The following is a 72,089-nucleotide window of genomic DNA, read 5'->3' as shown; positions in this document are numbered from 1 at the left end:
TCCCCTAGCCAGACATCTTCCCAAAAACGTACGGAGCAACCATCCCCAACTTTAAAAAACCCTCTACTAAAAAATCAGATTTCACTTTCATAAGACCTTTCCAAAAAGGTGAATCGGTAGGTTTAGCCTCAACTTGCGCTAAAGTTTTAGAATGTAGATACTTGTTATGTAGAATTTCTTGCCACATACCTTGTTCAGTAAGGATTTTGAATAACCATTTACTAAGTAAGCACTTGTTTTTTAATTCCAAAACTTCAATACCCAGGCCCCCCTGATCTTTCGGCCTACAAAGCATGTTCCATTTGGAGAGTCTATATCTTTTCTTTTGTTCATCAGATTGCCAGAAAAAATTGGACCTATAGAAGTCTAATCTTTTCCTAACCCCCATTGGGATTTCCATGAAAGATAACATGAACATTGGCAAACTTGTTAAGACCGAATTAATGAGAACCAATCTATCCCCATAAGAAAGCATTTTACTCCGCCAGCACCCTAGTTTTGAAGCAAAATGACTCTCAACCGGATTCCATTCAGCATTTCTCAAAATTCGGTGATGAATAGGAATACCCAGATATTTAAATGGTAGAACTCCTGCCTCACAACCAAAAATTTGCATATATTGTTGTTCAGTATCCTTGGCTTTACCGAAACAAAAGATCTCGCTCTTGTGAAAATTAATTTTTAACCCGGATAGTTGCTCAAACATACATAATATCAACTTCATATTAATTGCTTTGGCAATGTCATGTTCCATAAATAAAATTGTGTCATCAGCATATTGTAATATTGAAATGCCGCCATCAACAAGATGAGATAAAAAAACCCCTATTTGTCCGCTTCCTTAGCCCTAGCAATAAGAATGGCTAGCATATCCGCGACAATGTTAAAAAGGATTGGAGATAAAGATCTCCCTGTCTCAAACCTTTCCTAGTCTGGAAATTGTGGTCAATATCATCATTCACCCTAATTCCCACACACCCTCCTTGAACATACTGTTTAATCCGATTACACCATATTTCATCAAACCCCTTCATACGCAAAACTTGTTGTAAAAAGGGCCATTTTACCTTATCATATGCCTTCTCAAAATCAATTTTAAAAAGAACACCATCTAGCTTTTTTCTATGTAATTCGTGTATAGACTCATGAAGCACAACAACTCCCTCCAGAATATGTCTACCCGGCATAAACGCAGTCTGAGTAGGTTTAATCACATTATGAGCTACCTCAGAAATACGAATGGTGGCAACTTTAGTAAAAATCTTAAAAATCACATTAAGTAGACAAATAGGGCGGTACTGTTGAATTTACGTCGCATTATCTTTTTTTGGAAGCAGAGTAATGTAGGATAACGTTGCATAGAAAACAAAAATTTTCCTACCGCGAACACGAAATCCAAGCCAAGATGCAATCTAGTAGATGGTAGCAACGAGGGGATTATCGAGTCTCACCCTTGAAGAGATTCCAAAGCCTACAAGAGGAGGCTCTTGTTGCTGCGGTAGACGTTCACTTGCCGCTTGCAAAAGCGCGTAGCAGATCTTGATCACGATCGGTTCCGGCGCCACGAACGGGCAGCACCTCCGTACTCGGTCACACGTTCGGTTGTTGATGAAGACGACGTCCACCTCCCCGTTCCAGCGGGCAGCGGAAGTAGTAGCTCCTCTTGAATCCGACAGCACGACGGCGTGGTGTCGGTGGCGGTGGAGAAGTCCGGCGGAGCTTCGCTAAGCTACGCGGGAGATATGGAGGAGAGGGGGGCGGCTAGGGTTTGGGAGGGGGTGGCCGGCCACTTCAAGGGGGGCGGCCAGCTTGTGGTCTTGGGGTGGCCGGCCCCCTCCCTTGGCCCCTCATTATATAGGTGGATTCCCAAGAGTTGGTCTCCAAGTCTTCGAATAAGACCCGAACCAAAAACTTCCCATAAAAGGGGGAAACCTAGCCAAGCTAGGACTCCCACCAAAGGTGGGATTTCCACCTCCCATATGGGGGGGGGTGGCCGGCCCCCTAAGGGGGAGTCCACTTGGGACTCCTCCCCCACTAGGGTTGGCCGGCCATGGAGGTGGAGTCCCATGTGGACTCCACCTTCCTTGGTGGTTTCTTTCGGACTTTTCTAGAACCTTCTAGAACCTTCCATAGAACCTTCCGCGACATTTTAATTCACATAAAATGACATCCTATATATGAATCTTATTCTCCGGACCATTCCGGAACTCCTCGTGATGTCCGGGATCTCATCCGGGACTCCGAAAAAATATTCGAACTCCATTCCATATTCAATTTCTACCATTTCAACATCCAACTTTAAGTGTGTCACCCTACGGTTCGTGAACTATGCGGACATGGTTGAGTACTCACTCCGACCAATAACCAATAGCGGGATCTGGAGATCCATAATGGCTCCCACATATTCAACGATGACTTTAGTGATCGAATGAACCATTCACATATAATACCAATTCCCTTTGTCACGCGATATTTTACTTGTCCGAGGTTTGATCTTCGGTATCACTTTATACCTTGTTCAACCTCGTCTCCTGACAAGTACTCTTTACTCGTACCGTGGTATGTGGTCTCTTATGAACTTATTCATATGCTTGCAAGACATTAGACGACATTCCACCGAGAGGGCCCAGAGTATATCTATCCGTCATCGGGATGGACAAATCCCACTGTTGATCCATATGCTTCAACTCATACTTTCCGGATACTTAATCCCACCTTTATAGCCACCCATTTACGCAGTGGTGTTTGGTGTAATCAAAGTACCTTTCCGATATAAGTTATTTATATGATCTCATGGTCATAAGGACTAGGTAACCATGTATCGAAAGCTTATAGCAAATAACTTAATGACGAGATCTTATGCTACGCTTAATTGGGTGTGTCCATTACATCATTCATATAATGATATAACCTTGTTATTAATAACATCCAATGTTCATGATTATGAAACTAATCATCCATTAATCAACAAGCTAGTTTAAGAGGCATACTAGGGACTTCTTGTTTGTCTACATATCACACATGTACTAATGTTTCGGTTAATACAATTATAGCATGATATATAAACATTTATCATAAACATAAAGATATAAATAATAACCACTTTATTATTGCCTCTAGGGCATATCTCCTTCAGTCTCCCACTTGCACTAGAGTCAATAATCTAGATTACATTGTAATATACCTAACACCCATGGCATTCTGGTGTTGGTCATGCTTTGCCCTAGGGAGAGCTTTAGTCAACGGATCTGCTACATTCAGATCAGTGTGTACTTTGCAAATCTTTACTTCTCCATCTTCGATGTACTCGCGAATCGAGTGGTAACGCAGCTTGATATGCTTCAGCCTCTTGTGTGACCTTGGTTCTTGTGCATTGGCGATGGCACCCATGTTGTCACAATATATGACTAGTGGGTCCAATGCACTAGGAACCACACCGAGCTCTATAATGAACCTCTTCATCCATACCGCTTCTGATGAAGCCTCTGAAGTCGCTATGTACTCCGATTCTGTTGAGGATTTCGCCACCGTGCACTGCTTCGAGCTTGCCCACCATCGCAGCACCATTCAATATAAACACGTACCCAGATTGTGACTTAGAGTCATCAGGATCAGTGTTCCAACTTGCATCGGTGTAACTTGTTACAACGAGCTCTTGGTCACCTCCATAACAAAGAAACATATCCTTAGTTCTTTTCAAATACTTCAGGATATTCTTGACCGCTGTCCAGTGTTCCATTCCTGGATCACTTTGATATCTGCTAGTCAAACTAACAGCATGTGCTATATCCGGTCTTGTACATAGCATGGCATACATGATAGAGCCTACTGCCGAGGCATAGGGGATCTGATTCATCCTTTCTCTTTCTTCTGCCGTAGCCGGACCTTGAGTCTTACTCAAGACCTTGCCTGGTAACATAGGTAAGAATCCTTTCTTACTTTCGTCCATTCTAAACTTCTTTAGAATCTTGTCCAGGTATGTACACTGTGATAGCCCTATTAGACGTCTTGATCTATCTCTATAAATCTTGATGCCTAATATATATGATGCTTCACCAAGGTCTTTCATTGAAAAACTATTATTCAACTAACCCTGTACACTGCTTAATAGTTCTATATCATTCCCAATCAATAATATGTCATCTACATATAATATCAGGAATGCTACAGAGCTCCCACTCACTTTCTTGTAAATACAGGCCTCTCCATGACACTGTATAAACCCGAAGTCTTTGATCACCTTATCAAAGCGTCGGTTCCAACTTCTCGATGCTTGCTTCAGTCCATAAATTGAACGCTGAAGTTTGCATACTTTGTTAGCATTTTTAGGATCGACAAAACCTTTGGGTTGTACCATATACAACTCTTCCTCAATGTCTCCATTAAGGAACACCGTTTTGACATCCATCTGCCAAATCTCATAATCGAAAAATGCAGCTATTGCTAACAAAATCCTCACAGATTTTAGCTTCGCTACAGGTGAGAAAGTCTCATCGTAGTCAACTCCTTGAATTTGTCGAAAACCCTTTGCGACAAGTCGAGCTTTATAGACAGTAATATTACCATCAGCATCTGTTTTTCTCTTGAAGATCCATTTATTCTCAACAGCCTTTCGGCTATCAGGTAAGTCTACCAAAGTCCATACTTTGTTATCATACATGGATCCCATTTCGGATTTCATGGCTTCTTGCCATTTGTTGGAATCTGGGCTCATCATCGCTTCTTCATACGTCACAGGGTCCTCATCATTGTTATCCACAATCATGACATTTAGACAAGGATCATACCAATCAGGAGTGGCACGTTCCCTTGTCGATCTGCGAGGTTCAGTAGTTTCCTCGTTCGAAGTTTCATGATCATTATCATTAGCTTCCTCTGTTGTCGGTGTAGGCGGTACTGGTACAACTTCTGCATCGCGCTACTGCGATCAACGAGTATAGATTCATCAATCTCATCGAGTTCTACTTTTCTTCCAGTCACTTCTTTAGTGAGAAATTCTTTCTCAAGAAAGGTTCCGTTCTTAGCAACAAAGATTTTGCCTTCGGATCTGTGATAGAAAGTGTACCCTATAGTTTCCTTAGGGTATCCTATGAAGACGCATTTCTCCGCTTTGGGTTCTAGCTTGTCCGGTTGTAACTTCTTTACATAGGCTTCGCAACCCCAAACTTTACGGAACGATGACTTAGGTTTCTTATTAAACCATAATTCATACGGTGTCGTTTCTACGGATTTTGATGGTGCTCTATTTAAAGTGAATGCGGCTGTCTCTAATGCATAACTCCAAAATGATAACGGCAAATCAGTAAGAGACATCATAGAATGAACCATATCTAAGAGAGTTCGATTACGACGTTCGGACACACCGTTACGTTGTGGTGTTCCCGGCGGTGTCAATTGTGAAAGTATTCCGCATTTCTTTAAATGCATGCCAAACTCATAACTCAGATATTCACCTCCGCGATCAGATCGTAGAAATTTAATCTTCTTGTTACGTTGATTTTCTACTTCACTTTGGAATTCCTTAAACTTCTCAAAAGTCTCGGATTTATGTTTCATGAAATAGATATACCCATATCTACTCAGATCATCTGTGAAGGTTAGAACATAACGATAACCACCGCGCGATGCTACACTCATAGGTCCGCACACATCGGTATGTATGATTTCCAATAAGTCAGTAGCTCGCTCCATAATACCAAAGAATGGAGTCTTAGTCATTTTTCCCATTAGACATGCTTCGCATCTATCAAGTGACTCAAAGTCAAGTGATTCAAGTAATCCATCGATATGGAGTTTCTTCATGCGTTTCACTCCAATATGACCAAGACGACAGTGCCATATATAAGTAGAATTATCATTCAATTTAATTCGCTTAGCATCAATGTTATGTATATGTGTATCACTACTATCGAGATCTAACAGAAATAAGCCATTCTTTTCAGGTGCTCGACCATAAAAGATATTATTCATAAAAATAGAACAACCATTATTCTCAGACTTGAATGAATAACCGTCTTGCATTAAACAAGATCCAGATATAATGTTCATGCTCAACGCGGGTACAAAATAACAATTATTGAGGCTTAAAACTAATCCCGAAGGTAGATGTAGAGGAAGTGTGCCGACATCGATCACATCGACTTTGGATCCATTTCCAACGCGCATGGTCACTTCATCCTTTAGTAGTCTTCGTTTATTCTTTAGTTCCTGTTTCGAGTTACAAATATGAGCAACCGAACCAGTATCAAATACCCAGGTACTAGTACGAGAACCAGTAAGATAAACATCTATAACATGTATATCAGATATACCTTCTTTCTTCTTCTTGACAAGGCCGCTCTTCAGATCCGCCAAATACTTGGAGCAATTACGCTTCCAGTGTCCCTTCTCCTTGCAGTAATAGCACTCAGCATCAGGCTTAGGGCCAGTCTTAGGTTTCACAGGAGGCGTGGCAGCTTTCTTGCCACTCTTCCTGTTCTTGCCTTTAGACTTGCCCTGTTTCTTGAAGCTGGTGGTCTTGTTGACCATCAACACTTGGTGCTCTTTCTTGATCTCAATCTCAGCAGATTTTAGCATGGAGAAGAGTTCAGGTAACTCTTTGTTCATGTTCTGCATATTGTAGTTCATCACAAAGTTCTTGTAACTAGGTGGCAGTGATTGAAGGACACGATTAATCCCCAGTCTATTAGGAATCACTATTCCCAAGTCACTGAGTTTCTTCGCATGCCCGGTCATGGCGAGCATGTGCTCACTAATGGAGCTGCCTTCTTCCATCATGCAGCTGAAGAAGTGTTTCGATGCTTCATAGCATTCCACGGCCGCATGAGTCTCAAATATAGTCTTCAACTCATTGATCAACTCATGTGGATCGTGGTGCTCAAAACGTTTTTGAAGATCGGCTTCCAGACTGCATAAGATGGCACACTGAACTTGAGAGTACCGAGTTTTCCGAGTTGCGTAAACAGCTTTTACTTCATCGGTTTCAGTTTCTGCAGGAGGGTCACCTAGCGGTGCATCAAGCACATATTGCAGATTTCCGCCATTGAGGAAAATCCTCACATGACGGAACCAGTCGGTGAAGTTGCTACCGTTGCTCTTAAGCTTTTCTTTCTCTAGGAACTGGTTAAAATTGATTGAGGATGCCATATCTACAACATATATTTGCAGTAGTTTAGACTAAGTTTATGACAAATTGAGTTCAAATTTTAATTCAACTTAATTAAAAACTAGGTGAACTCCCACTCAAAACAATATCCCTCGCATTGTCTTAGTGATCACACGAACCAAATCCACCGCACCTAAGTCCGATCATCACGAGACAAGGTGTGATTTCAATGGCGAACATTCAAAGTGTTCATCATATCAATCATATGATTCATGCTCTACCTTTCGGTATCACGTGTTCCGAGACCATGTCTGTACATGCTAGGCTCGTCAAGGCCACCTTAGTATCCGCATGTGCAAAACTGGCTTGCACCCGTTGTATGCACTTGTTGATTCTATCACACCCGATCATCACGAGATGCTTCGAAACGACAAGTCTTGGCAACGGTGCTACTAAGGATGAACACTTTATTATCTTGAGATTTTAGTGAGGGATCATCTTATAATGCTACCGTCGCGATCTAAGCAAAATAAGATGCATAAAAGGATTAACATCACATGCAGTTCATATGTGATATGATATGGCCCTTTTGTCTTTGCGCCTTTGATCTTCATCTCCAAAGCACGGACATGATCTCCATCATCAACGGGCATGATCTCCATCATCGTCGGCGAAGCACCAAGGTCAATGGCACCGTCTTCATGATTGTCCTCCATGTAGCAACTATTACAACTACTTTGAAATACTACTCAACATGAAATTTAAAGACAACCATAAGGCTCCTGCCGGTTGCCACAATACAATAATGATCATCTCATACATAGTCATCATCACATTATGGCCATATCACATCACCAAACCCTGCAAAAACAAGTTAGACGTTCTCTAATTTGGTTTGCATATTTTACGTGGTTTAGGGTTTTCGAGTAAGATCCAATCTACCTACGAACATGAACCACAACGGTGATACTAGTGTTGTCAATAGAAGAATAAATTGAATCTTCACTATAGTAGGAGAGACAGACACCCGCAAAGCCACTTATGCAATACAAGTTGCATGTCGAGCGTGGAGCAAATCTCATGAACGCGGTCATGTAAAGTTAGCCCGAGCCGCTTCATCCCACTATGCCACAAAGATGCAAAGTACTCAACTAAAGATAACAAAAGCATCAACGCCCACAAACCATTGTGTTCTACTCGTGCAACCATCTATGCATAGACACGGCTCTGATACCACTGTAGGAGAACGTTGCATAGAAAACAAAAAATTTCCTACCGCGAACACGAAATCCAAGCCAAGATGCAATCTAGTAGACGGTAGCAACGAGGGGATTATCGAGTCTCACCCTTGAAGAGATTCCAAAGCCTACAAGAGGAGGCTCTTGTTGCTGCGGTAGACGTTCACTTGCCGCTTGCAAAAGCGCGTAGAAGATCTTGATCACGATCGGTTCCGGCGCCACGAACGGGCAGCACCTCCGTACTCGGTCACACGTTCGGTTGTTGATGAAGACGACGTCCACCTCCCCGTTCCAGCGGGCAGCGGAAGTAGTAGCTCCTCTTGAATCCGACAGCACGACGGCGTGGTGTCGGTGGCGGTGGAGAAGTCCGGCGGAGCTTCGCTAAGCTACGCGGGAGATATGGAGGAGAGGGGGGCGGCTAGGGTTTGGGAGGGGGTGGCCGGCCACTTCAAGGGGGGCGGCCAGCTTGTGGTCTTGGGGTGGCCGGCCCCCTCCCTTGGGCCCTCATTATATAGGTGGATTCCCAAGAGTTGGTCTCCAAGTCTTCGAATAAGACCCGAACCAAAAACTTCCCATAAAAGGGGGAAACCTAGCCAAGCTAGGACTCCCACCAAAGGTGGGATTTCCACCTCCCATATGGGGGGGTGGCCGGCCCCCTAAGGGGGAGTCCACTTGGGACTCCTCCCCCACTAGGGTTGGCCGGCCATGGAGGTGGAGTCCCATGTGGACTCCACCTTCCTTGGTGGTTTCTTCCGGACTTTTCTAGAACCTTCTAGAACCTTCCATAGAACCTTCCGCGACATTTTAATTCACATAAAATGACATCCTATATATGAATCTTATTCTCCGGACCATTCCGGAACTCCTCGTGATGTCCGGGATCTCATCCGGGACTCCGAACAAATATTCGAACTCCATTCCATATTCAATTTCTACCATTTCAACATCCAACTTTAAGTGTGTCACCCTACGGTTCGTGAACTATGCGGACATGGTTGAGTACTCACTCCGACCAATAACCAATAGCGGGATCTGGAGATCCATAATGGCTCCCACATATTCAACGATGACTTTAGTGATCGAATGAACCATTCACATATAATACCAATTCCCTTTGTCACGCGATATTTTACTTGTCCGAGGTTTGATCTTCGGTATCACTTTATACCTTGTTCAACCTCGTCTCCTGACAAGTACTCTTTACTCGTACCGTGGTATGTGGTCTCTTATGAACTTATTCATATGCTTGCAAGACATTAGACGACATTCCACCGAGAGGGCCCAGAGTATATCTATCCGTCATCGGGATGGACAAATCCCACTGTTGATCCATATGCTTCAACTCATACTTTCCGGATACTTAATCCCACCTTTATAGCCACCCATTTACGCAGTGGTGTTTGGTGTAATCAAAGTACCTTTCCGATATAAGTTATTTATATGATCTCATGGTCATAAGGACTAGGTAACCATGTATCGAAAGCTTATAGCAAATAACTTAATGACGAGATCTTATGCTACGCTTAATTGGGTGTGTCCATTACATCATTCATATAATGATATAACCTTGTTATTAATAACATCCAATGTTCATGATTATGAAACTAATCATCCATTAATCAACAAGCTAGTTTAAGAGGCATACTAGGGACTTCTTGTTTGTCTACATATCACACATGTACTAATGTTTCGGTTAATACAATTATAGCATGATATATAAACATTTATCATAAACATAAAGATATAAATAATAACCACTTTATTATTGCCTCTAGGGCATATCTCCTTCAAGTAACAACCCCAAAATTTAGCCGATGCAAAGGTAGTTCTCCTCTTTGGAATGAAATAAAAAGCGCCATCAAATCCAATTTTATTACTTCCCAAAAAGTTTGATAAAATTCTGCCGGAAAACCATCTGGACTGAGTCCGAGACGCTCGTTAGAGAGAGGCAGAAGATGAGACAGAGAATTGTACTAGCGTGATCTGGCTAAGAGCATGTCTAACAGACCCCTTAAAAGGGCCAAACCCGTATAATAACCGTCAAAATAAGGGGTTGGGCGTTACCCGGGCGTCTAGCAGACCCCGTAAAACAGGCTCCCGCGTCGATTTTTTACAGTTTGGCTACGGGGCGGCTCTTCGCCCCTTACTTGTACGGGGCGGGAGGCTGAATACAGGGCCAACCCCTCATCTCATTTCACTAGGGCGCGCGGACATTTCAGAATTCCCAACCATTTTCCTCGTGCCGCCGCCATAGCCACCCGCGCGCCGCCGCTAAAAACAGAATATTCCGTAGGATTCTGTTTTACGGGGTGGGGAAACGGGGTCTGCTAGCTCGGACGAGTTTTCGGCCAGCGAAAAGTGAATACAGGACCCTCTACTCGTGTTTTAAGGGGTAGAAAAATAAGGGGTCTGTTAGACATGCTCTAAGGACGCTTAATTATCTGTTTGCCACAACCTTTCGTTTTTGCAATTATTTGATATACCTGCTTCGTCTTTCGGAGAGCGAGACGATCGTACGGAGCGGCAAGGATGACGGGCGTCTCTGTTACCAATTAGGCCTCGTTCGGTTAGCCCCAACCCGGCAGGGAATGCGGCCGAACCCCTATCAACCCGCGTGGATTAGTTGGACCCAGATATAATCCTGACCCATCCATAACCGCATGTTCGGTCACACCCCATGCTCCCTCAAAAAAAAAAGGTTACACCCCACGCTGACCACACTCCGCAAACCCTCCCGATCCCGTCCATTTCACCGTGGATTGAAACATCTTCTTCCAAGTCGTGGAAAGAATCCCGAAGGCGGCGCGACCAGGATTCCGGGAGGCGAACTCAGCGGAAGTGGTGGCAGCAGCGACAACACATTCGCATCACTAGGGTCCCTCCGCCAGAACGGAAGCCTCTCGCGGATTCTTGGATTTTGACCTGGCGCCAAGCTAGGCCGCCCTCCGCCGCTAGCTGCTACATCTCCGACTGCGGCGCTGCTGTTGCCCCTTTGTTGCAGCATGATAGGAGCATCCTGGGAAGATGTGCGGTTGTGAGAGAGCTTCTCAGGGATTCTGGGTAGCGTGAGATAGGGGCTTGAGATTTGACGATGAGAGACAGAGATTATGAAATCCCCGTGGGAAAAGAGTGAGATGGAGGGATCAACTCTAATCCCATATAGGTGTAAACCTCCGGGGGAAGCAAACTCATCGAACCGATCAAGGCCTACATGGGGGAGGGACCATACCAACTCCAAGGGAGGTCTCCGCCCATGTTCATTTTGAGCTATGCTTCGGTGTCCCCCCCTTACATAAAAGTTGAAGGGATAAGTGTGTGTTTGGTTGATGTACAAATACGTAGGGGGATGGGATGGACCAGATTTTGTGGATGGGACGGTCCACATTTAGGTGATCCCATTTTTCGTTTGGCTCATTGGATTTTATGGACGTTAGAGGTAATTACCTGTGATTATTAACTTAACAAAAATACAAAATGTTGCCCTCAAAAAAAACTCAACAAAATGTTAGGAAGCGTTGGCTCATAGGCTGTCCCCAGGAGCACGCGGAGGCGGGGCTCGCCGGCAGTTCCCTAGAGCACGTGCAGGCGGGGCTCACCGGCCATCCCCTGGAGAAGTGGAGAGCATCCGGAGGCGGGGCTCTCCGGCCGTCCCCTAGAGGGCACGAAGGAAGGGGCACTGACCTTCCCCTAGAGCGCACGAAGGCGGGGGCATCGGCCACAAGCCTTATCCGCTTCCTACGTATCGGATTAGCATAGCCCTGCTACCGGACTTGGGAACGGAGCTCACCTAGAGTGGCGCAATGTGATTTATGCGCGGGTCTTGGCAACGGGGAAGGTGCGACGGCGCCGATGTTCTAGCGACGGGTGAACAATCTAGCAAAAAATGATAGAGGATTAGAGCATCCGCGTCCCCAAAAGCATCCCTCCAACGATGTCGGATCGAGCGTTTGGGGGACGCGTTTTCTTCGTGCCGCATTTGGGGGATGTCGCTCCCCAACTGTTTCCTTCAAACGCGGTCTCCAAACAGAAATTCAAATAGTCGACATTCAAAAGAGATCGTTCCCACCGAAGTCGTCACGATCGAATTAGCCGCGATAAAAGTACTAGACGCGCGGTCATATTACAGACCAATGGTGCAACCTAAACATAAATTCGAAGAAGGGGTTCGGCAAGGCTGACCGCGCATCCTAAGTCGACGTAGGCCCGTCAATCATGATGACCTCGTTCTGCTCTGCCCGATGTGCCTGCTCCGTCGCCGACGCCGAGGCCAACGCCGAGGCTGACGCCGATGCCGATGCCTATGCCGCTAACGCAGCTGTACTAGAAGACGCTATTGCATACACGCCTGCTGGTGCCGGCTCTTGCTCCGGGGGTGGGGTTGCTGCCGCTGCCTCGGTCGCCACCAATTTGTCTTCGATGTCATCGAGGATCATGCCTTTGTAGCACTTGTGCGCCGCCCGCGTCCGGGGAGACATTCCAGCTGTCGACGCGGTCAGCGGGGACATGTCCTCCTTGCGTTTCTTGATCTCCATCTTCTCATCTTGCCTCTTGAGCAGTGCCGCCCACCTTTCGTCGGCTTTTTGGTCGCGGAAGAGCAGGGTCGGGGAGACCTCGACAAGGCACCGTGTGATCGACGCATGCGTCTTCTCGGTCGCTGCTGCGTCGGCCAAGACGGCCTTGGCAGCCTTGTTGCCGATAGGGCGCCCTGCTAATTTAGCGAGCGACACATCCAGATCAATGCCATTTTCCCCCTTTGATAAAGAAAGATGCGTCAACCGCTATTTCTCGTTCATTTTGAGCTTGCTATAGCAATGCATCAGCGCGAAAGACTTACTCCCTTCTGAGTGCTTCCACTACATCACCATGGCGCGGTCGAACTAATCAAAGGATGCGCAATCAGGTCGAGATTAAACTAGGCGCTAAATTGTTTCATAGAAAGAGGCATACCACATCGCGGAGTGACATAGGCACCCCGAATGGGCCTGCCGAAGAAGCTACCCGGGGTTTCTTGAAGGCCCATGACCCAAAGAATATAAAGTCTGGAAGCCCGCTGAAGTGTCGATATGGAAACTAGAGATAGATTAGGAATAAAAAAGATGTAATTATATGGGATGAAATCTCGGAAATTGTAACTTGTACGGCACGAAACCCTCGGCTCCTCCTCCTATATAAGGGGGAGTTGAGGGACAAAGAAAGGATCGATTTTGTTGTCAACACAACCCTAGTTTTTAAGAGTCGAGCACCTTTTCGGCTGAAACCTTCGAGATCTAATCGTCCTCTACTTTCCGCGAAAGCCTAGTCTAAAATCCGTAGGCATTGACAAGTTAATCCCTTGTTACCGAGGTTCGTGTCGTTGTCGCCTCTGGTCTCGACCTTGTTATGGAACCCATGAAACATGTTCACCGAAGCCTGGATGAAGGCCCAGCGCGTCAACATTGCCTTTTGGCTCCTCTTCATTGTCATCTTGTGGTAATCCTTGTTGACAAGCTTGCGCTCGTCGAACTCCGCCTTGATCCTCGCCTAATACTTCCCGTACTTTTGGTTGGCGGCGATGATGGAGTCATGGCTCACCGTTGACCGCGACTCGCAGAGACATTCATCCTCCAGAACCTACCACTTGGGGCCTCGTGTGCCCGAGGACGCCTTCTTCTTCTTCTTTTTCTTCTTCCTCATGCCGACCGCGTCAACCTCCACGAGATCCTCTGCATCCTCCACGGCATCTGCGGCATCCTCGTCCTCATTGTCCTCTTCGTTGCCGCCCTCTTCGTCATCCTCGTCGTCGTCCTCCACCCCCTCGTCCTCCCCCTCCCCCGCCTCCTCCTCACCACCGGCGCCCTCGAATTCGAGCGGACCCCTGCGCCCAGTGAACGGGCCGCCGTACGCACCGGGGCCTGACCGGCGCTAGGGCGCTTGGTTGTATGCCGGGGTTGAAGCCGCCATGCGGCGGCGCATCCTCATACCGCGGTGACAAGTTCGGTGTCACGCACCCGGGAGTGGCATAAGGGCCGTCATTGAAGAAGCCGAATGTCGATGGGGACACCACCCCGGAATGTACGCTGGGCCCAACGTACTCCATGGACTCGCGTTGGTAGCAGCCATAAACGCGGCCATCGCCATCTGGTGCGCACACGCCGTCTCCGACTTCTTCTCACGCTGCACCACCCGCCACCCCCCCGGCTATGTCATCGACAGCTTCCGCAGCAGGCAGTCTTGCTCCCACCTATCATTGGTCCAGCCTTCCGGCTTCTTCCTCGCAACTGGCGCCTTCCGCGGCTTCGCGAAGGGCGCGTTCGGCCCTTTCGTCTCATTGCCCGACGGCTTGGTGGCCGCTTCCTTGGCAATTTTTTGGGGCCTATCAGCGGCGCCATGCATGGGAGAGAGTAGAGACGGCGAGAGGGAGAAATGAATCGGTGGGAGAGGCGGTGAAATCTTTTGGGGGGGGGGCAAAATTGCGCGGCGGGAATGGCCCAATGTGGCGGGAGAGGGGGTCGAATTTTTATGTGTCGCTGACGCGTCAGTCCCGTGTCTCGTCGCCTCGCTTTTCGTTGTGTCCGGCGCGCCCGGAGCGTCCCCTGTTGACCGGGGATGGGCTCAGGACGTCGGTCACCGTATTGAACCGCGCCGGACGAAAGGAGCTTTTAGGGGGCACGGCTGGAAATGGAAATTTATCCAACGCGTGCCAAATACCTTTAGAGGACGCATTGAAGACGCGGCTGGACATGCTCTTAGAAGTGGTACATAACTACTGGAGATTTTGGGATCAATAGCACGGCAAATTTTGCCAGATCACTTTTTTTTTTTGGAACATCCACCCCATCTACAACCAAACGCAATTAAAAATGGTACCATCCTACTCATCCAGCTTTTGGTCCTCAACCAAACAACCTCCTAACGAAAGGGTATCCATATATCCTAGCCATCGATTTGTTAAAAGTTGGAGGAGGGGGGGACACCGGAGCAAAAGCCGTTCATTTTTGGGAGGACTCCATCCACACTCCCTTTCAGCCAGGCACTGATCACATTCCCTGATGCATCCCATGACCGTGAACACTAATCTAAGCGTGACTACTCGAAGTGAAAAAAAGGGTTTAGCAATCTCCAATGGTTCTTCACAACTAGATACCATCGAATGTCAGTGGTGTATAAATCTACGATGCTCATTTATATCTACAGTTGTGCTCTCGCATGGGCTAAGAGTGAGACTGTATTGTGCTGACCGCTGACAACCTTGTATACATGGTCACAAGGCTATGAATTCACAACAACCATCAAGGTCTATTAGTTCTCCCTTCACTATCCAACGTACATCATGCCCCGATGACATCTCTCTTTTGCCATATAGGTGGGGCTCACGCGTCACTCCGCTTTTATCTAATTTTCAGGAGGAATTATCGAAAAATGTAGTTACCAATGATTCTTTGTGGTACAATATCTTACTCGGTAAAGGGAATATATTTGGAAATTTCATTCTGATCCCGGGCTTAGATGCTCCGGTAGTTTTAACCAATGGCTGTTAGCCAAATCCACACCAGCAGCTGTATTTCTCAGCGTATTTTGTTTTGTTCTGACATTTATGTACAGTGTTGGAGTCCACGTCCATGGAGAGTACAGATGTGGCGCAGTTAATCCAACCGTGCCTTACACACCACACTTCTCATTAATGCCCAACTACCTTATGCCCCAAACTCGATTAGCACTTTAGCAGCGAGTCATCGAGTTCATCTTGCTCGCGCAGCGCCAGGAAAATCTCCGCTAAGATAAAACAGGAGGTAGTCAAGCTCGCATCACGACCATGTTCCTGTCCTCGGCCTGCTGGAGCTGCACATGCGCACCGGCCGGCCGCCGAGCAGCGACATGCTCTGCGCGAACCAGCAGCTCGAGGATGTTCCACGGCGTCATGACCTCGTCCATTTTCTCACTTTCCTCACCACCTTTCTCAGTCCGGAGGTCTTGGTGCAGAAATAGAGATGCAAGGTGCGGCGGCATTTGATCCCACATCAAGTCGGCATTCCATTGGTCCAGCGAGATGTGTGGGGTCCATTGCTGAAGTTGTCTTCACGTATAATACAATCTAAAAAATAGAACAGAATACAACATGTGAGGGGCCCTTAGTGGAGGAAATTAATTACTTCTTGCTGTCGATCGGGCCAGGATCAGGGAATTCATTGCTTCTTGCAGGTGGATCACCGGTTCCCTGCCCAGTGCCCACACTCCATAGGAACCGCGCTGCCTGAAGCTCTCCAGGCCACGAGCGGTCTCTTTCAGTTGTGACGGTGAGAACGCGCTCGATCTCTTTCAGTTGCGATGCTGAGAACGCGCTCTTGCTGCCGAAACCGAAGAGAGGAACACGACGCTTTTCTCCGGCTGCGCGTCCAGCCATGCCAAGCATTCATGCCGCTTCCCGTCAACAACCTGGGCGTCGGGCAAATGGTTACGCAGACTCCGCCGGCGAGTGCCTTCTGGGCCGTGGGCTCCAGCCAGTCTCGCCCATGTCCTTGAACGACGGCAGGTTCGGGTAGCTGTCCGGTAGGTTGAGGAAGACGACAAGGTCGCTAGCCGCGGATGCGAAGAAGAAGTATGCGGAGAGGGCGAGCTCGATCGGTGGCGACGTGAGCGCTTCAACGCCTGTCATGCCGCCCGCCGCCGTCCGCGAAACGCAGCACGACGACGCCCAAGCCAGCACGGGCACTCCGCCTCCGCCTGTCATGCCGCCCGCCGCCGTCTGCGCATACCAGCGCGATGACGCCCACGCCCGCACGCACATTCCGCCTCCGCCTGTCTTGCCGCCCACCACCGTACCACACGCGCATAGCAGCACGGCGACGCCCACGTCCACACGCGCATTCCGCCTCCGCCTGTCATGCCGTCCCCGACTTGGAGAGCAGCCGGGTCTCATGCACCACGGCCGCGTCTGGGGAGAAGGTCATCGACACTTCTTCAGTAGAAACGACGCCGTCATACGCGTGTCCCGCTGCCCGTCCTACTCGGCGTCGCCTAGCAACGCATGCCACCCGCGCCCACACGCGCATGCCGCCGCCCGCGCCTGTCGTCCCCGAAGTGCTCCAGCTCCAGGGACGCCACAACGGCGTGCTCCACCGTGGATCTCGATCCACAGCGGCAGGGACGATCCCTGCTGCATCGAGAAAAATAGCTTTCGTGAGAGAGACTAGATTCTTTAATTGCTGGTCCCGCGGTGCTGTATTTCTACTCGTATTTTTCATCGGTTAGAAAACGACAGTTGCTGCTGTGGTCCCATTCTCAAAAGCTAAGTCCAATAGAAGTTTGCCATCTGCCCGGTTCATATGCCGCCGAGTTCAACTGAGAGTTTTCCTGCAAGGTGGCTCCAATAATCTCCGTCAATAGAACAACATGACATTTAATTCCATGGGCCCAATGTCGTGCGAAATGAACTATAGCGGCAGACTGATGCAGTTGATTATCCCTCTTAGTGGCCCACAGATGTACTGCGCACCTTGGTACATCTAACCTTTGCACCAATGAAATGTTTGAAAGACATTGAGAATGCACATAACCAAAACTAGAGAGAAGTCCAATTAACCCCCCCCCCCTCCCATAAAATTTTCTCAAAGTTTAGCTTACAACCCTGAGGTTTACTTTGGTTCAACTTTCAACCCTGAATTTTAAAAACGGTTCAGACCAGTTTTTCTTGTCACGTAATGTATTGTATTGGTAAAATAGTGCGTACATGTATTTTATGTCTTTAACTCTTCATCTTGAACTCTTCACTCGCTAGAATAAAAATGCCTCCCCCGCGATTCACTATGCTGTGTGGTGGTTGCCCCGTGCTGGCGGAAGGCCGCGCACGACAGGTGATGTAGACGGCAGATGCCATGTGTTATTGTCTAATGGAGGCATCCCTCTCTGGTCGCTATGGCCTCGTTCCAAGGAGGAAGACGATCATGATAAGGCATGAGGTGATCATGCGATATGAAGATAGAGGAAGTACATGTACCGCGTATGTTGTACGTTGATGAGTTGGCACAATATATAGGGAGAGAAACCGCTAACTGGCAAGAAAAACCGGTTCAAAACTTGTCAAAAAGGGTAGAAGGTTCAATTCCGAACGGTTGAAAGTGCATGGATCCCCCATGTGTGGTTTTGGTAATTAATGACGATCCCTATGGACTAATGTTTGCATTGAGTTATATTTTTAGGAGTCGTCCATAGGCAATGCTTGACCATATGTTGGCTTCAAGGTTGCAATAAGAAGAAATTGATGAAGGATATCAAGTGTCAAGTATGTCTTGAAGATGAAGATGAAGTGAGCCCTCAAACTACTTCAAGACATCAACATGATGAAGAATGAAGAAATGAAGTGCAAGCTCAAGTCAAGCATGCATGAAGAGAAGTTGTTTTGGTTTCAAACATGGAAATTTCAAAAACCCTCCCAAGAGTTTTGGAGTGACTAAGAAGGATAGATGCTTAATTTTTCATATTCATGATTTAAACTTGTTCAAATCTTGGTCAAACCTAGAATTTAACCAAGATTCGAATGGGCATAAAAATTCAAAAAATCAAAAAAAATATGAAAAACCAAGGTTTGCTCTTGATAGGATTTATTTCTCACCGATCTCATAGTGTAGTTGGAGACCGGTTTATAGTTTAGTTGCCGTACTATCAAGAGGGCTCTCGAGTGAGTAACTTGATCGTATCGTTCGGAGAGAGCTCAAACCTTTGCATCTTTGCTTCATCTTTCTTGGTTGTTATTTGGATCTTATCCATGTGATGTTTTAGAGCTTGTGCTTATTCGCATGACAAGCTCTAGTTCATCGAAAACGTATTTCACATAGATCACTTGTTGCGTTTTCAAGTTTGGTGATTTTCTCGGTTTCTCATGTTGAGGTGTTGCACCTTTTTGTAGGGATAGATCTTGTCGACCTCTTTCCAACAAAATTGGTTTCATCTCGTTTGGATTCTCCAATCTCAAGATATTTGCATTTCCATATTTGGGTTTAAAAGTAAAAGGAAGGAAAAGGAGAGGAGGGGCAGCCGCCGGAGGCACGGGCGGTACCACCGGCCTCACCATGGCCGGAGCCTCCGGGCTCGGTACCGCCCGCAGTACCGCTAAGGCGTCAAGTCTCGCAGAAGGTTTCCAGGGTGCTCAGGGGGCTCGGCGGTACCTGATACGTCTCAAACGTATCTATAATTTCTTATGTTCCATGCTACTTTTATGATGATACTCACATGTTTTATACACACTTTATGTAATCATTATGCATTTTCCGGCACTAACCTATTGACAAGATGCCGAAGAGCCAGTTGTTGTTTTCTGCTGTTTTTGGTTTCAGAAATCCTACAAAGGAAATATTCTCGGAATTGGACGAAATCAACGCACAGGGTCTTATTTTTCCCACGAAGCTTCCAGAAGACCGAAAGGATTACGAAGTGGGGCGACGAGGCGCTGCCACACCAGGGCCGCGCGGCCAGGGTGGGGCCCGCGCCGCCCTGTTGTGTGGGGCCCTCGCGCCGCCTCCAACCCTACCCTTCCGCCTACTTAAAGCCTTCGTCGCGAAAACCCCAGTACCGAGAGCCACGATACGGAAAACCTTTTAGAGATGCCGCCCCCGCCAATCCCATCTCGGGGGATTCAGGAGATCGCCTCCGGCACCCTACCGGAGAGGGGAATCATCTCCCGGAGGACTCTTCATCACCATGATCGCCTCCGGATTGATGTGTGAGTAGTTCACCCCTGGACTATGGGTCCATAGCAGTAGCTAGATGGTTGTCTTCTCCCCATGTGCTATCATTGTTCAATCTTGTGAGCTGCCTAACATGATCAAGATCATCTATTTGTAATGCTACATGTTGTGTTTGTTGGGATCCGATGAATATGGAATACTATGTTATGTTGATTATCAATCTATCATATATGTGTTGTTTATGATCTTGCATGCTCTCCGTTGCTAGTAGAGGCTCTGGCCAAGTTGATACTTGTAACTCCAAGAGGGAGTATTTATGCTCGATAGTGGGTTCATGCCTCCATTTAATCTGGGACAATGACAGAAAGTTCTAAGGTTGTGGATGTGTTGTTGCCACTAGGGATAAAACATCAATGCATGGTCTAAGGATATTTGTGTTGATTACATTACACACCATACTTAATGCAATTGTCTGTTGTTTGCAACTTAATACTGGAAGGGGTGCGGATGCCAACCTGAAGGTGGACTTTTTAGGCATAGATGCATGCTGGATAGCGGTCTATGTACTTTGTCGTAATGCCCAATTGAATTTCACACTACTCATCATGATATGTATGTGCATTGTTATGCCCTCTTTATTTGTCAATTGCCCAACTGTAATTTGTTCACCCAACATGCTTTATCTTATTGGAGAGACACCACTAGTGAACTGTGGACCCCGGTCCATTCTTTTACATCGAATATAATCTACTGCAAACATTGTTCTTTACTGTTCTTCGCATACAAACATCATTTTCCACACCATACATTTAATCCTTTGTTACAGCAAGCCGGTGAGATTGACAACCTCACTGTTAAGTTGAGGCAAAGTATTTGGATTGTGTTGTGCAGGTTCCACGTTGGCACCGGAATCCCTGGTGTTGCGTCGCACTACACTCCGCCACCAACAACCTTCACGTGCTCCTTGACTCCTACTGGTTCGATAACCTTGGTTTCTTACTGAGGGAAAACTTGCTGCTGTACACATCACACCTTCCTCTTGGGGTTCCCAACGGGCGTGTGCTTTACGCGTCATCAGTACCTCGGCCGGTACCCCGGCCGGAGGCTCCGGCCTCCCTCTCCCAGCCCGCAGCTCACCCTTCGCCGCCTCCTGCCAACACTGGCCGGTAGTACCGGCCACCAAGGGCCAGTACTACCGGTCCCTTCTCCCACGCGCGCGCCAGCCCCAACGGGCAGGAATTGGGGTCTCTTTATTTAAGCCTTCTTTCCTCTCTCTCTCTCTTTGTACTTCTTCTTCAACCTTTGGCTCTCCACCATTGTTGCATCTTGAGAGCTCCTCCTCTCCCCCAATCCCTCCGTGATTCTTTCTCAATTTTGAGGAAAAGAGAGAGGTGGTCTAGATCTATATTTGCACTAATCAAATTCCCCTCTTTGTGAGGGAATCTCTAGATCTTGGAGAGAAATTTTGTGTTCCTCTTCTTATATTGTTCTTCCTCTCTTATTCCCTCAATAGCTTTAGTAGCTTTGTTGGAATTTGAGAGTGGAGGATTTGGGCATCTTTGTGGTGTTCTTACCATTGCATTTGGTGCATAGGTTTGAGTTCTCCACGGTGATTCGTGGTGGTGAAAGCAAGAAGGTTGTTACTCTTGGGTTCTTGGAACCCTAGACGGATTCTAGGCCTTTGTGGCGATTTGTTGGGAGCCTCCAATTAAGTTGTGGATGTGTGCCCCAATCTTTGTGTAAGGCCCGATTTCCGCCTCGAAGGAAATCCCTTAGTGGAACCATGACCTAGGCCTTTGTGGCGAGTGTCACCGGAGAATAAGGTGAGGCGCCTTCGTGGCGTTCGGTGTGTGGTGTGAGTACCGCATCTTGGGGTGAGGCATTTGTGGCGTTGGTGTGCATCGAGCAACCACACCTCAAGGTGAGCCTCTTGTGGCGTTCAGGAGCACTAAGCCACCGCACCTCTCCAACGGAGATTAGCACTCGCAAGAGTGTGAACTTCGGGATAAATATTCGTCTCCCGCGTGCCTCGGTTATCTCTATACCCAAGCTCTTTACTTATGCACTTTACTTTGTGATAGCCATCGTGCTTGAAGTTATATATCTTGCTATCACATAGTTGCTTGTATTGCTTAGCATAAGTTGTTGGTGCACATAGGTGAATCATAGTATATAGGCTTTGGGTTTGACAAAGTAAACGCTAGTTTTATTCCGCATTTGTTAAGCCCATCTCGTAAAAGTTTATATCGCCTATTCACCCCCCCCCCCCCTCTAGGCGACATCCGTGTCCTTTCAACGGTTCATAGAATTCAGGGTTGAAGATTGAACCAAAAGTAAAGTTGAGAGTTGTAATCTTAACTTTGAGACGAGTTTAGGGGTGTAAATTGGACTTCTCTCCCAAAACTAATAAGAAGATGAAGAAAACAAAAGGAAAATAAAAAAGGTCTCACCACGATGATCAACCACTCACAACAGCAGCAGACAAATCATCACCAAACACATTATCCGGACTACAAACTAGGTTCTTCAAAAGTCATGCCTCTGAGAAAGGAACAATACACAAGCATCGTCATCATTCGATCAACATGTCCTAGATTTTCACACGCACTGTAATTTTATTCTAGTTTGGTTTCTTTTTAATCTATTAGTCATCTTCAATCAAACATAATTGACAATCTAGCTGATTTACAATTCAACATATTTGAAAAAGACTCACCTTAAGAAAATGAATTGGACTGGGAGTCTACCAATGTATACGTACGTAAATTCCATTGTTTTATCATCCAGCGTCATACAATGTGGATCATAATCATCGTTTGCAGCAATGTTGTGAAACCACAATTATTTGATTCTAAGTTTCTGCTATTATAGCTTGTTCCTTTGCTCATGAGTCATGACAGTTAGGAGTTCAAACTAACTAGAGAGATCAAATTTCCTTATGCATCCCAAGCCTACCCAACCCAACACAAGACAAATAAAATATCTCTTTGACTTCTGATTTTATCGGAGGATTCATCAACAAACTAGAACATACACAAAACTACGAGATACTTAAGTAATTAAGTTTGCGGCTACCCCTTTTTACATTAAATCTACAGCTACCTCTACTCACGAGGCACAACAAGCATAATTCTATTGGATTTCCGGTTGGGGATGCTACACTGTGTTTTTTCGCACATGCACGAGCTAGGTCATGTGGTTGGATGGTGTGATGTCGTTTTAAGCCATTTCGCACTTAACATGTATAGTTCTCATCCCATATATATAGTTTTATTTAGAGTTAGAATCCTAGTTAATTTGAAAGCTTTTCCTTAGCTTGGCATGATATGGTTGGCGTTGGATGTCTTCTTTACTACTAAAGGGATTATTGTACATAGATCTTTTATGTCGACTCGAGCTCTCACCACACATCACCTTTATGTACGATCTAAGTGGGCGGACAACAGGCCCACTGTCTCCGATAATACAACTCACAATATCATGTACTGCCTCCGTCTAAAAATATGTGTCTTTGTTTTGTCTAGATAGAGACATATCTAGAGACACTTTAGTTGTAGATACATCCGTGGCTACAAAAAATTGAGACACCTAGGGCCACAAGCTGGAGGATGATGCATGGGAGCAACTAGGGCTTGCATCTTTCCCATATCATGATTCTATGTCGCAGCTCTCTTTTTGGCCTCAAAATTTTACCAGATGCTGGTAATGAAGCGAGAGCAGCACGAACTGGTACTTGGAAGCCGGCAGATCCCTTGATATTATGTTTGATTTTCAAAGGGCGCAATAGTGACACATGGATTTTACTTGCGATATAGACGAGCATGAGAGAATAAGACTTGTGTGTTGTTGAGCAACAGTGTGGGCTAGTGCAGTGTTCCTTTAGAGTTTAGACACGGCCTGACATCGGTAGGTTATCTATGGACTCCCGGTTGCCCTCGATTCCTCGATTGATAATGGGGAATTTCCTTGTCAAGAAAAATGGGATTTTCCCTGTAAAAGGGGGAATTTCCAAGGAATACAAATATGAATTGCTCTGGTCGTAGCATCTAGGGAATACTCTAGGTGGCACACGATCGCGCCATTCTGAGCTATCAATGATACTGTCCGAGAATTGTGGAGTTTAATTCCGAGCGGATGCACCCAAATGAAAGGACTGAAGCTGAGGTTGTGGCAATCGAGGGATTACTGCCAAACTCATATCTGGCTGCAGCGAAATGTTAGGACATTTGGTCCGTGCAACTCGATGTTACTCAAAATAGTTAAATTAATTGTCTACGCTATTTCTCGGTGGAGCTTGGCTAGGAATTCGGCAGGGAGAGGCGATGAGTAGGTGTTAGTTTGTGGCAGACGTTGTTCTTGTAAAGATACTTGTACTCAACACCTTTCTAATCTTAATATAATGACATGCGACCTTTAGTAGCTTGTCCTTGATGAAAAAAGTCAGGCTGAGCAAACAATGTCACATGAGTGACTTCCACGATCTATATGCTAGTATAGTGCCTCTATCACGAAGGAGAAGCTTACTCTCGTCCCACGTCGCTCTCTCGTATTTACGCGCCAAAAAAAAAAACTTTGGGGGAGACAAGGACTCCAAAACTGCAGCTCATATAGGTGTAGCTTATTTGGGACTAACAGTATACTCATCCAAGATCACTACTGAGTGATACTAAAGTTGATATTTATCTGATCAATATTTTTCTCGAATACACCTTTGGTTTACTCATCATAATAATTTTACCATCTGAGTTTCCTCCAGATTTATTCATCCATGCCAAGTTTATTCCATCATCCCACCTAGTAGTATGAAACAACAACTCAAAGAGGAGTTATTTTCTACCAAGTCTGAAAGAGGAAATCACTCGACAAGAGCGCGTATCCGATCCATGTTGTAGTCTACCAGTAGTACAATCTTGTGGTCACCACCAGCAGTACATTGAATTCCCACGAAGTGGGGCGGAGTCTGGGTGAGGAGTAAAAGGCGGGATCCAGAGGCTGATCGTTGGTCGTTGGCTCCAAAGAGGACGTTGTGGCGCGTGCCATGAAAAAGGAGAGACCTGCACACCTGCCTCGGGCCTCTGACTTCTGTTTGCGTGGAGCAAATTGCATGGGCGAGAGACCACGCTGGTGGCAACCAAACAGCTCTCGACCAGCTATAAGGGAGGTCTCCGCCCATGCACATTTCTTGTAGGACTCCATCCACACTCCGGGCGACGAAGGAGCAATGATCACATTCCCTGATGCATCCCATGCCCATGGAAACTAATCTAAGTATTACTACTCCAAGTGAAAAAAAGTTAGCAATCCCCAATGATTCTTCACAACTAGAGACCATTGAGTGTTGGCGGTGTATAAATCTACTTTGCTCACTTATGTCTATAGTCGCGCTCTTGTACTAGCTAAGAGTGAGACATGCTTCATGCCCCGATGACTGTTCTCTTGTACTATATTGTGCTCACAATGTGCTTCTATATATATTGGGACAAGATTGTAAATACACAACAGCCATCAAGCTCCCATTATGTCTCACTTTACTATCTGACATGCTTCATGCCCCGATGACTGTTCTCTTGACAAATCAGTGTGGCTCGTCCGTCACTCCGCGTTTAGCTACTTTGAAGGATCCATTATCGAGTGATGTATTAGTTAGCAATGCTTCTTTGAAGTTTCTCGTGTTTCAAGATAAAGAGAATATATTAATATGGTAAAGGTATTAATTACATCGAGCCTCTGCATCAATAAAATACTCGAAAGATCCTAAGAATGCACACAACCAATATACAAGGACCACCGATAATACCACTGTTAAGTACAACCAATAAAGATGCCTAGGGGTTGTATCGCGGCAATATCCTCTTGAGGCGGCTGGGGCGATACTTGTGGGGATACGTATCAGCACATAACCACCACCAAACTCAACACGTGGACTACAAATCAGGTTTCCAAAAGTCAGGCATCCATGAAGGAAACAATATACAAGCACCATTGTCGCCCGATCAATAGATCTTATGTTTTGACCCTAAGGAAAGTCCGGGGTCCGAAAACAATTTCTTCAAGAAGACCATTGCTAAGTACAAAACCATTAGAAAGTATAACATCTGAGCTTTCTAATTATATATATTTTGTAGCATATATTTTATGTTACGGTGGTCAACTTGACGATCTAAAAATATGCACATGATCTATAAACTAAGAAAGAGGTAGTCCACGAAGCTGATGATTAGCGTGGAACCGCCTCCCGAGTTGCCTCACTTGGCGCCTTCGGAGGCCCCGTGCCGCCGCCACCTAGTAGGCCTCCGTTCAGTGATAACCCACAAGTATAGGGGATCGCGATAGTCTTCGAGGGTAGTATAACCCAAATTTATTGATTCGACACAAGGGGAGGTAAAGAATACTTATAAGCCTTAACAACTGAGTTGTCAATTCAGCTGCACCTGGAAAAGCACTAGCAACAGGGGTGATGTGAAAGTAACAGTAATATGAGAGCAGTAGTAACAGTAACACAGCAGCAGTAATAGTAACACAGAGGTAATATGATGACATGTAGAACAAGTATTTGATGATGAAATATGGACCGGGGTTCCCAGCGATCTACACTAGTGGTAACTCTCCAATAAGTGACAAGTGTTGGGTGAACAAATTACAGTTGGGCAATTGATAGGAATCAAAGCATTAAGATAGAACATCAGGCTTATTAATTATGTAGGCATGTTTTCCAATTATAGTCGTACGTGCTCGCAATGAGAAACTTGCACAACATCTTTTGTCCTACCAGCCGGTGGCAGCCGGGGCTCAAGGGAAACTACTGGATATTAAGGTACTCCTTTTAATAGAGTACCGGAGCAAAGCATTAACACACCGTGAAAACATGTGATCCTCACATCACTACCATCCCCTCCGGTTGTCCCGATTTCTGTCACTTCGGGGCCATTGGTTCCGGACAGTGACATGTGCATACAACTTGTAGATACAATCTAAGCAACAATATAGAGCTCAAATCTAAGATCATGCCACTCGGGCCCTAGTGACAAGCATTAAGCATAACAAGATTGCAGCAACAATAACTTCACAAACTTTATAGATAGACTAATCATAATGTATCATCCATCGGATCCCAACAAACACAACACCGATTACATCAGATGAATCTCAATCATGTAAGGCAGCTCATGAGACCATTGTATTGAAGTACATGGGGGAGAGTATACCGACATAGCTACTGCTAGAACCCGTAGTCCATGGGGGAACTACTCACGGAGCATGATGGAGGCGGTGGCGTTGATGGAGATGGCTTCCGGGGGCACTTCCCCGTTCCGGCAGGGTGCCGGAACAGAGTTCTGTCCCCCGAATTGGAGTTTCGCGATGGCGGCGGCGCCCCTGGAGTCTTTCTGGAGTTTCGTCAATTGGTACTGTGTTTTTAGGTCGAAAGGGATTTTATAGGCGAAGAGGCGGCGCAGGGGGGTCGACAGGGTGGCCTCACCCTAGGCCGGCGCGGCCAGGGCCTGGCCCGCGCGGCTAGGTGGTGTGGGGCCCCCCTGGCTCTCCTCCGACTCTTCTTCGGTGTTCTGGAGCCTTCCGGGAAAAATAGGAGGTTTGGCGTTGATTTCGTCCAATTCCGAGAATATTGCCCGAACAGCCTTTCTGGAACCAAAAACAGCAGAAAACAGGAACTGGCACTGTGGCATCTTGTTAATAGGTTAGTTCCGGAAAACGCATAAAAACATTATAAAGTGCAAGCAAAACATGTAAGTATTGTCATAAAACAAGCATGGAACGACAGAAATTATGGATACGTCGGAGGCGTATCAGCATCCCCAAGCTTAGTTCCTGCTCGTCCCGAGCAGGTAAATGATAAAAATAATAATTTCTGTAGTGACATGCTACTTACATAACCTTGATCATACTATTACAAAGCATATGAAATGAATGAAGTGACTCAAGGCAATGATCTATAGTTGTTAACAAGTAAATAACATATAGCAAAACTTTTCATGAATAGTACTTTCAAGACAAGCATCAAAAGATTGCACAAGAGTTAACTCATAAAGCAATAAGTTCAAAGTAAAGGCATCGAAGCAACACAAAGGAAGATATAAGTTTCAGCGGTTGCTTTCGACTTTCAACATGCATATCTCATGGATATTGTCAACATAAAGTAATATGATGAATGCAAATATGCAAGTATGTAAGAATCAATGCACAGTTGACACAAGTGTTTGCTTCTAAGGTGGAAGGAAGTAGGTGAACTGACTCAACATTAAAAGTAAAAGAATGGTCCTTCAAAGAGGAAAGCATCGATTGCTATATTTGTGCTAGAGCTTTGGTTTTGAAAACATATAGAGGGCATAAAAAGTAAAATTTTGAGAGGTGTTTGTTGTTGTCAACGAATGGTAATGGGTACACTAACTACCTCGCCAACCGGACTTTCAAGAGCGGCTCCCATTTTATTTTATTTTTGGGTGGCACTCCTTCCAACCTTTCTTTCACAAACCATGGCTAACCGAATCCTCGGGTGCCTGCCAACAATCTCATACCATGAAGGAGTGCCTTTTTATTTTAGTTTTATTATGATGACACTCCTCCCAACCTTTGCTTACACAAGCCATGGCTAACCGAATCCTTCGGGTGCCGTCCAACAATCACATACCATGGAGGAGTGTCTATTTAGTTTGATTAATTTGGGACTGGGAATCCCATTGCCAGCTCTTTTTGCAAAATTATTGGATAAGCGGATGTGCCACTAGTCCATATGAGAGTCCGTCAAAAGTAAATGACAAGGTTGAAAGCTAAACACCACATACTTCCTCATGAGCTATAAAACATTGACACAAATCAGAGGTAATAAATTTTGAATTGTTTAAAGGTAGCACTCAAGCAATTTACTTTGGAATGGCAGGAAATACCACATAGTAGGTAGGTATGGTGGACACAAATGGCATAGTGGTTGGCTCAAGTATTTTGGATGCATGAGAAGTATTCCCTCTCGATACAAGGCTTAGGCTAGCAAGGTTGTTTGAAGCAAACACAAGTATGAACCGGTACAGCAAAACTTACATAAGAACATATCGCAAGCATTATAATACTCTACACTGTCTTCCTTGTTGCTCAAACACTTTTACCAGAAAATATCTAGACCTTAAGAGAGATCAATTATGCAAACCAATTTTAACAAGCTTTACGGTAGTTCTCCACTAATAGGTTTAAACTACATGCAAAAACTTATGATCTACTTGAGAGCTCAAAACAATTGCCAAGTGTCAAATTATCCAATACATATGAGGCATTTTCTTCTTCCAACCAAATAAAGATAAGTATTGTAGCTTCCAACTTTTATCATTGAACATTAAAAGTAAAACGAAGAACAAGTGTTCATATGAAAAAGCGGAGCGTGTCTCTCTCCCAAACAAGGATTGCTAGGATCCGATCTTATTCAAACAAAACAAAAATAAAACATACAGACGCTCCAAGTAAAGCACATATGATGTGACTGAATAAAAATATAGTTTCAGGGGAGGAAACCTGATAAGTTGATGAAGAAGGGGATGCCTTGGGCATCCCCAAGCTTAGACGCTTGAGTCTTCTTGAAATATGCAGGGATGAACCACGGGGGCATCCCCAAGCTTAGACTTTTCACTCTTCTTGATCATATATCATCCTCCTCTCTTGACCCTTGAAAACTTCCTTCACAACAAACTTCTCATAAACTTCATTAGAGGGGTTAGTACTCAAAAAATTTGAATCCACCTTGGTCCTGTAGTGGCACATTGCAAGAACTCAATAAAACATTAGCTACAGCTCTCTACGTCTAGAAAAGCTCGCTTAAAGTCCGCAAGAGACAATGCAAAAAAAACAGAGACAGAATCTGCCAAAACAGAACAGCCAGGAAAGACGAATTTTAATAAAATACTTCCGTTGCTCAAATCAGAAAACTCAAAACTAATGAAAGTTGCGTACATATCTGAGGAACACGCACGTAAATTGGCATATTTTTCTGATTTTTCTACAGAGAAAACAGCCCAGATTCGTGACAGATAGAAATCTGTTTCTGCGCAGAAATCCAAATATAGTATCAACCTTCGATTAGAGGCTTCACTTGGCACAACAAAACACAAAACTAAGATAAGGAGAGGTTGCTACAGTAGTAAACAACTTCCAAGACACAAATATAAGACAAAGTACTGTAGCAAAATAACACATGGGTTATCTCCCAAGAAGTTGCTTTCTTTATAGCCATTAAGATGGGCTCAGCAGTTTTGATGATGCACTCGCAAGAAATAGTATTTGAAGCAAAAGAGAGCATCAAGAAGCAAATCCATAACACATTTAAGTCTAACATGCTTCCTATGCAAAGGAATCTTGTAAATAAACAACTTCATGAAAAGCAAAGTAACAAGCATAAGAAGATAAAACAGGTGTAGCTTCAAAATTTTAAGCACATAGAGAGGTGTTTTAGTACCATGCAAATTTCTACAACCATATTTTCCTCTCTCATAATAATTTTCAGTAGCTTCATGAACAAACTCAACAATATAACTATCACATGCAGCATACTTTTCATGATCCACAAACATATAATTTTTATCAAGTTCAAGAATAGTGGATTTAAAACTTTCAAACTTACTTTTATTAATAATATAACAAGGTAGTTGATCATTCTCAAGAGATATGGGACTCATAGAATAAGTCAAGAACTCTCCAATCCCATTTTCATTAGTAGCACAATTAATATTATCAAGTAACATAGGACCATCATCTAGAGATTTATCATAAACATTTGCCAAGCAAAATTCTTTAGTACCATGCATTTCGACATCAGGCACAAACAAAGCATTATCATAAGATTTATCAAAGTAGCATGGATTATCATAAATAACAGTAGTATAATTATTCTCACAAGTTTTACTCATAGGTAGTATTTCAAGAGAATCCACAGGAACATAACATTCAACCTCTTTCGGTAAGCATGGAGGACAATCAAATAGTGTAAGAGATAAAGAGTTACTCTCATTAGAAGGTTGGCATGGGTAGCTAATCCATTCTTCCTCCTTTTGTTCGTCGCTCTCCTCTTCTTTTTCATCCAATGAGCTTTCTGGTTCATCAATTTCCTCCTCTTTTTCATCCAATGCGCTTTCAGGTTCATCAGTTTCTTCTTCCACCGGTTCCTGCAAATTGTGAGTGCATTCTTGTGCATTAATGTGTCTCTCTTTATAATCAATGATATAAGGATTATTACCGAAGCATTCTATGCAACAATTAAGGATAGAAGAGACATAATCTTTAAGGTCCTTACAAACAACACAAGTTTCATAATTCTCAACCATGAAGGATTCGATCTCAGAGGCTGCCATAAACACGACAAATTGTTCTACCTCTTCGAACCCATAATGAATATAGCAATTCCGATTATAGTTCTTAATTAAAAATTCCTCACTAAAGCCACATTGAAATTTAAGATGTTTAGTATTCTGTTGAGAGCAACAGTTTATATCATGGCGTTTAAGCAAGATTTTAGCAATTGTATTCACTTTTTCTATCATAGCACTCATTACTTCACCAGCTCTTGATTTCCTATAATTATTATAACATTCTATGAGCTCCAAGTAGGTTGTTGGTTCTCCCATAACAGCAGTTTTTAATTTTTCGGTTTTTCAAATTTTTATGGATTTTTGGGTATATGAGACAAATAAAACAAGACAAAAATAAACTAAGCAAAAGTAAACTACGCAAACTAATACTAGACAGAAATAAACTAAGCACAAATAAACTAGACAAAAGTAAACTAAGCAAAGCAAAACAAAACAAAATAAAAACAGAGAGAGAGGTAGAGTGTACTCCCCAGGTGAACTTATGAGTAGAGCTATGCCTCCCCGGCAACGGCGCCAGAAAACAGTCTTGATAACCCACAAGTATAGGGGATCGCGATAGTCTTCGAGGGTAGTATAACCCAAATTTATTGATTCGACACAAGGGGAGGTAAAGAATACTTATAAGCCTTAACAACTGAGTTGTCAATTCAGCTGCACCTGGAAAAGCACTAGCAACAGGGGTGATGTGAAAGTAATGATAATATGAGAGCAGTAGTAATGAATAACACAGCAGCAGTAATAGTAACACAGAGGTAATATGATGACATGTAGAACAAGTATTTGATGATGAAATATGGACCGGGGTTCCCAGCGATCTACACTAGTGGTAACTCTCCAATAAGTGACAAGTGTTGGGTGAACAAATTACAGTTGGGCAATTGATAGGAATCAAAGCATTAAGATAGAACATCAGGCTTATTAATTATGTAGGCATGTTTTCCAATTATAGTCGTACGTGCTCGCAATGAGAAACTTGCACAACATCTTTTGTCCTACCAGCCGGTGGCAGCCGGGCCTCAAGGGAAACTACTGGATATTAAGGTACTCCTTTTAATAGAGTACCGGAGCAAAGCATTAACACACCGTGAAAACATGTGATCCTCACATCACTACCATCCCCTCCGGTTGTCCCGATTTCTGTCACTTCGGGGCCATTGGTTCCGGACAGTGACATGTGCATACAACTTGTAGATACAATCTAAGCAACAATATAGAGCTCAAATCTAAGATCATGCCACTCGGGCCCTAGTGACAAGCATTAAGCATAACAAGATTGCAGCAACAATAACTTCACAAACTTTATAGATAGACTAATCATAATGTATCATCCATCGGATCCCAACAAACACAACACCGATTACATCAGATGAATCTCAATCATGTAAGGCAGCTCATGAGACCATTGTATTGAAGTACATGGGGAGAGTATACCGACATAGCTACTGCTAGAACCCGTAGTCCATGGGGGAACTACTCACGGAGCATGATGGAGGCGGTGGCGTTGATGGAGATGGCTTCCGGGGGCACTTCCCCGTTCCGGCAGGGTGCCGGAACAGAGTTCTGTCCCCCGAATTGGAGTTTCGCGATGGCGGCGGCGCCCCTGGAGTCTTTCTGGAGTTTCGTCAATTGGTACTGTGTTTTTAGGTCGAAAGGGATTTTATAGGCGAAGAGGCGGCGCAGGGGGGTCGACAGGGTGGCCTCACCCTAGGCCGGCGCGGCCAGGGCCTGGCCCGCGCGGCTAGGTGGTGTGGGGCCCCCCTGGCTCTCCTCCGACTCTTCTTCGGTGTTCTGGAGCCTTCCGGGAAAAATAGGAGGTTTGGCGTTGATTTCGTCCAATTCCGAGAATATTGCCCGAACAGCCTTTCTGGAACCAAAAACAGCAGAAAACAGGAACTGGCACTGTGGCATCTTGTTAATAGGTTAGTTCCGGAAAACGCATAAAAACATTATAAAGTGCAAGCAAAACATGTAAGTATTGTCATAAAACAAGCATGGAACGACAGAAATTATGGATACGTCGGAGGCGTATCATTCAGCTATCCCAACCACCCCGCCGTTGCTGGAGGAAGCTGTGACGGCGGCAGCGGGGAGACCCTGACTGACTTTCTTTGTTTTTCGCCGAAGCATGTTTCCTCTTGTTCTAGAAATATGAGATCTGGTGTATCATGGATCTCTCCAGCGTAGGAGAGTAGTTCTAGGAAGTGCGCCGTGATGCACCCTCTAGTGCTCACCGAAGGTTTTCTAAGCCTCCAGCGACGCTGGGTCCTCCGTGGTATGCCGCCGACATATGCACCAGTTGTGCCAGATCTCGCTAGTGTGCGTTGCTTGTCGTCTGACTCTGATCGGCAACACGCAGTGGACGAGGCATAGTCACGGTTAGGATCGATCTCGGCTAGTGCATGAAGCAGATCAGGTCGATATGATAGATCTTATATGTGTGGCTTCTAGGCGGCGCTTGGGCTATGGAGTAGCAATCTAAGCCTACATGGATGGGATGTGTGCAACCAAAACCCAATGGGCACAATACCGGCAGTCATGTCCTGTCCTGGCGCACGATGGAGGAGCGAGCCTCGACTATGATTTCCGACTGCTAGCCATGGTCGCAGGTTCAGTTCGGTGCGGAAGTTCCTGTAGGATGTCGTTGGGTGGCGTGGGGGCTGCTTGTGGGTTGAATAAAGGCGGTGGTCCTAGGTTTCCTTCGCCCCAAGACGAAGATCTACTTGATGCATGTCCTCTGGATTAGGCTGGAGCGTTGAGTTCCGGAAGGCTCCGCCGCAAATGTTAACAATGCACTTTATGCCTGGAGTTTGCTTGATTTGATGGTATTCGGTCGTACGCACCCATGTTTTTATTCCGACTGTTTGGTTCTAGAGGGAACGACGCGAAGCTCTGTTCTGTGTTGCCATCAGATGACATTCTGATCCATGGTGAGGTGGAGCATATATCATGAAGGCCAGTTTCAGGGACTAACGATGTTGATTCGAGTCTCTGTGATGTTGAGGGGCTTTCTTGGTATTCTGGGTTTCGCAGCAGCTGCATGCAAGTGGGGGTTGGGAACACATATGAAGTTCAGAATTTTACTTTTCAGGGTGAAAATCCAAGGTCTGGCCTTAATTGGTTGTACCTGGCAATGTCTTTGTCGAAGATATTGTTTTGAGAGCGGGGACTATCTTTAGGGTGAAAACCTAGCTAAGATCTTTTGATCGGGCGACGATGGCACGTGCGCACTGTTCCCTTCTTGGAGGCGTCGCTTTTGGAGAGCCTGGAGTTCAGCTGTTGTCTTGATGGTGGATGTATTGTTGTTGCTAGGGCTAGAATACCTTAGCGGGACTTTTTATTTTCTTAGTTTTCTTTTCCTTTTTTTGGCTGTGTGCATTTGTACTACCGGTAGGGTATTGTGTCATTGCAGCCGTTGGGTGTAAGTGGTATCATTCGATATTAATATATTCCAATTTATCAAAAAAAATGAAGTTGGTGATGTAAGAATATTCCGTGTTTATGAGAGACCAAAGTATCAAACTTGAGATTTAAACTCTAGTAGACTGGAATATCATTGTTCTCCTAACCATCCAACCATAAGTTACTTTTCATGTAGATATATATTAGAAGAGACCGTTAAGGGATGTCAAAAGTGTTGTTTTTTTGATTCCACGGAAACCGTTAATCATTTATTTATTTATTTATTGCCCTTTTGCGAAGATAATATGGTGTATGATGTACCTTACATATAACATTCCTCCACCAGCTAATATTACTAATATGTTTGGTAGATGGCTTAATGGTGTGAGGAAGGATGATAAACAAAAAACTTGGATTGGAGTTTCGGCTCTTTGTTGGGCTATTTGGAGGAGTAGAAATAATATTATTTTTAACAAACAAAGTGAAACTAATTTTTTGCAGGTTATCCGGCGAGCTGCTCATTCGATTCAACAATGGGGTTTCCTTCTTCCGTTGGAGCAACGGGAGGATAAGGTTATTGGATGCAACCGGATGCTAGTGGTTGCTCGGAACTTCTTTTTTCAGCCTACTGGGTGGCGGCATCTTAATAGAATAACAAATGCATAGCTTTTCTATTTGCCGCATTTTCATTTAATTGATTCATGTATCGACCTTAGCTTATGCGTGATTGTAATAAGTGATGTTGGATTCTTGATGAATTGATACTTTGATATTAATAAAGCAAGCCGTGTGCATCTATTTATCTATTGATGCAGAGGCTAGAGCTATGCTTCTTTGTTGAAAAATATATTAGAAGAGACTAAACAATGGGCTGCAGCTTTTGCTGGTGGTTTCATCGCGAGGACGGCTTAATCTTCATGTGTTTGCTTGTCTTCGGGGTTGTATGGTGCTGGTCGTATGCTCCTCTTTCTTGTTTGCCTTTTTATCTTCTTTTATTATTTTACTAGCAAAATTGTCCGTGCGTTGCACCAGGAGAAACAAATAATGAAACACTCAAAAACCCGGTCTTGATGCACCACCGACTTGTAATACCGCAGATCGGTAATAATGGTGGACCTCATTCTTAAATTTTATTAAAAATAAGGATTTGGAAGAATTTATAGTTAGTACAAAAATATTTTTTTGCTAAAGATTCCAAAATTTAGTAGTAAAAACATGTATATGGCTTAAATAAATTTTACATGATAATCTAGTGAGCCAAACACCATAGCCCTAGCCTCACTTTAGGTTTTTTTCCCCATTTTCTCCTCTAACATATTATGTGGGACGAAAATATGTCTATTTATATGTACAATTATATTTGGTTTTTATATGTTTTTAATTTACTCAGCGGAAGCCCATCCATGACTGAGCCACGTGAACCCTAACTACGTCCAACCCGAGCACTTACTTGGTAGCATCCATGCGTCGTCCCTGAATCGAGCGCCGCACCGCCAGTCGCCGGTCTCTCTCGATCATGCACGCACAAGAGACGGCGCCCCCTCATTCTTCTTCCACATGCCGCCTCATTTGTACAACAAAATTCAATTTTTAGCCAAAAAGATGTTAAATTTTTAGACTACTAAACGAATATGGATAATCTGTACGTAGCACATGCCAGCAGCCAGCGCACCACGCATACAGGCGACCACCGAATAGTGGCTGGGGCATCTTCCCCATCCGAATAGTTGAACGAATCCGCAGAGCTGCTCGCCCTGGCTCCTCTCGTGCCCCAACCCGCAGGTCAACGTCGTCGCTGGCCGCCCATGCAACACCCCACCGTCGAAGGCCACCTCGCCTACGCTTCGCCCCGCCCGTGCAGAACCCCCACCACCGAAGGTCAACCGCCGGCCGCCCGTGCAGCACCCCACCGCCGACGTCGACGTCCGCCTCGAGCGCTCCGGCCTCCCGTCTCGCTCGCGTCTGTGTCATTCATCGCCTGGCGCCACTGCTGCTCGGCTGCTGCGTTCCAGAATACATGGTCGGTTTACTCGGGATGGGAAAAAATAGAACGAACCGGTATGTAATGGCATTGTGCGGTTTTGTGGGAGGGTAAAACGGTCCTAAAAAGTTGGACGAAAATTTTAACAGAAATCTTAGCTCCTTTATTGCTTTTGTACAACAAAATTCAACTTTTAGCCAAAAGGATGTTAAATTTTTAGACTACTAAACGAATATGGATAATCTGTATGTAGCACATGCCAGCAGCCAGCGCACCACGCATACAGGCGACCACCGAATAGTGGCTGGGGCATCTTCCCCATCTGTACATGGCACCCTGTTTCGTCGAGGGCTCCCCCTCCTCTCTCGGTCAACTCCGGAGCATAGACTTCCTGGCCCCGCTGGCTACCTTCCCAGGTACTGGTTTAGAGCATCTCCACTCGTTGGAGCTCCCCGGGGCCAAATTTCCGCCCGGATGAACCTAATCCGGATGAATTTTTGCACTGGGGAGGAGGGTTTTCCCAGCCGTGTCTCGCCCAAGCCTCCTCTTCGCCGCCACGCGTCGTCCTTCTCCGAGCTCACCTCGACGCCACGCGCATGGACCTGTCGGGCTCGCGCTTCTTCGACTCCTGGGAAGACGCCGCCGGCATCGTGTGCGCGCCCGACGAGGAGGACCAGTCCTTCCTCACGCTCGGCAGCGGCGGCGCGCGGGGCAAGGGGCAGCGGCGGCCCGCAGGACCAAGGCCGGCGGCGCGCAGGTGGCAAGGGGCAGCAGCGGAGTGCGGCCCCGGCGGCGAGCGTGGGCGTGGGCGTGGCAATTGTCCGGATGAAAAAAAAGTGGTCGTAGGGGGCTTCTCGGGGAGACGAGTGGGGATGCTCTAATCTCACGCTGGCTACCGTGCCGGCGGCTGCCAAATTTACTATTTTTTTGCGCTGCTGGTAGCTCTGGCTCCGTCGTCCCGGCCGGTAAGATTTCCTTGCCTCCAAATTTTCCTCTCGTTCCTCAACAACACGGTGGCGCTGCCGGCGGCCGTGCTCTGGCTCAGGCGTCCCAGCCTGCCTTTCCGTTATTTAATTAGCTATCATACTGCTCTTTGGCTTCTTGACTCAGCTCGATGATTAGCAACTTGGAGAACTATATAAATTGGTGTAACTTAATTTACGGAGGCGAGGTGGGACTATGGAAAACAATCTATCCAGTTGGTTGGTATCATCAGCTCGCGGCATTACCGTAAAAGAAGGCCCAGTAGAGCAGCACAACGGCCCATCAGCATCGGACACGGATGAAAAACCATCGGCACGGCAACTTGACGGTGGCATAAGATGTAATTCAAAGCAAAAACAGGGTTAATTTTAAGTTGGACGAAAATTTAGGGGAAAAGCCTTATTTTCTTTACTAGTACAAATGCCCGTGCGTTGCCATGGGACTCAAAGTATCTCTAGTTGCCACTATATATAAAAATAATGCACGTGAAGATATCCGAGCTAATGTAGGAGAACCGCCACCGGCAAGGCAAGCTGGCAACCCAGCAAACCATCCTCTGAGTTTCCCTGATCTTTTCAGCTCATATCATGTTGGTGTTTTCTGTCAAAAACCAACTTCTTCGCCTGGTTGCTTGTCCAGTCGCAAGTGCATACTCGTGACCTCTTTAATATTGTGCAATTTAGTCATACCTACTTGTATTTTTTAAGAACTCATACCTACTTGATATGATGTCTTGACCGTATGCTAGACACTAATTTGATATTTAAATCATGTCAATTCAACAAATATTTGGTATGATATTAGCAAAAAAATGGACCACTTCGAACCGGAACAACCAATCTTTCAATAGCAACAAACCAAAAGAGAAGAGTACAGAGAGGTGGCTGTTCTCTTCAGCTATCTGGAAGACATCACATATATAGATAGATGACTCCATAGGTACCCGTTGGCAGCATCACACGTATTAAACTATTGAAGTATCCAGCAATTTGATGTCAATTTGATGTCTCCTGTCATGTATAACAAAATCGATGGGTTCTTCATGAGACAAATCATTAGCAGCGTTGGATCAGCTCTTGCCAAAATGGAGATCTCAACTGGAAACTAAGCAGCATACACCTTTCAATGAAATACATAAACATCAACAGACAAATTCATAAAAGAACAAATTGTTAATAATAAGACCACGTTGGATCAGCTCTCACCAAAAATTATCAAATTATAAACTATAGATTCAGGACTTGTACGCTCTCCAAGAAAAAGAAAAATAGCCTTCGTTGCAGAAAATAACTAACTATTTCGACGGGGAGTAGGAAAAAGTAAGTATGCACGGATATATATTACTGCTATTTTACCAATTTGTTATCATGAAGTACAAATATATCATAGACTCCAATTTCTCTGGTTCAAAGGCCATTGGTCGGGCTATGTACTGTCAAATAGTGGTAACTTGGAGCAGTCCTAGCCAAAGTTCTCACATTTGACTTCTCTATTTTGTAACTGGGTAGTACCTGAAGGATTTAACTTGCATTTTCTTATGTGCTCTGGAAGCTAGACTTTAGGAAACATTTTTTTGAAGGATATTGGTGCTGTATTTTTAGGTACACTATTGTACTGTAAAAGTCCCAGTTTGGTATGCGCGCCTCCCATAAAAACCATCTTAATTTTTCCTACCATTTTGTATTCAAGGAATCTAAGGCAGGTTCTTACAGTAGTCTTGCTTATCTTTTCTAGTTATTATCTCTCATCTCTTCTCAAAGTCGGCTACCTGGATTCAGGAGATTGCCAATAAATCAAATAGGCTCCAACCATATCAACAATACACTCAACTATTCAAAACTACATATCGGTCTCCACTTAGGTAGGTCTCCATTTAGGTAGAGCGCTTGGGCTGATGATGTGTTCCCTACTTCTGTAGGTACAAGTTATGTTTGCAAATTCATGAATTGAACCCCGAATTACAAAAAGCAGGTTGTTGCAACAGCTAAAAAATGCGGATATTAACTTTTATATCCTTTCATAATCAGAACTATCATATATGAACAAATGATAAGAGGAAAAAAACACAAACTATCTAGACAGTGGAAATACATATATGTACGAATATTGCACTATGGAAAAGAAAATGAGAATATATAGCTTGCTAAGGATATTGATTTACCTTAGTTTATGATCTTGATCCAACAGAGAAATCATTTATGGTTGGATCTTGTTCTTTCCGGGGCTCAAAATCTGAGGTCACACCACAAAAGAAAGATTAGCTTGTAAGACAAACCATGCATTGCTGAAAATTTTCTTTCATCAATATACGGAAAATTGCAATACAAAACAAAACCGGATGAAAATTGTTGCAGTGATGCAGGTCTGGCCGGAAGCCGGCATTGTCCATCTCCATGGTTTGCTAGTATATGCCGACTAACACGACGCAAAAGTGGGGCAACCTGGCCGGTGACCACCAACACAACATCCACTCATCGAAGGTCTGAATCAAGAACGACAGTGTAAGCCTGCGCTAGACCCATGCGACTTCTTCATCGATAGCGAGGACGCATTCAGTGGGAGGACAGGCGTGACAGTGACAATCGGTGCGTGCGTGACTCATTGCCCCAAAGGATGCAACTAAGTTGCAAGCCTACAACAGTGTATACAAAACTCCAGGTAGAATTAAGTTATAAAAGGTAATACACATATACTACATTAGCACAACCACTAAAACACCAACCGAATAAACTTGCATAGTTTTGCTGGAGCAACTGAAAATACTAACCAGAAAAAGTCTAATACCCATATATGGGAGTAGTCCTCCCACCACTATATCTACACGGCCTGATAATCAGCATGCAAAACTGCGGTAGGAAAAGAAGAAACTGAACCTCTTATTTATCCAACAACTCATGCTGGTTTGTCCCATGTGACCATCATTTAAATTTTGCTAATACATCTGATAAAAATCTAAACATATCCAGGATGATACACTGAACTTGAGCTATACTGTGTTGTCACCAATTATAAGCAATCAGGAAAACCATGGAAATACCTGTTTAATGCCCAGTTGCTTGGAAGGGCATCAGTAGCATAGAGTAGGCAGATGGTGTTGGCGCTCTTGCACATCTAAAATGAGCCGATCAAGGGTCCAATATTAGCATCACACACAACATCAAAATGGATAAGGAAAATGAATTATGTGCAATTCATGTCAGAGCAGCATACATATGTAGCATGAGCAGAAACAAAAATGAAAACTAATTGACATATTTTAAAGTCACCAAAGAGAAAACACCTTTTCTAGTATCAGGCATGCACACTGTTGATGTCGTTCTTGAGGGAGAGAAAATCAGCTACAAGTGGTGTGTGGTGCCACAACTGCCATCGCCCCAAATTTTGTAATCAAACCAATAATTTAAACCAACTTCGATTATGTAGTCAAGGAAACAAATATCAGTCAGCATAATGGGACACACAAATGATTTAAAATGTAGATAAGTAGATACAGAGCATGTCACTAAGCAATGAAACATTAAGCAGTAATCTGTCGACCAATACATGAAATGAACATAGCAAGGACTCGAGTTAGTAGCTCAAATAGAGCAACAACTATTTCTCGAAGCTGAAATGAACATAGCAAGGACCTGAAGTTGGGTAATGATCATAGATTCATAGATTTTAAAGTGATAAGTTCAGTCTTCAGAGAAAATAAATGGTACCCATGTTTAAATTAGAACAAGGCTATGCTAAGTTCATAAGTGCTAGATAGCATCATGAATTACTTTCATCCCTCGGAAATGCTTCCTGTTTTGAGACTTGGTAGTATACAGTCTGAGCCTGATTACCAATTCTAATTTAGCTACCATGTGCCAATCAAAATAGACAGAATATGTACTGGTTCATAGATCATAAATTACCTTGCCAAGCTGGCACTATGACAGTCCATAGTAATATAGTACATTTCCTGGATAGACTTAGGCATGGAGAAACCACATACGAAGGGCCCTGTAATCATAATTGTAGTGGTAGGGAGGTCATGTATTACTAATCCATATGCCAGGAAAGTGTTTAGGGTGCTTACAAGGTAAACAAAACCATCTGATGCATGTGTGACCTTTTCATCCTCTCAGCCGGTGTACATGATGTCATGAGCAGACACAGTAGGCTGAAATGATTAACTACTTCTGTTGATTAGTAATAGTTAGTGCTGCCAATTTTCAGTTTTTATGCCTTTCGGTTAATATCTTGCTTTGTGTATGCATATGCCAATTGCTCAAGGGGCCAGGCGAGTTACCTGCTCCAGGTTGTTCTAATGGCTCCATCCCCGAAGGCGCTTGCCTTGGCGTAAGGAAGGGCATACACCTGGAACACATGTAGCAGGTGTGAATTAGCGAAACATATATATGGATATCGACAAAACAACTTCAGTTAGACATTTAGAGTAGCCATTATCAAGTAAGATCGATGAAGCTGCATGATCCATATATCATGATCAATCATAGCATTTTAAGACTTAGTGATCAATTAATTAAATAGCTCATCCATGCTTTCACAACACATAATTTGGGACCGGCAATTCAACAACTCGATGTTGGCACTACTGCAGCCTTTTGATCCCAATCTTGTTGCTCATCCTGCAAATTCACAACATTGTTCAATCCATTAGATGGCCTCAAATATAATTATATTGCACTGCAGTATTGCAACAAAGCCAATTCAACTCATGTGGTCAATTCAAATAGCATAAGAAATCCACATCTTAAATACTGAAGGCTAATTATCCAGTAGGCGCAGTTTTGGGTGACAAAATAGAAAATGTGCTAGATTTTGTAAATCATTATTACTCACTGATTTTTAACTTGCAGTTGTGGTGATGTTACTTCGTCGGTTTAGATGCGGAATAAACTCACAAATCTCAGTGGTCCATGCTACAAAATCCTTCTCTTTCATAGCATGGAACAGATTATTAGCCAAGTAAACGTGACCACACCTCCCAATTCTCATACACATTTAAATAAAATTGCATAGGAAGAGCTCCTTGAGAAACCCAGATTTCATAATAGTATAGTGTACCTTCATTGCCTCGGACCAGTAAACCGCTCAGCTAAACCGAACCTCATTATACACTATATAAAAGTTAATCAGATTCACGCTTCCTGCTTACTTTTGGTACTGTTCATCAGCTATTTTCTCTTCTGTTCCTCCAATCAGCTCCTAATACGTCTTCAAAATAAACTGGCCAATTTTTTCAAATTTATTTTTCACTCTAGCGGGCAACCGGCTACCGGTTACAGGGTTCTGTCGTCAAAGCGGTGGATGCTGCCCGGTCTTCAGTGGTCAGTTTCCACGTGCCCTCCCACGTCTTACCACTCAAGAGCACCACGTATGGCTAGCGTTTCTGATTTTGTCTCTCCAACCCATCAACTCACCACCGCGCCGCCCTTTCCCTCATTGAAGCCAAGGATAGCCCAGGCGACGTGCGTGCCGATGGCGGCGTTCTCGGAGCAGAGCGGCAGCGGCCAGGGGACGGCGACCTTAGGGGCGGGGCACGCGCGTGCCAAGAACATCCGCCACGGGGTAGGCGCGGCCCGGCGGTAGCGACCACGGGACGGGGCAGGCGCGTGCGAGGGACGGCGCCCTCGGGGCGGAGCGGCCTAGGCGCAGTGCGTGCCGGTGGCGGCGACCTCGGAGCGGAGTAGCAGCGGGATGGGGACGGCGACTTTGGAGGTGGGACACGCGCGTGCTGGCGGTGGCGACCGCGGGGTGGGGCAGGCACGTGCCAAAGACGGCGTCCTTGGGGCAGAGCGGCCGAGGCGACGTGCGTGCCGGCGGCGACGACCTCGGGGCGGACAAGCAGCGGGCAGGGGACGGCGACCTTGGGGGCCAGGCACGCGCTTGCCGGCGGCGGCGACCGCGGGACGGGGCGGCCGCGTGCCAGGGACGGCGCCCTTGGGGCAGAGCAGGTGCGGCCGTGGGACGGCGACCTTGGGGCGGACCACATGCGGGCTGGCGGCGGCCACGTCGGGGCGCAGCAGGCAGCGGTCCGTGCGCGGCCACTGCACTGCCGCGGCTGCCGGGACAAGGAGGAGGCCGCCCCGCTGCTCTCCCCGATGGCATAGGCAGTGCTGCACGGACGACGTGCTTTTACTGCTCACCGACGGCCCGCCTTCGCCGCAGCACTCTGGTGAGCACTCCGGCGGTGGCCAATTCCCCTCCAAGCGAGTTCGTGCCCCAGCACTAGGAGACGTCCTGCTTGCGCTGATCCAGATTCTAGCATTTTCCAACTCTTACGTATTAATCTATACGAGCAGATGTACAGGTTGGCCTCAAGACGACGATGAGCGGCGGTTGGTTCAAGTGGAGCACGCTCTGGATGGGCAGATCGACGACTCTATGGGCGGCATGATGCCATAAACCTCGACTAAATCAGCGTGCAGGTAAGTGTTCTTTAGCTATCAAATCCGTTGTACTTCCGCGCCGTTTTGACTCATGCATCGCCGGCTTGAGCTCCGGCCAGATACTCCCATGCCATGTCCCTAGCAGTCGTCGGATTTGGGCGTCGTGGTCCGGATGTGTACCCGGGAGCCTCTCTGATCCTTGCATCCTCTGGATCCTCTTCCCCTCTTCATTGCTTTTTCTTTTTGCTTTAAGGTTTCTTTCTCATCTGTTCATGTAATTCTGGTTTGCAATGCAAAACATTTAGATTTTCTCTCTTGTGTTCAGTAATTCTGGCAGGTGTTGTGAAGTGTATATGTGGATTGTCTAGTCCTTTCCATCAGTTCGGACTTTTGGTTCAAGTGGCTAGTGCATGAAGCTTAACATGGTATCAAAGCCCCAGGTCTCAAGTTCAAATCCTGGCTTTCACATGGTTTTCGCAATTAAGCCTAAAAATTGCTGTTGCCCCCCTCTTTAGCCACCGCTGTTTCGGTGTGCTCTTCTTCTTTCACGTGTTGACTTTCTCTTCTCCCGTCACACGCGAGTGGGGGTGTTGTGAAGTGTATATGTGGATTGTCTAGTCCTTTCCATCAGTTCGGACTTTTGGTTCAAGTGGCTAGTGCATGAAGCTTAACAGCAGGAACAATGCAGAAGTACATGCGTCCTTACAAAACAGTTCACTCAAAAGCTTCAACTTGCAATATTTTGATGTGCATGATTCCACCCGGATCTTACTTCGGTATTTCAGAGGAAGTGGCAACTATACGATTTGTTGAGGCGCGGATCATAGCCATAGTTGTACTTGCAGGCTGCACTTGTGCCGCTGGAGTGCCATAGTTGTACTTGCAGGCTGCACTTGTGCCGCTGGAGTTGCAGGCGACAGCTGCAATACATACCATCCATATGTTGTAGTTCACGATCTGGGTCGGATGGCTTCCTTGTGAGCTCTGAAGTTATTTTAGTTTCCATTCCCATCATCCCACGTGAGCTCTGAAGTTGTTAGTGGTAGGCTCTAATTGAATATTTGATGCAATTATTTCTTGCCGTACCTGAGAGGTCAGTGGTCTAATGTAAGCTAATATCACTTCCATCTTCTTGGTTAATACTTAATAGGTCACAGTTTCATGGGCCTATATGCCCATGTATTCTTTGTTCCTGGTAGTTAGGCTTACTAGATGTATGTGTTATTTTCTGCAGGTAGTCCTGGTTTTGCCTGTTCTACGTCTTTGGCAGTCTCAGCTGCCTATAGCTTTAGATTTTTCTTCAGGTTCAGGTGCTATATAGGGTGGTTTGTCCTGACATATTTTTTTTCAGATTTTTTTGTCTTTCTATTTATTTTTGTCATGTACATATGAGATTCTTTATTTGCAAGAGGAAATGGACTATATGTAAAAGTAGGCACCTTAGATCATTTCATGGTTGCAGGTAGATTCACTAAGTTAGACATAGCTTCAGATAATATCTGATTTGCATTTATACAATCAAAACATTTTCTTTTCCTTTATCAAGTGTTCAACTAATGTAGATGCAATTGGGTCGCTCACATCTCCATCGTTGCACATTTTAGTGAACTGGACATTGCATTGTCAGCTTTGTCTGATCAATTATATTGTATGCCGTTTTTAAACCATGACACATATGTTAGTCTGTACACTTCTTTGTTAGTGTTTTCATTGGAGTTGATAGATCGGTGAGTATTTTCCGTAGACTTACCAATAAACAACATACCATGCTTTACGTTAATTAGACATATTGTTCTTACTGTCTATATTAGAAAAATAGAAATCAGTTCATGTTTAAGGTTCAGTTATCCTATAATTAGACATTGTTCTTGCTGTCCCTGTTAGAAAAAATAAATATTGGATCATGTTTTCGGTTAATCCTAAAATTGGGCAGACTTCTTTTGCTGTCCAAGTTGAATAGTTCGTTACATGTTGCACTCCATTTACCAACTGGCAGCAGGCCATTGGTCATAATTATCCTTCTAATCGAAAGAATTTCTTATTTGCTTCTTTTGCTCTCCTCCTCTCCGGGATGTCTTGCAGACATGAGCCTGTCACCTGTCATTGACGAGTTTGCTTCTAAAGATGATTGATTTTCTATGGAAGGCGACATTGCAGCTGAAACGCACCTCCAGGTTCTTGGGTTGCTTCTGAGGAAGATTGTCTTTCTATGGAAAAGCGGCATTCCAGCTGCCTATAGTGTTACTCAGAAATATTAACCAGTCCATTGATTTATGTAATGGCACCTGCTCATGGTACAAGGCTTGGAGAATAGGTTTTGGAACAAGATATAATCTGAAGAAATGGAAGATGGGTTCCTGACAATCTGAATGAAGGGCATCTAGATTACTTACTTCTGGCTGCTTGCGGGGCTCAACATTCTGACCTTTCTGGCGTACATCTTGTGTGCAAACAAATTCAACAGCTGCACTATGGATTAAGATGCTACCGCTACGATTCTGCTCAGGTCTACACTATTGCAGTTGCAGATGCTCAGTACTCATTGAGGTATCTTTACAAGCACATGCAATTGCCTATGCAGCATATCCTGTTTAAGTGATGTTGCACGATGGTTGTTTAATGCCTACGATCCCTTATTTTCAGTCTCTCTGTCCTTGAGTGTTCCTTAAGTTTGTAATGGGTTTAACCGTTGATGTCTCTTATATTCTGTCTTCGGCCTCTACTTTTTAGTATGGCTATAATCTGTTTTATCCGTTACGCAACTAATTTTGGGTACCTTCAGGAAAGCTGCTCAGTATCTTCAGTCTCCACATCTCAAACTAACTACCCCCACTATGCAATTTTGCTAGGACACGCAGAGACGCTATCTGGCTTTGGCTTAGCCCAGTGTAGATATGAATCGGCGTCCTGCAAAATAGTTCAGTAAAACTTACAACCTCCACCATGTAATCCATCGTATATATGTATGGTACTGCTACAGCTGGATAGTGGTGTTCATATTGCGCCACGGGCGCGGCGTGCCGCCGCGCCAATGCCTCCTAGTTCTGTTAAGAACCCACCAAAATCAAGGAAAGAGCAAGGCAAAGCATTAGAGAGGCTGCCAAAATTAACGGATTAGTTCACAGCCGCATGCAATCGGTTCTCAATTAACGGAAATGGATGCGTGAGCCTGCTTATGATCGTATGCTCAGTTCGGCTATATACTGTCCGATGGGAAGCAGAAAATCGGGTTCCGATTCCTACACCACCGAGTCCGATGGGAATCGATTCCTCGGAGGATATCCAACAACGTCAATTTAGTTTCCGATCTGACGGCTCCTATGCCAGAAAATTAATCGGCAATTAATGCCGAATCCCCTATCATGATGGCAGCAGATATTTTTTGCTCCTATTGAATCCCCTATCATCATGGCAGCAAATATTTCTTGCTCCTATTGCTCATTGATACGTATCACAATCATATCTTTAAATTTTCTTTTGTCTCATCTTCCAAGCCTATATATATATGGTGTAGCATATTTTGATTTGCATCTACTGTATGCTCGTTTACTAGTCCTTTGTGACCGTTTATTCTCCAAGACATGGGAGTCATCAAGGTGCCAGTCCTGCTATGCATGCTACTGCTCGCTACACTTCTCTTTGTTCCTGGTAAGCGACGTCTGCAAATTTCATACTACTTTCATGGAATAAGGCGCTCTTGTTTTACTTGTTTTTTGTTTGACTAAGAATTACTTCAAATAGATAAACATTGTTTATATAAAATTAATATCATTAAAAAGTATTTTTCAATACGAATCAAACGATACTAATTACATATAATATAATCAAGATTTTGTTGCTCAATTTTTATGGTCAAAATTCGTCTTGGATTACGCATGCGCCTTATTCCTTAAAACAGAGGTAGTATAAAGAACAAGGCATTTCCTCAATGCATTATCTATGCCACTCATATATGAGCTTCTTACTCCATTACACATCTATCTATTTTGCTTCTTTTTTTTATCATTGCACGATCTGATCTTATATCATACACCATATTGTGGTGATTGTTTTGTAGGATTGGAAGCCAAGACCTGCAAAGAACATAGCAAGACCTATCGTTATAAGTTTGCATGCTATACAGATTCATGTCTTGAGACCTGCCGCAAGGAGGGCTTTACTGAAGGGGAGTGTGTCGTGGTCAACAAATATCCAGTTATAATCTATTGTTACTGCACCAAAGAATGTTGAATAAAAACATGTTACAACTGCTGTAGGATTTTTGATGTAATAAATAATGTGGCTCAGTAGTATACTGAGTTGACCATGACCAATATCATAAGTTGAGGCTTTACCAAATACTACTATATCATGATGGCAGGCTCTGCCGTGCTAGTTGTTGATCACTCTAAGAAACTCATGGATACATGATCCTACTTCGCCGAAACTCATGGACACCGCACTCCAGAGAACAATCCACGTAGCATCTCTCAGCGGCATACAATCGAACACCTTCCGTGCTTCCTCCATGACAGACGGTGTGGAACGCATGTACGCATGGGAACAATGCTCGCCGCCGCTCGCCGGGGCACAACGCCTCGAGGGAGACGCTGGAGACCGGCGGCGCAGTGCATGGTTCGTCGAGGGGAGGACTCGAATCAGGGGAGGTAGCTGATTGAGGGAGAGGCCAATGGGGCGACATCGGGCGGCGGCGGAGGATGGTCTGGAAAGACGTTGTACCGCCGGCCCTCCACCGACCGTCCTGGTTGTGCCATCTCCTAGCCGCCACTATCATGGAGAGGGTTTGGGGGTGGACTCACGGTTAGCAGGAGAATGTAGAATTGAGGCTACTTTGTTGGGCTTGGGCGCTTGGCCCATTCGGGCGCGTGCGGGCGAAGAACGACGAGGACGACCAAAATTTTGACGTACGAGAGGTGGGGAGAATAGGGAATAGGTTCCGGAAAACCAAATCTGATCCCGGGTGCATATGCACCTGGTATATATAAAACATATTTCCAAAACATAAAAAATTTAGTAAAAAAATTTAGCATATAGAGGGACATGTTCTATGTGTGCACGTAAAGTTTCACATAAAACCAACAATTTTTCTACCTTGTGTAAAAAAGACAAATAATGCCACAAAAAATAGACTATTTTTTTTTTTTTTGAGAATTCGGCAGGTGAGCTGCTCGATATATTACTAGAAGAAGATTTGGCTCAGTTAATCAGGGAAACCGGGCCCAAAAACCATACAGAGTGGCCGAGTTTATGAGGGAAACCGGCTGAAAAAACCGCACAAAAGTCGGGGCCTCATCGCCCACACGAAACGAGACCACCGACGACCAAACACACACCACCAAACCCGGAGCCGCTGCTCCGACGTCCCCTGCTCGGAGGCGAGCCGCAACGCCGCACGGCGTGGACGACCTGTAGCCCAAGCTACCAAGGCGACTGATGACCCACAACTATAGGGGATCGCAACAGTCTTCGAGGGAAGTAAAACCCAATTTATTGATTCGACACAAGGGGAGACAAAGAACACTTGGAAGCCTTAACAACGGAGTTGTCAATTCAGTTGCACCTGGAAACAGACTTGCTCGCAAGAGTTTATCAGTAGTAACAGTTTTATAGCAGTAGCAGTAGTGAAATAACAGCAGCAGAGTAACAGAGACAGCAGTAGTGATTATAGTAAACAGCAGGATTAAAATACTGTAGGCACGGGGACGGATGACGGGCGTTGCATGGATGAGAGAAACTCATGTAACAATCATAGCAGGGCATTTGCAGATAATAATAGAACGGTGTCCAAGTACAAAGCAATCAATAGGCATGTGTTCCATATATAGTCGTGCGTGCTCGCAATGAGAAACTTGCACAACATCTTTTGTCCTACCAGCCGGTGGCAGCCGGGCCTCAAGGGAAACTACTGGATATTAAGGTACTCCTTTTAATAGAGTACCGGAGCAAAGCATTAACACTCCGTGAACACATGTGATCCTCACATCGCTACCATTCCCTCCGGTTGTCCCGATTTCTGTCACTTCGGGGCCATCGGTTCCGGACAGCGACATGTGTATACAACTTATAGATAAGACCATAAACAATGATTATCTTCATGAAACAATAACATGTTCAGATCTGAGATCATGGCACTCGGGCCCTAGTGACAAGCATTAAGCATAACAAGTTGCAACAATATCATCAAAGTACCAATAACGGACACTAGGCACTATGCCCTAACAATCTTATGCTATTACATGACCAATCTCATCCAATCCCTACCATCCCCTTCGGCCTACAGCGGGGGAATTACTCACACATGGATGGGGGAAACATGGCTGGTTGATGTAGAGGCGTTGGCGGTGATGGCGGCGATGATCTCCTCCAATTCCCCGTCCCGGCGGAGTGCCAGAACGGAGACTTCTGGCTCCCGCGACGGAGTTTCGCGATGTGGCGGCGTTCTGGAGGGTTTCTGGCGACTTCGACTTCTCTCCTGGCGTTTTTAGGTCGAGGCGAATAAGTAGTCCGAAGGAGGGCGTCAGAGGCCGGCCGAGGGGGCCACACCACAGGGCCGCGCGGGCCCCCCCTGGGCCGCGCCGCCCCATGGTGTGGGGCCCTCGGGCCTCCACTTCAATTGCCCTTCTGGCTCCGTTAGTTTCCTGGGAAAATAGGGCCTTCTGCATAAATTCCGAGGTTTTTCCCGAAAGTTGGATTTCTGCACAAAAACGAGACACCAGAGCAGTTCTGCTGAAAACAGCGTTAGTCCGTGTTAGTTGCATCCAAAATACACAAATTAGAGGCAAAACAATAGCAAAAGTGTTCGGGAAAGTAGATACGTTTTGGACGTATCAACTCCCCCCAAGCTTAGCTTATTGCTTGTCCTCAAGCAATTCAGTTAACAACTGAGCGATAAAAGAACTTTCACGAACACATTTGCTCATATGATGTATATATTCTCATGATATGGCTGATGCTCAAGCAGTTCATAATGAGATACATGCAAATAAGATCATCTAATAGCTATGTCAATCATGGAAAGGTACCAACAATTAATAATAAGCATCATGAATCATGTATATAAGCAAGATTGCAATGTTCATAAGAGAGTATGATAAAGTGGTATCTCGCTTGCCTGTATTTGGTTGGCAAAACATAAATGCCCGGGCACCTCTGGAGTTCATAGAAAGACTAGAAGTAGTGATTGTCAAAAGATAAATGCATCAAAGTTATACCACAATCAATCATATTTTGAGACAAGCATATTATACTAAGAATGACAGTTGTGCTCTCAAGATAGTGCTCAAAGAAATAATGGAGACACAACATAAAAGTAAAAGATTGACCCTTCGCAGAGGGAAGCAGAGATTAACATGCGCTAGAGCTTTTCATTTTTATAAAGTCGGGAGTAAAATTATTTTGAGAGGTGTTTGTTGTTGTCAACGAATGGTAATGGGTACACTAACTACCTCGCCAACCGGACTTTCAAGAGCGGCTCCCATGAATTATTGCATATTTATTTGGCACTCCTTCCAACCTTTCTTTCACAAACCATGGCTAACCGAATCCTCGGGTGCCTGCCAACAATCTCATACCATGAAGGAGTGCTTTTTTATTTTAGTTTTACTATGATGATGACACTCCCCCCAACCTTTGCTTACACAAGCCATGGCTAACCGAATACTTCGGGTGCCGTCCAACAATCACAAACCATGGAGGAGTGTCTATTTAAGTTAATTAATTCGGGACTGGGAATTCCATTGCCAGCTCTTTTTGCAAAATTATTAGATAAGCGGATGTGCCACTAGTCCATATGAGAGTCCGTCAAAAGTAAATGACAAGGTTGAAAGCTAAACACCACATACTTCCTCATGAGCTATGAAACATAAACACAAATTGAGAAGCATTTTGAAGGTTTTAAAGGTAGCGCATGAGAATTTACTTGGAATGGTTTGAAATGCCATGCATAGGTATTTATGGTGGACACGCTGGAGTAACTTGGTTTTCATGTGGTTGGAAGCACGAGCAGCGTTCCCGCTCAGTACAAGTGAAGGCTAGCAATAGACTAGGGAGCGACAAATCAAGAGAGCAGTAACTGTCATAATCATGCTTGCGGCAAAATAAATTAATGGAGGCATAAAAGTGATACAAGAACTCTGAAGCAATATAGATCATCGAGGCTTAATTGACTTTTTTGTTCAGTCATATGCATGCGTGAGCATGTGCCAAGTCGATATAAATGAATTATTCAGAGGAGGATACCACAATGCCATACTTACTTATGAATAAAACAATGCAAACAAACATACATGACATGCTACTCATATTAATAAATTGGAGCTAAACATGAGAGATCATGAACTACTAGACTTTCTCAAATAACATATACCTCGCATGAACCAACTAAGCATGCTCACATGGATGAGTATATGTACAAAAATGAAAACAAATAGAGTTCATACCAGCCTCTCACCACAATCAGATTGTCGTAGATCGTCATTATTGCCTTTTCACTTGTGCAGCTTGGATAATATGAAATGAAAACCACGCTCCAGCCACCGAAGACCATTGAACTCAAAAAGAACTTTACAAACCAGAGAAGAACAGCAAATATTTTTGGTGTTTTCAAATTGCAAATAAGAACAAGAGGAAACAAACAAACAAAGCAAAATCTTTTTGGGTTTTCTTATAGCAAACTAGCAATAGCAAATAAAGTGAAACAAACGCAAGAAACCAAAGCAAACAAATGGTGAAGAGAAACAACAGAAATATTTTTGGTCTTTTTGTGTTTTGGGAAGGAAACAAAACAAAAACAAGAAATAGCGAACTAAAAGAAACACAGAAAAGCAGGATGACAGAAATCTGCCAAAACCTGACAGCAGTACAGAAATCGATTTTTACAAAAATCTTACGTTGCTCAGATCGAAAAGTGTTCAACTAATGAAAGTTAGATAACAACCTGGGGAACCTGCACAAAAATTTGCAGCTTAAAATGACGTTCTGGCTATTTTTGACGATTTTTACAGTAACGTTCCAGAATCTGTTTTCAGGCAGCACTTCCCCAAATATCATCTTCCTCTCATTAGAAAACCACTCAAACGAACAAAACAAGTATGTGCAAGTATCCAGCAATCATAATATGCAAAGATTGAGTGATGCCGGTATACCTCCCCCCAAGCTTAGGCTTTTGGCCTAAGTGGAGTTCAATCCCATCGATCCCATGAAGTAGTGTCTCCGTAATATGAAGAAGATGGGTCGTATTCCGGGTATGTGCTAGAAGAAGCACCCGGATATGTGACGGTGTGGTCGTAGGAGGTCCCGACATCCTCGGAGTCATGTTGCTGGTGGAATTCTTGTATCTTCATATGTTCATCCACCTCCTCCTTGGTGCACGACCATGATTGCCTGTCAATACTTAACAAACCAGGTTGGGGAAGAGGGATTTCCTTCTCCTCCCCGTCAGAAAACAACATTCTATACACCATATTATCTAAAGTAGAGTCAGTGGTAACAAAATGATGACTCTTCATAGCAGTAATATCGAGTCTCCTAGGGGCCAATGGCACATCATTAGGATCAAGAGGAAGATTAAGATATGTTAAAACACGCAATGCGATAGTTCCTCCAAAAATAGGCCCCCTGGTAGTCAGGCGGCGAGCAATAAGAGCACCGAGGTGATAGGAGGTTTGACCAGTAAGTGCAATATGCAAGAAAGCAAGATGGTAACTAGAGATATTACTAGTGTTCTCCCTACCAAGAATGCTAGTAGCAATGTAGTATGCGAAATACTTAATGGCGGGAAGTTGGATGTTCCTTATCTTGCCCCGCTGGATGGTGCGACAATCATCCTCGGTGATCCCTCGGTAGAGCTCCAGCAAGTCCCGGGGTTGTCATCAATCCTACTTGCTGTACCTACAGGGGCAATGTCCAAAGCACAACAAAAATCCTTCAACGGCATAGTCACAGTCTTACCATAGATTCTGAATGCAACCGTTGGCTCATATTGTTTGTTGTCGAACTGGAAACTCTCGACAAAGATCTTGGTGAGCATGTGGTATTGCTCCCTTTCATCGCTCATATAGGTGGTTAACCCTGCCCTGTTGACAAGGGTCAAGAAATCCTCCGAGTATCCCTGCGTTCCTTAGAAAATCATAACATGGAAAAGTAGAAGCATTAGGGGGACCGTGGTCCTCTTCGGGCGCGAAGCTAGGCGCGAGGATGTCTTCATTGTATGATTGCCTAATCCGGGTGGCGGCCCTAGAAGGCCTCCCGGTGCTGGTTGTCCCCTTCTTGAACAACTCTCCAAAGCTAAACTTCTTCATAGCTTCTCTGAAATTTTCAACAAATGACATAAAAATTTGATTTGGTGACATATAATTGAGGGAAACTACAATAGGAACTTGCTAGAGTACTAATCATGCATCAAAACTAGTTTCTACCACTTAGAACAAGCATGCAAGCTCACTAATCATGTTACCTACAGCAGCAAAATATTCAAGATATACTCAACCAAACGAAATTCTACTTGGATGGGTGGAGGAGTCACATACCGAAGAGCAAATGTGCCAAATTTCAGACAGAAATCTGGGCTGAGTAAAGAGATCGAAAAATCTGGAGTTCGGAGCAAAAACGTGAGTGAGAGGAACTTGGTACGAGTTTTTCGGGAGAGAGACTGTTACGGGCGAAAGAGATGACAAAGTGGGGCAGAGGGGTCCCACACCACATGGTGGCGCGGCCACCTCCTTGGCCGCGCCGGCGGTGGTGTGGCGCCCTCTCGGTGCCCCACAGGTCATCCTCTGGTACTCCCAGGTGCCTCGTCGAAAAATAGGACCAACGGTATAATTTTCGCGAATTTTTGAAAACTTTGAAAAACGCACATTTACGGGTATTTAGTTTATTATTACTGGCCAGAAAAATTTTGAAATCTTCGAATAACTCAAGAACTTTGCAAATTAAAAGTGCTACAGCAACTAGAGCAAGTGGAGGAAGAAAGAGATGTTGTTTACCCTCTCCATGCATATAAAAAGTATCCGTTAACAAGGTTGATCAAGTCTTGTCACCAAATAACTTTTTCATAGCATAAGAAGAAATAAACCTCAAATCAATCATGTTACCTTGAATTGTATTGATATGGATCCAATCACGAGAGTGTGATATTCTTCCTTAGGCTCATATATAGGACAATCAATAGTTCCCACTTTGATAGTTCTCACATTAGAAATAGTATTAACTCCACATGCCTTCTCAATCCTCTTGGGAAAATAAACGGTATGCTCCCTATCATCAACATTGAAAGTAACCTTTCCTTTATTGCAATCAATAACAGCCCCTGCGGTGTTAAGAAAAGGTCTCCCAAGAATAATAGACATATTATCATCTTCAGGCATTTCCAACACAACAAAATCAGTTAATATCAAGCAGCTTAGTAGTAACTTGAACAGGAACATTCTCACATATACCAACAGGAATAGCAGTAGATTTATCAGCCATTTGCAAAGATATATCAGTAGGTATCAACTTATCTAGGTAAAGTCTCTTATAAAGAGAAAAAGGCATAACACTAACACCGGCTCCCAAGTCACATAGAGCAGTTTTAACATAATTATTCTTAATAGAACAAGGAATAGTAGGTATACCTGGGTCACCCAACTTCTTTGGAATTTTGCCATTGAAAGAGTAATTAGCAAGCATAGTGGAAATTTCCTCATTGGGGATTTTCCTTTTGTTAGTAACAATATCTTTCATATACTTTGAATAAGGAGGCAATTTAATGGCATCAGTCAAAGGGATTTGCAAGAATAAAGGTTTCATCCATTCGCAAAATTTATTATAGTGTTCTTCTTCCTTTGATTTTAGTTTCTTAGCAGGAAAAGGCATTTGCTTTTGCACCCAAGGTTCTCTTTCATTACCATGTTTCTCAGCAATAAAGTCTTCTTTAGTATACTTTTTATTTTTAGCATGCTTCTCAGGTTCTTCTTCAGCCTCTTCTTTATCAGGAGTATCATTCTTATCATTATCTTTATCATTATCATGTTCATTACCACTTTCAGTTTCAGCATCAGAAATAGAAATACTATTAGGATCATTAGCAGGTTCAGAGGATTCTACAATATTTTTATGTTTCTTCTTCTTTTTCTTCCTAGAATGAGCACTAGGTTCAATGCGTTGAGAATCTTGTTCAACTCTTTTGGGATGCCCTTCAGGATATAGAGGATCCTGGGTAGAGACACCACCTCTAGTTGTTACTTCATAAGCATGTTTCTCTTTAGAATTATTCCCTAACAAGTCATTTTGCACTTTAGTGAGTTGATCAATTTGAGTTTGAATCATTTGAAAATGTTTAACAAGCATCTTAACATCATTGGAGGTTCTCTCCACAATACCATGCAATTCACTAATAGCTTGAGAATTTTCCATTAAATGATTCTCTACCCTCATATTAAAATTTTCTTGCTTAACAATATAATTATCAAACTCATCTAAGCATTGTGCAGGAGGTTTCGAATACGGAATATCTTCCCTAGTAAAGCGTTGAAGGGAGTTTACCTCAATCATGGACGAAGGGGGAATTATCTCACATATATCTTCAATAGGAGGTAGATTCTTCACATCTTCAGATTTAATACCTTTCTCCTTGAGAGACTTCTTGGCTTCCCTCATATCTTCATCATTCAATTTAATTAAACCCCTCTTCTTCACTATTGGCGTTGGAGTTGGTTCAGGCGTATTCCAATCATCATAATTCCGGCATATTTTAGCCAATAATTCTTCAGCGTCGTCTGGAGTTCTTTTCCTGAAAACACAACCAGCACAACTATCCAGGTATGCCCTAGAATCAATGGTTAGTCCACTATAAAATATATCAAGTAATTCATGCTTTTCTAAATCATGGTCAGGCAAAGCTCTAATAAGAGAGCAAAATCTCGCCCAAGCCTCGTGCAATTTCTCTTCATCTCCCTGATCAAAACTATAAACTCTCTCGCAAAGCAGCATGTTGAGCACTAGCAGGAAAATATTTCCGAAAGAAAACAGCAAGCAATTCTTTTGGACTTTTAATAGAACTAGGTGGCAAATTATTATACCAAGTTTTAGCGTCATCCTTCAATGAGAATGGAAATATTTTAGCAACAAAGTAAGTACGCTTCTTAACGTCATCGTAAAACAAGCTCCGCGAAGTAGATAACTCAGTCAGGTGTTCAACAGCTGTTTCTTTTTGAGTACCACCGAAAGGTGTTTTCTCAACAATAGCTATATGAGATAGATCAAGAGAAAAATCATAATCTTTATCCCTAATGTTTATAGGAGATGTGGCAAATTTAGGATCAGGAGACGGTTTATATCTAACGGTATGTTCTGCTCGCCACTTTTTATTTTTTCTTGCATCAGTAGGAGCATTGAAGTTTTCATTAAAATCATCATCAAGCTCCACATAATCTTCCTCGGGATCATCACTAAAATAACCAAGTTCAGGTGAACTAACAGGTGTAGTAGCATTAGGAGTTTCGGTATTTTCAATTTGTCTAGACCTAGCAATTGTAGCATCTAGAAAGGATCCCAATGAACCACTATCATCAAGCACAGCAGAAACATTATCAATATTATGAGAGTGTTCAGATTCAGCAGATGTACCCACATGCGAAGCATGTGGCGGTGAAACAAGTTTATCAATCACAGATGGTGAATCAAGTGTAGCGGAGGTACTCAGAATTGTACCTTTTCTTGTAGTGGATGGTAATATGGCGATCTTAGTATCGCGAGGTTTACCCATGATGGAGAATTTGCAGCGAACAATATTAATCCAAGTGAACTTCCAAATAAAGCTATGCTCCCGGCAACGGCGCCAGAAAATAGTCTTGATGACCCACAAGTATAGGGGATCGCAACAGTCTTCGAGGGAAGTAAAACCCAATTTATTGATTCGACACAAGGGGAGACAAACAACACTTGGAAGCCTTAACAACGGAGTTGTCAATTCAGTTGCACCTGGAAACAAACTTGCTCGCAAGAGTTTATCAGTAGTAACAGTTTTATAGCTGTAGCTGTAGTGAAATAACAGCAGCAGAGTAACGAGACAGCAGTAGTGATTATAGTAAACAGCAGGATTAAAATACTGTAGGCACGGGGACGGATGACGGGCGTTGCATGGATGAGAGAAACTCATGTAACAATCATAGCAGGGCATTTGCAGATAATAATAGAACGGTGTCCAAGTACAAAGCAATCAATAGGCATGTGTTCCATATATAGTCGTGCGTGCTCGCAATGAGAAACTTGCACAACATCTTTTGTCCTACCAGCCGGTGGCAGCCGGGCCTCAAGGGAAACTACTGGATATTAAGGTACTCCTTTTAATAGAGTACCGGAGCAAAGCATTAACACTCCGTGAACACATGTGATCCTCACATCGCTACCATTCCCTCCGGTTGTCCCGATTTCTGTCACTTCGGGGCCATCGGTTCCGGACAGCGACATGTGTATACAACTTATAGATAAGACCATAAACAATGATTATCTTCATGAAACAATAACATGTTCAGATCTGAGATCATGGCACTCGGGCCCTAGTGACAAGCATTAAGCATAACAAGTTGCAACAATATCATCAAAGTACCAATAACGGACACTAGGCACTATGCCCTAACAATCTTATGCTATTACATGACCAATCTCATCCAATCCCTACCATCCCCTTCGGCCTACAGCGGGGGAATTACTCACACATGGATGGGGGAAACATGGCTGGTTGATGTAGAGGCGTTGGCGGTGATGGCGGCGATGATCTCCTCCAATTCCCCGTCCCGGCGGAGTGCCAGAACGGAGACTTCTGGCTCCCGCGACGGAGTTTCGCGATGTGGCGGCGTTCTGGAGGGTTTCTGGCGACTTCGACTTCTCTCCTGGCGTTTTTAGGTCGAGGCGAATAAGTAGTCCGAAGGAGGGCGTCAGAGGCCGGCCGAGGGGGCCACACCACAGGGCCGCGCGGGCCCCCCCTGGGCCGCGCCGCCCCATGGTGTGGGGCCCTCGGGCCTCCACTTCAATTGCCCTTCTGGCTCCGTTAGTTTCCTGGGAAAATAGGGCCTTCTGCATAAATTCCGAGGTTTTTCCCGAAAGTTGGATTTCTGCACAAAAACGAGACACCAGAGCAGTTCTGCTGAAAACATCGTTAGTCCGTGTTAGTTGCATCCAAAATACACAAATTAGAGGTAAAACAATAGCAAAAGTGTTCGGGAAAGTAGATACGTTTTGGACGTATCAGCGACCACCCGCAGACCACGAACGCCGCGCCAAAAGGTCCGGGGCCGCCGCCCCGACTTGCCAGCCACACCGACCACCCCGTCGCGTAGGCCGGGCCGACGAGCTCGCTACCCACGTAGCACGAACACGTCACCCATGCCTTGCAAGACCATGACCACACCCCATGGAGTCATCGCTGCAAGACCACCCGAGGCCGCCGCCTCGGCGCACGTCAACCGTCCGGGGCCGCCGCCCCGGCATCCACCACCCTCGGCGACAAGGCGACCAAGCACAACTACCGCACAACTACCACACCACGAGGACTACGGACTCCAAAAGCAGCGCCTTCAAGAAGGTAACGGCACAGTGTGTCGCCGCCGCCCGCTCCAAGGAGCAGAGGTTTTCACCCGGAGAACGCAAGAACTCGCGACAGCAGGAGACGAAGCCCCCCGATGAAGCCCTCAACAGGGAAAACGGTACCCAAGGGCACCGCCAACATCGGCACCGAATGGTGCGAAGCTTTCGCCTGGAGTGTCGACGCTGTCGGCTGTCGTCGGCCCAATGTAGGCCCTGGCAGAAGAGGTGACCCGCCGAGCAGGGTGCCTTGTTGCCGTCCACCAAACAGAAAGCGGAGCTAGGAGGTGCCCATCGGGGCCCGCAGGGGCCCATCTGAGCCCGCAGGAGGCCGCCCAACAGAGCCCCGCGAGCGAGCGCCGGCGGCGCAGAAGGCAGCGCCGCGCCAGGCGGAGAACGCGGCCGCCCCAAACAGCAGGGGCCGGGCGACGAGCTGGCTCGACCAGAGGGCATGGCCCACACGTGCCCATCTAGGCCCGCACGAGCCCATCTAGGCCCGCTCGAGCCCATCCAGGCCTGCGTGCACACAGCCGCCGCCGGCGCAGCAAGCCGCCTCGCCCCAGCGACGCCACGCCTCCTCTGCACCGCGTCGCCGGCCACACAGCCTCCGGTCCCCAGCAGGGAGGCCTCCCTCCGAGCCGCCGCACTAGGAGCCGAGAGGGACTAGGTCCCCGCCGCCCCCTTCACCGGCGCCGCACGGCTTTGCCGGCCGGCCACCTTGGGGGGCGACGAGGAGAGGGAGGAGGGGAGGAGGGGCGGCGGCGGCTGGGAGTTGGGTTCGCCCCCCGAGTCGCCCGGAGGAGGCGACGCGAGGGACGCGAGTAGTTTCTATAGGAACATCAAATTTAGTACCTCACTCAGATTCTAAAAAAATAGACTATTTTAGCACCAAAGATTTGTCTTTTTTGCACAAGGCACGAAACATATCGGTTTTTGCTGAAACAAATTTGTATATGTCAAGGTATACACGGGAAATTTTTATTTGTATTTTTCTAACATTTTAAAATATGTTTAATATGCATTTCAAATAAAAGGTGCATATGCACCCGGGTGTAGAAACACCCTGTCCGTTAGGTTCGTTCTTTTTAAGTAGTGTAGATGTAGATTACTAGTAGATAGAGATATGCCCTTCGGCCTTCCGTCGAGCCTGATCCAGACTTTGGTCGTTGGCTCGGAGGATTGACGCGTGCAATGAAGAAAAGGGAGAGCTGGACACCAGGCCCAGGCCTTCGACTTCCAATCCCGTGGGGACGATGCCAGCTCCAAGGAAGGTCTCCGCCCATGAACATTTCTTGTAGGACTGCATCAACACTTCTTTTAGTTCTGGTCCAATAATCACATTCCCTGATGCATCCCATGCCCATAGACACTAATCTAAGTATGACTACTCCAAGTGAAAAAAGGGTTAGCAATCCCAACGATTCTTCACAACTAGAGACAATCGAATATATGTCGGTAGTGCATAAATCTACTATGCTCAATTGTGTATACGGCTACACTATCTCACTGGCTAAGAATGAGACCCTATTTATGCTCACAACATGTATACCACTGGTGGAAAAAGGGGCTTTGGTCGCGGTTCGCAACTGCCATTAGTCGCGGTTGCGCAACCGCGACCAAAGACCGCGACTAAAGGCCCGTCCACGTGGGCCGCAGGCGAGCGCCAGGGCGGAGGACCTTTAGTCGCGGTCCAACCGCGACTAAAGGCCTCCGCAGGGTTTAGGGTTTAGCCCCCCCTCCCCCTAAATCTGGTTTCTTTTTAATTTGTATTATTTTATTTCTTTTGGGTTTTAATTTTGAAGGAGTTTCACATATTCTACGGTACTACATACATGCATATGAATGTACAATTTCAAACAAATTTGAAATTAGAACCAAAAAGAATTCAAGAGGAATATACAATATATATTCAATATCGGATGACCATATACAATATATATTCAATATCGGATGACCATATACAATTTTGAACAAGTTAGTTACAAATTCTGGTGCATATAAAGTTCTACGTCATCGTAATGGTGTTCTCCTCTAGGATCGATGACTTCCCTCGCCAACCATCCAGCTAGTTCCTCTTGAAGTGGTCGGAAGCGAGCTTCTGGACTAAGCGTCTTCCGGAGGTTATTCCTCAGGATGTTGTTCTCACACTTCTGGTCCCCCTCATTGCAGTATCTCCGGATCCTCTCACAAACATAGTATCCACATAGATTGGTCCCCGGTGGCTGAATATCCCCAGTCGTCCGCACTGCCATTTTAAAATGTAGCTCTTTTTTGAATTCACCGACCTTGGTATCTACGAACCGTCTCCAAACCCTACGAGGCAAAGAAAATTAAATAAACAAGAGAGTTATTAATTAGTTACTTGATATTAGGAAATGATGAACGAAATAGGCCGATCGATATAGAGCGCAAATGAATGAAAATAATTACTTTTGCATCATTTTTCTCATGTCGGCCCAAAGCGCCGGATCCATATTCAGAGAGTCGTGGACGAGAACTGAGGAGGTCTGAACTTGAATTACCATAAGAATCCAGTGGAACCTGCGGACACGATACATGCACAGTCATGCATAACTCATCGATTAGCCACATACCATGCATGGAGTAAACAAAAGAGAATGTGCTCAAGATAGAAACACTCACCCAAAATGGTAAGGAAATAGAATATCACTTTTCTGTTGCTGTTTTCTAATAAACCGCCACAGGTCATCCTCCACATCGGCGGGGTGGTGTTCTAACACATGTGAATTAACGATGTGTGGGTCAATGAACCCAACATCATGGATGTTCCTTATTCGCATTTCCCGCTTCTTCATTACGCATAATAGCGTACACAACAAAATAGTTAGGACAATATATATATATAGTGCGAGGCAATGAACGAGATGGGGTAGAAATTAATAAATCACTTACGTAACGTAGCAACTGATGATAGATTTGTCGAGGTCGCGCAGATTGAACAGCTGGAACAATTCACTCAGATGAATTTGTACCCAGTAATGTTTGAAGTGATGCTCATATCTAACTTCCGCATAGATATAGTCTTTGGCGTTTTTATGTTTTATGTAACCCTTGTACCAATTTAGCAGACCTTTCATTTGTCGAGGTAGATCCTCTTCCTGCGCAGGCTCGACGAGAGGGCCATTCTTCACATATGTAAATACTACGTCCTTCATTGGCGCCTCATCAAGGCCTAGCAGTGCACGAAGAGTGATACCTAAGTCGGCCGCTTGTTCTCTGGCACTCGTTACAGTCAATCCATGTGCTGCCGCAGCTGCTATGATATCGGGGGCATCCGGATCGGCAGCTTGCACTATGAGCGGGGCGATCGATTGTTTACTTTGTTCCCCGAGCTGGGCAACTTCTTTCCCCCTTTCTAAGTTTTTCTCGGCCTCCTCCAAGGCTTTCTTCTCCGCCAACTCTTGGTTCCTCTTGAACGCGAGTGCTTGCCTACGAAGTTCACGTAAATAGTCGTCAGGCAGATTCTTCGCGGCTTGGGACGGTGTGTTCAAAAATGACTTAGCCCACTGCTTTTGCTTGTCAGAATATACTGGCTTGGGCTCGCCCTCTCTTTTCTTCTTGCACTCCTCCTTCCATTTCTCATGCTGAGCAGCCACGGCCGCTGCATTTTCCTCGACACTTAGTTCCCAAGGCCTCGGGATGAGAGGCTTCAGTGATGGCTCTGGTATCTTTGTGGTTCTAGGTACATAAGGGTCCGGGTTAATAACCCAGGACTGCTTCTGCTTCTTCGCCGGAGGTGGATTGGGGGGCGGTACCGGTGTCTGATCACCCGCCGGACGAGGACTGGGGGGCGGCGTCTGCTTACCCGCCGGAGGTGAATTGGGGGGCGGCGTCGGCTGACGTGAATGAGGTGTATTAGGTGAAGCACCACCACCACCGCCGCCACCGCCACCGTCACCGCCACCGCCACCGTCACCGCCACCGCCACCGTCACCGCCACCGCCACCACCACCACCGTACGGGGGTGGACTTGTTGGCGCCTCGCCTGGAAACTTGATAAATTTCTTCTGCCATAGAATGAACTGGCGCTTGACATCTCCAAGTCTTTTCACCCCTTCAGGTGTAGCAATGTCAATGTCCAGGTCCTCAAACCCTTGGACTATCTCCTCCACCGTGACACGAGCATAGCCATCTTGAATGGGGTTGTTGTGGTGGAGTGCTCCAGGTGGTAAAGCACTGCCGATGGCTACCTTCATGGACATGTTCCCGATAGGATAATACAGATGACATGCTTTCATCTCCTTTATATTGTCCACGGGGTAGCGAGGAGGCTCCGGTGCAGTAATTTCGACCACCAGAGGCTCCGGTGCAGTAATTTCGATCGTCGGTGCACCAGCCGGTGAGGCCTCTGTGGAAGCCACGCTGCTTCTTCTCCGCTGCTGGCTTCCGAGATCCATTGGATGATCTTCATGCTGCGCCCGAGCTGCATCTCTTTCGGCGACTAGTACACTCACGGTTTTCTTCATCACATCCATTTCCGTTACCAACTTCGCCACAACATCTGCATCCCGATCCATCTTTCTCTTACGGCTTCTGTAACCGTACGGGTCATCGTTCTGGGGGAACCCTACTTTCCACGAAATGGGCCCCATGCCTCGTACACGTCCTCCGTGTTCAGGATTCCCGAGGGCTTTTGTCAGGGCGTCGTTCTCTCTGTTGAACTTGATCCTCCCCTCTTGAGCATCCCTCATTGCCTCAATAAGCTTTTGGGTGGGTGTAATTATTTTGCCCTGATAAACACACTCCCCTCTCTCCGGGTTCAGCGATCCCCCATGCCCGTACCACCAGCTTTTGGCCCTTGGGTTCCATCCCTCCGTACCTGGACGGATTCCTCGCGCCCTCAGCTCGCTCTCCATCTTCTCCCACCTAGGCTGCCAAAAGCGATACCCTCCTGGCCCCATAATATGATTGTACTCCTTCTTGGCCGCATTCTTCTTATTTTTTTTCGACATTTCAAGGAACTGCTCTGATTTCTTTTGCTTCACAAATTCTGGCCAATCATGTTGCAGTTTCTCATATTGTCCTTTGAAATCCGGAGTCTTGCCCTGCTTGACAAAGTCATGGGCTAGATTTTGCTTGTATTTCCAGAATGCGTTGGACATCTTAGAAAGAGCGAACTGTTTGACTAGCTTGCACCTCTCCTTGTTTTCCTGAATCTTGTTACCCTCCTCATCGTATTTGCGGTATTCCGGAGGTAGAACGAAATGTTCCATAAGCTTGTTGAAGCAATCTTTTTGTGTTCTCTTATCGACAAAAGTGAAACCAAGACGTGCCTTCTTTGGCTCATTCCACTCCTGGAAGGTGATCGAGACGTTGTCTCTAACAACGGCTCCGCATTGGCTGATAAACTTGGTGGCGTTCTTGCTGGGCTCCAGCGGCCTGCCGGTTTGTTCATCGACAACATCGATGGTGCATGTTTCGTTTGGTTTCATCGTCTTGGTTGCGCCACGCTTTGACGACGTACTCGATTTTTTCGACGATCCGGCCGAGGGCTAAAATAAGAAAGAGAGTCACGCGCGTTAGTACACACACATTTATTCAAATCAGTTAGTTTGTATCACCAGACGCTCAATATGTATATATATATACCTCGGCGCCGGAGGTGGTTGCTACTTCCAATTGAAGATCGTCGTTTATCGACGTTTCTTCGGCATCATCTGCTTGCTGACGGCGCCCTTCATCTTCACCCTCAAGGTTCAGATAAGAAGAGATATCATCTTCTTCTTGTCCGGTCGGCACATATAGAATATCGCCTTTTATGATGCCGAACATATGGTCTTCAGCTTCCGGATCATAGTTGTCCAGAATCGGGTCAGCTCTATCGTCCGCCATATGTCAGTAGTGAAAACATGTAGTCAAAACAAATTAATTGTGTATATGCATTATCACATCTCTTCTACATATAAACAGAGAGGGTGACGAGCGGGAGGCGAGAGGGGGGACGCAGTGACCGCGTGACCGAGAGACCGGTGGCGGTGGCGAAAGGGCGGTGGCGAAAGGGCGGTGGCGGTGACGAGGACACATAACCCTCGCGGTGGCGGTGGCGGTCTAAATTTTGTTAAGTTAAAATTTTGATCATTAAGTCTAAATTTTGTTAAGTAAAATTTTTCTTAAGTTAAAATTTTGATCATTAAGTCTAAATTTTGTTAAGTTAAAATTTTGATCATTAAGTCTAAATTTTGTTAAGTAAAATTTTTCTTAAGTTAAAATTTTGATCATTAAGTCTAAATTTTGTTAAGTTAAAATTTTGATCATTAAGTCTAAATTTTGTTAAGTAAAATTTTTCTTAAGTTAAAATTTTGATCATTAAGTCTAAATTTTGTTAAGTTAAAATTTTGATCATTAAGTCTAAATTTTGTTAAGTAAAATTTTTCTTAAGTTAAAATTTTGATCATTAAGTCTAAATTTTGTTAAGTAAAATTTTGATCATTAAGTCTAAATTTTTAAGTTTTAAGTTTTTTGTTATAAGTTACAAAGTTTTAAGTTTTTTTTGTTAATTAAGTGTATAGTTAAAATTAAGTTTTAAGTTTTTTGTTATAATTTACAATTTTACAATTTTACAATTTTAATTAAACAAATTTTACAATTTCAGTTTACAATTTTAATTAACAAATTTGTGAGTTAATTAATAAAAACAAAAAAAAACAAAAAAATGGGGGCGCCGGCCACGGCCCCCTCGTCTCTCCCTCCATCGATCTCTCTCCTCTCTGTAACTCTAGCGCGGCCGCGCGTGGCGGAGGCCGGCGGCGGGCGGTGAGAGCAGCGCGCGCGCCGGCGACGGCGAGGGCGGCGCGCGCGGCGACGGCGAGGGCGTGCGCGCGCGGGCGACGGGTGATCGAGGGCGGCGGCGGCGAGGGCGGCGCGCCGGGCGGCGGCGGGCGAGGGCGCGCGGCGCAGTACACGTGCGCGGCGGGGCGAGAGAGGGCGGCGCGGGGAGCGGTAACGACGGTTGCGGCGGTGATGTACGGGGCGGGCGAAGGGCGACGGCGGCGAAGGCGAAGGCGACGGCGGCGAAGGCGACGAAGGCGACGCGCGCGACGGCGGCAGTTCGATCGGCGCAGAGACGGAGTGGGCGAGGAAGAGGAGAAGAGGCGCCGCCCGCTCGTATTTATAGGCGAGGGCCTTTAGTCGCGGTTGGGGTCACCAACCGCGACTAAAGGCTACCCTTTAGTCGCGGGTGGGTTCCCCAACCGCGACTAAAGGCCATTTTCCGCCAACCGCGACTAAAGGTATTTTTTCAAATTACTTTTCTTTTTCAAATTACTTTTCTTTTTCGAATTACTTTTCTTTTTCAAATTACAAATAATATATCAAAAAGTAAAGAAAAATAAAACTAATTCATTTCAAAATCTGAAAAATACATATAATATATCAATAAATTCAGAAAAATAAAACTAATTCAATTCAAAATCTTAAAAATACAAATATTATATCAAAAAATTTAGAAAATTAAAACTAATTCATTTCTAAATGTTAAAAATACAAATAATGTATGAAAAAATTCAAGAAAATAAAACTAATTCATTTCTAAATCTTAAAAATACAAATAATATATCAAAAAATCAGAAAAATAAAACTAATTTATTTCAATATGTTAAAAATACAAATAATATATCAAAAAATTAAGAAAAATAAAACTAATTCATTTCAAAATCTAAAAAATACATATAATATATCAATAAATTCATAAAAATAAAACTAATTCAATTCAAAATTTTAAAAATACAAATTATCAAAAATTCATAAAAATAAAACTAATTCATTTCAAAAGTTCGTTGGCCCCCTCTTCCCGCCTCTTTCCGCCGACCCCCTCTTCCCTCCTCGTCTTCCCGCCATTTCTTCCCTGTCTTCCCGCCTCTTTCTTCCCGCCAATTGTTTCCCGCCAATTTCTTCCGGCCTCTTTCTTCCCGCCAATTTTTTCCCGCCAATTTCTTCCCGCCACTTTCTCCCCGCCTCTTTCTTCCCGCCTCCTGTCTTCCCGCTCCCATTTTTCCCGCCATTTGTCACTACATATAGGTAGCCCGGCTTGGCCAGCATTATCACATCTCTACAATCTCTCATCACTCTCTCATGGCTTCCACCGCACCCACTCTAACCTACCAGCAGGTGGAGGAGCTTTGCTCCTCGAACTACCCTTGCCCTCCGGGCTACCGCGTCCCTGCCGGCTGGAGCCTAAGCGCCGGCGGCGTGCCGGTCCCTCCCGTCCCTCAGGGTACTGCGCGCCGGGCGGCCATCACGAACCACTACTACCTCGACCTCACGCTGGAGCAGCGGATGAATCCCCGCTGGCATCCCGATAACCAGCATACTTGGGACGCCTTCTTCATCAATCGGCGTGAGAGGGCGCTCGCCAGGTATGAGGAGGACGGTCTGCCTCCTGGGAACTTCCACGAGGCCGGCCGTCGGCTATGGTGGTACGGCCGGACTCTGCAGAGCGTCATGGACTACATCACGGCCGGCGATATCCCCCGCCTGCGCTACCCTCAGTTCGAGCCACGAGCGCCGCCCGACGACAGCCGACGACAAGAGCGACGACGACGCCGGCAACTTAGAAGGCGACGACTACCAGTACAACGGCGGTGGCTATGAAGACTACGAGTATGCATATTATACGCCTAGGCAGGAGTATGACTAAATCACTCCAAATTTCATGTATGCAGGAGTATGACTTAGTCACTCCAAATTTCCTGTATGAAGGAGTATGACTTAGTCACTCCAAATTTCATGTATGCATGCAGGAGTATGACTTAGTCACTCCAAATTTCATGTATCATCAGTGCTATCTCGAGTCAATTGAATCATTCGAAAATGGACACCAAACACATCACGGGTAATATAATTCACATGATTCATTCAACAAAGTTTGGTACAATAAATTATTACACATCATTTCTTCCCTTGTGTCCCTGCTTGCTTACGATTGTGCCGTATCCATGGAGCAATCTCATCATTTAACTTAATGCTTGGGTCGGTGTTCACTTTGAAGGGCGGAATTTCAGCAAACATATTATAATCTTCTGACATGTCTGTCTTGTCCTCCACTCCCACGATGTTTCTTTTCCCTGAAAGAACAATGTGGTGCTTTGGATCATCGCATGATGTACTGATCGTTTTCTTATCTTTCCGTTTCCTCGGTTTGCTACTCATGTCCTTCACATAGAAAACCTGAGCGACATCTTTCGCTAGGACGAATGGTTCGTCAAGGTAACCAAGATTGTTGAAATCCACCATTGTCATTCCGTATTGCTGGTCCACCTTTACCCCACCTCCTGTTAGCTTGAACCATTTGCACCGGAACAAAGGGACCCTAAAGGAGGGTCCATAGTCAAGTTCCCATATCTCCTCTATGTAACCATAATATGTGACCTTTTGCCCATTCTCGGTTGCTGCATCAAAGCGGACACCACTGTTTTGGTTGCTGCTCTTTTTATCTTGGGCGATCGTGTAAAATGTATTCTCATTTATCTCGTACCCTTGGAAAGTCGTTATAGTCGAAGATGGTGTCTTGGCCAACATGTACAGCTGATCTACAACCTTATTGTCACTCATTAAATGTTTTCTCAACCAACTGCCGAAAGTCTCCATGTGGGCCTTCCTAATCCAGGATTCAGGCTTCCTAGGGTTGTCCGAGCGTAAAATATTCTTGTGTTTCTCAAAGTACGGAGCCACCAAGCTGGAATTGGTCAGAACTGTGTGGTGTGCTTCGATCGTAGAATGGCCGTCCATACATATCATTGATTTCCTTCCGATCGTGCCTTTTCCACTTAGTCTCCCCTCGTGCCGCGATTGAGGAAGACCAATCGGCTTAAGGTCAGGAACAAAGTCAACACAAAACTCAATTACCTCCTCATTTCCATAGCCCTTGGCGATGCTTCCTTCTGGCCTAGCACGGTTACGAACATATTTCTTTAATACTCCCATGAACCTCTCGAAGGGGAACATATTGTGTAGAAATACAGGACCGAGAATGGAAATCTCATCGACTAGGTGAACCAGGAGGTGCGTCATAATATTGAAGAAGGATGGCGGGAACACCAACTCGAAACTGACAAGACATTGGATCACATCGTTCTGTAACCGTGGTAGAACTTCTGGATTGATTACCTTCTGAGAGATTGCATTGAGGAATGCACATAGCTTCACAATGGCTACTCGAACATTTTCCGGCAGGAGCCCCCTCAAAGCAATCGGAAGCAATTGCGTCATAATCACGTGGCAGTCGTGAGACTTCAGGTTTTGGAACTTTTTCTCCGCCATGTTGATTATTCCCTTTATATTGGACGAGAATCCTGACGGGACCTTCATACTGCTCAGGCATTCAAAAAAGATGACCTTCTCTTCTTTGGTCAGAGCGTAGCTGGCACGACCTTGAAACCGTTCCGGATGCCGGTCATCAGGGTCTTTCAAACTTTGCTGGTCCTGCCGTGCTTCCTTTGTATCATTTGACTTCCCATACAAGCCCAAGAAGCTTAGGATGTTCACGCAAATATTCTTCGTAACGTGCATCACGTCGATTGCAGAGCGGACTTCTAGGACTTTCCAATATTCTAGCTCCCAGAATATAGATTTCTTCTTCCACATGGCTACGTGCCCGTCAGCTCCCTTCGGAACTGATTGTCCGCCAGGACCCTTTCCAAAGATGACTTTCAAATCCTTGACCATATCAAATACCTCAGCACCAGTGTGTTCCGCAGGCTTCGGTCGGTGATCTGCCTTGCCGTTGTAATGTTGCCTTTCTTTCTTACTGGATGACCTTTCGGAAGAAATCGACGATGCCCAAGGTACACGTTCTTCTTACAATTTGGCAAATGTACACTTTCAGTCTCATGTAAGCAGTGCGTGCATGCATTGTATCCCTTATTTGACAGTCGAAAGGTTACTAAGAGCAGGCCAATCGTTGATGGTTACGAAAAGCAACGCTCGTAGGTCAAATTCCTCTTCTTTGTGCTCATCCCACACACGGACACCAGGTCTGCCCCACAGCTGCAAAAGTTCATCAACTAATGGCCTTAGGTACACATCGATGTCGTTGCCGGGTTGCTTCGGACCTTGGATGAGCACTGGCATCATAATGAACTTCCGCTTCATGCACAACCAAGGAGGAAGGTTGTAGATGCATAGAGTCACGGGCCAGTACTATGGCTGGAGCTCGCTCGCCAAAAGGATTCATGCCATCCGTACTTAGACCAAATCTTATGTTCCTTGCGTCAGCTGCAAAATCTTTGAACTCTCTGTCGATCTTTCTCCATTGCGTTCCATCTGCGGGGTGTCTCAACTCCCCGTCCGACTTACGGTCCTCTTTGTGCCATCGCAACAACTTGGCATGCTCTTTCTTCCTGAACAGACGTTTCAACCGTGGTATTATAGGAGCATACCACATCACCTTGGCGGGAACCCTCTTCCTGGGTTTCTGGCCCTCAACATCGTCACCAGGGTCATCGCCTCTGATCTTATAACGCAATGCAGTGCATACCGGGCATTCATTCAAATTCTCGTATTCACCGCGGTAGAGGATGCGGTCGTTGATGCATGCATGTATCTTCGTAACCTCTAAACCTAGAGGGCAGACAACCTTCTTTGCTTCGTACGTAGTGGCGGGCAACTCGTTATTCTTTGGAAACATATTCTTCAACATTTTCAGCAAGTTTTCAAATGCCGAGTCAGCTACACCTGCTGTGCCTTCCATCTCAGCAAATCCAGTGTGCAGCCCAGCTTTTTCAGACCATCATCGCATCCGGGGTACAGCGCCTTCCGTGATCCTCTAACATGCGATCCAAATTCTCCCTCTCTTTTTCAGTTTCGCAGCGTCTCCGTGCATCAGCAATGGTCCGACCAAGATCATCAACGGGATCATCACGTGCCTCTTCTTCACCTTCCCCTTCACCTTCCCCTTCACCTTCAGCATCCTCCATGAAAGTATCACCGAAATGAGCAAGATAGCTTTCATCGATGAAATCATCCCCTTCTTCATCTTCTTCCATTATAACCCCTCTTTCTCCATGCTTGGTCCAACAATTATAGCTTGGCATGAAACCGTGCCGAAGCAGGTGCATGTGAACATCTCTTGAGGAAGAGTAACCCTTCTGATTCTTACAGTTAACACATGGACAGATAACAAAACCCCCCTGCTTGTTCGCATTAGCCACTACGAGGAAATCTTTCAAACCCGCACTGAACTCGCCGGAGAGTCGGTTACCGTACATCCATTGTCGATTCATCTGCATTATTATAATATAAAATATATAATTAACCATCATGCATTTGTTAAACTAACTAGCTACAAACAATATAAATTAAACAATGAACTACACACACATGCACATTTTATCAACGACACATCAAAGGTTCAAGTTGCTAACCGCGATCGAGGAGGAAAAAATAAATGAGAAAGCTC

The 72,089-nt window shown here is 45.1% G+C and overlaps 2 long non-coding RNA genes across 2 annotated transcripts; both read left to right on the top strand.

Moving 5' to 3' along the window:
- The first annotated feature begins 43,137 nt into the window (after window positions 1-43,137).
- On the top strand, window positions 43,138-46,825 carry LOC139833177 (uncharacterized). The gene is made up of 3 exons (XR_011748441.1): window positions 43,138-43,899; window positions 44,027-44,450; window positions 44,791-46,825. It is a non-coding gene; the product is annotated as an uncharacterized lncRNA (long non-coding RNA).
- An 834-nt stretch (window positions 46,826-47,659) lies between these two features.
- On the top strand, window positions 47,660-48,498 carry LOC127318064 (uncharacterized). The gene is made up of 2 exons (XR_007861651.2): window positions 47,660-47,761; window positions 48,171-48,498. It is a non-coding gene; the product is annotated as an uncharacterized lncRNA (long non-coding RNA).
- Window positions 48,499-72,089: the final 23,591 nt, after the last annotated feature.

Source organism: Lolium perenne, chromosome 7, assembly GCF_019359855.2.
Source record: "Lolium perenne isolate Kyuss_39 chromosome 7, Kyuss_2.0, whole genome shotgun sequence".
Classification (NCBI taxonomy): Eukaryota; Viridiplantae; Streptophyta; class Magnoliopsida; order Poales; family Poaceae; genus Lolium; species Lolium perenne.
This window is presented reverse-complemented; position numbering and strand designations above follow the sequence as displayed.